We start from the raw sequence: 66914 nt of genomic DNA, 5'->3' as shown, positions 1-66914 counted from the left end.
CTCTAAGGCTGCTCCATAGAGTGCATGGTTGAGATAATCTCAATAAATAAATAGATAGATAAATAATGGTATCCTTCCAAAATAAAAAGTCATTTCACCAATAGAGTTCTTCTTTCTAGATCACATGCCTGTGGGGACAGCCAGGTGTTAAAAACCTTATAAATGTTTAATGGGATCCATCCTAAATGGGCATAATGGGGTTTCTAATTGGCAAGAAACAAATGAGCAAAACAAAGTGAGGGAAAATTAGAGAATGTTTATTTAATTTGCCATATAACTATATTTTTAAATAATGAAGCAAGATAAGTAGGAGAAAACAAGAAAGAAGGAAAGCATGAGAAAGAGACAGTTAAAAGTCTAACGATGCTGTATTAGCTCTCATATCTGCTATCTTTGCTTAATATTTCAAATACATTTCTTCAGTGAGACCAAGATTAATGCCCTATTAATACCTCAGTACCTTTTAACTTAGTTAAAACTAAATGCTTGACCCAGCTTAGCTTTCATATGAAAACTCATCCAAACTGTATCTCCCCAAAATCAAAGGCTAACCTACAATGGCTTTAAATAAAAGCTGTTAACAGACAAAAATAATTAAAAAGGTCTGGTTTCAAATTATTAACTTTTTCTCTTAATGAGATGGTCCCTATTATTTAGCTCTGGCCTAACAATGATTATGTAACATTTGGGGAAATATATGTAGACAAGCAAACCTGCACTGGAGGCCAAAATGGAGAAAACCTCCACAGCCACCATGTATTTGCCTTTCATACTCAGGTATGATGGAACAAAGGAGACCCACACACTGCAGAAGATCAACATGCTAAATGTGAGACATTTAGCCTCATTAAAACTGCTGGGGAGTTTCTGGGATAAAAAAGCAACAGTGAAACTGGCAGATGCCAAAAAGCCCATGTAGCCCAGGACACAGTAGAACATGGTAGATGAGCCTTCGCTGCAAAGCAATATAATTTCCTCAATTTCTGAATGGGTGTCAATATCAGGGAAAGGGGGAAATGTGAATAGCCACACTGTACAGATGCCTCCTTGAACCAGGGAACAGGAAAGAACAATGGACATGGCCAATCCTCTTTCCATCCAGTTCCTCAGCCTGGATCCTGGCCTGGTGGCCATGAAAGCCAGAATCACAGTAATAGTTTTTGCCAGCACAGAAGACATGGCCACTGAGAAGATGATGCCAAAACTAATTTGTCAGAGAAGACATATTATATTGCCAGGTACAAAAAGGAACTCCAGTGAGCAAAGGAAGCAGAGGAGGAGAGAGATGAATAAAATATAAGTGAGGCTTTGGTTATTAGCCTTGACAATGGGAGTATGGTGATAGTTCAAAATGTTGCTAGCACTACAGCTGTGCAGAGAGAAAAGAAAATTGTCAGAATGACTAGACTTATTCCCATTGGTTCCTCATAGGATAAGAATGAAATTCTCTTTAGAAGACATGAATCTTGGTTCTTATTTGGATATTGACCTTCTGGGCATTTATAATAGTCATCCATGTCTGCAATGGAAATATACATGTAATTAAATTTGTGTTTGGCTTTATTATTATTCTATGAATATCATTATTATCTCTTTTATTCATTAAACATGAAACTCAGTCAACTAAACATTCAAAAATGCATCACAAATAACATTGACTGGTGCTAATGCTTGATACAGATTGCTGCCAGTGTCCTAGGTATCAACCAAGTATTTTCTTAAGATGTACAATGTTCCAAGTAGCACAGTTTTTTGCAGTTCCACTGGTGTTATTGCAGGAAACTGCAATTTCTTGATGTGTTTTGTAAAATTCTTGAACATGGTACCAAGTCCCTGATGACAATGGTATAACTGTTACATGTTTCATCCATAACCATGTAGTTTTGATGACCAGGTTGCAATATTTTGTGATTTTTTTTCCAGTTCTTTTTTCTTTGACTCTGGTACAGTGATATCAATAAATTGTATGCTTTGACCTTTGACAACTGTGATATCTGGCATATTGTGTTCCAAATGGTGATCCATCTATATTTGAAAGTCCCATAAGATCTTCACCTTTTTATTTTCAACTTTTTCCACTTTATGTTCCCATGACTTTTTGGATACAGGTAGGGCATATTTTTTTATATACTGACCAGTGGATTAATTTAGCAACTCGATCATGTCTAGCTTTGTAGTCATTTTGTGCAATTTTGCTGCACTCACATGTTAAGTTTTTTATTTTTTATTTATTTTAACAACAAAGACAACGAATAAAATCATATTTCAATTTTACAGTGTGTTGGTTGGATACATATATGTTGTGAATATAGTAATATAATAATATAATATAGAAATTCAGTTATCTTATTATATAATTTCTTGTAGAATTCATGTTGTTTCTTATTTGGTCCATATATTGCTATTAAGAACATATTTGAATTGTTGTCTGTTATTTCCTCCATCAGTATTCTCCCTTCTTCATCTGTAAAAATTAGTTTGGCTTTAATTATATTTGTAATGTATAAGATTTGTGTGCATCTTTAATTTTTCTAATTTATTAAATGTCTTTTTCCTTTTAATAGCCGAGTTCAGTCCATTTATATTTATGGAGATTAATTTCTTTTTTTCTTCCATTGTTTATACTTTATATGTAGGGTTTATTGCTCTTGTTGTTCTTTGTTCTCTTGGTTCTTTCAGTTTCACTCTACCACCTACTGCTCCTCCTTCTTGTCCTTTTTCTTCTCTTTTTTCCAGTTCTTTAGCCATCTCCGCTTGTATTTTAAGTTCGTCCTCTCTTTCTCTCTCATCATCTTTCCCTCTGAAATATTCTTCATAAAATAATACTGCTTTCTTAACTGAATCCAACCTATGCCTTTGTTCTCTCCAAACGAACATCAAGAATCAGCTATCTAAAGTTCACTTTTTCTTGATTAAAATCTTTATCAATAATTGATATTCTCTTCTCAAATCTCTCACTTTCCTTGTCACTTGTTTTAAGACCTTGATCTCCTTCTCCTTATACTTCAAGGGGTCATCTCTTGCTTTCTGTAGTATCTCTGTTCTAATTGTTTTCTTGGTAAATCTCACATGGACTTCTCTAGGTAATTTATTCCTCATAGCATATCTGGTATATACTTGGAATACTTCATCCATTCCATCCATCATTTTTTCCTTTGATACTTCCAAGGCTCCTGCCAGGACTTTTGTCATAATTTCTACAAGGTTTTCTCCTTTTTCTTCCACAATATTCTGAAATCTTAAATAGAAATCAGCCTTGTCCATCTCGCAGAGTAATGTGTCTTTCCCCTTTGCATGCTCAACTGCTGTCAATCTGTTATCTATTTCTCCTACTTTCTTCTGTCTGTTCATCTTTTTCTTCCATCTTTTGCATTCTTCCTTCATTTTTCATCATCATTTGTTGTATGTTTTCCATTTTATCTTTCATCTTTCCCATCTTCTTTTCCATCTTTCCAATTCTATCATCTGTATGCTTCCCTTGATCTTGCAGTATTAATTTTAATTCTTGCATTAAAACCTCCTTTTCCTTCTCTCTCTCCTGTTGCAACATGGTTGTTATGGATTGTTAACCAGCTGGGTTCAGTGATGAAGAAGTGGGGATCGGTGATTCAATGGCAGTAGTTTTCTCAGGCAGGTTATAATCCACTCACAAAATATCAAAAATAAAACATTCAGGTTCTTTTCTACCTTAATCCAATTGTATTAAAAAAAGAAGTAAAAATAAAAAAGTTTAAGAGAAAAATGAAAAATAAAGAAGAGAATATATAAAAAGGGTATAAAATCCAAAAATTGAGGAACAAAAGAAAAAAAAAACCAAAAATACAAATCCTCCAGCTTCTAAGAAGAAAGAAAAAAAGGGAAAAAATAGAAACATCCAATTTATAATCTACTTGTTAATGAGAAAAATAAGGGAATAAGGAAAAAAGAAGAAAAGAAACAAAGTGTTCCAAATTCAATCCAAATGTTAAAAAGCCAAAAGGCCCAAAGTGTGCACCAGCAGAATAAAGAGAGAAGCTAAGCAGAGAAAAAAAGGAAAAAGTTCGAATTTGCCAGCTGTTGTTTAGAATTTAAGTCACAAACTAAGCCAATGCCTCAATATAATGTCCAACAAACCAAAAAGCCAAAGTCAAAAACATATATCTTGTCCAAGATCACAGTAATCTTTTTTCTTCTATTTAACTTTCCAGGTTTTTACAAAATCTGTGAGAGCAACGCCTGTTTTCAATGCTCACTCTCTTTCTTTTTCTCAACAGTAGTCAAAACAATTTAATCTTTGATGCCTGTTGAAATTTCCCAATTTTATGGATCTTTAGATGGCAGTGTTGTTTAGTTATATTGTAACCATATAATTTAAAAAAGTGAAAGTAAAAGAGAAAAACTATCCAGATTTTTTAGGTTTAAAACAAAGTTAAAGTTCTTCTAAAAATTATCGTTATAAAGTCCATTCCAGTTAAACAAGAAAAATTATCTTTAAAAGAAATAGAGTAAAATAAAATAATCCAAATAAAGTGACAGCTAGCCATGTGTTCTATTTCACCACTGTTCTCTGCTTTTCTGTCTTCTTTGTTTTAAACAAGCTTTCCCCTTAGGATACTCTTCTATCTTTAAGTAGAAAAAAAAAAGAAAATTCTCACCCAAGCCAACACACTTTCTTCTTCCAATTTTCTTTCCTTCTGGGGCTGTCACAACTTTCTAGTGGCTTTAATGGCTGCTTCCCTCTGCTGCCGGTCTTCAGGGGCTTTCCTGGATCAACCAAGGACTTTGTGATGTCCCTGGGATTGACAGGATATGCTCCCTTCACTTACCATTTCTTTGGGATGGTTCAGGTCCAATTGGATCATCCAACTGCGGGAGTTTGGGTGGCTTTCCCTAGAGCTCAAGGGATCGACATCTTCTCACCGTGATGCCAACCTGCACTCACATATTAAGTTGAAACAGTTTCAACTTTGTCACTGGAAAGTCAGCAGTTTGGATTGTAAGTGGATCTTTGCTTTTATGGCATTAGTTTGTAGTGCTTGTTCTTGAGCAGCAAGTATTAAACCTCTTTTTGATAGTTCCTCTCTTAAGCCATGCCCATGTCCAGTTGTTATCACATTTTCCTTCAATGTTTTTCAAGTGCTGAGCATGCAAAGCTGGATGATGATGATGATGATGATGATGATGATGATGATCATCATCATCATCATCATCATCTTATATTTCCCTTAACAGCATCATTGCACTGACATTATGTATTTATTTTATTTGCTTGTTTGTCAAACATGTACAAGATAACAAATATAGGTATGAACATAAACATGAACAAAGGAAGTAAATATAGATAAATGGGGACAGTAAGACAGGGATGGTATGCACACTGGTGTGCTTATGCATGCCCCCTTTATGGATCTCTTAGGAATGGGGTGAGGTCCAGTGTTGGTATTCAAAAACCTTTACTACCCGTTCTGAGGGCATGGCTTGGTGGGTCTGGCCATGTGACTGGGTGGGCGTGGCTTTTTTGCAGCCCCCACCCATTTTTGGGACTTCTTAGCCACAAAGGAGTCTCTGGGAGGCATTTTTGCTCCCCTAAGGCTCCTCTGGGGCTCAGGAAGAAAAGGAACAGAGCATGGGAGGGGCATGCAGCACTCCTCCAAGCTCTGTTTTGGGAGCTTCCTAGCCTCAGAGAACGCTCTGGGGGAGCGTTTTTGCTCCCCTAAGGCTCCTCTGGGGCTCTGGAAGGAAAAAATGGAGGGGGGGACTGAGCTTCTCCCTCCATTTTTGCCTTCATGGGCCTCAGCAAGGGGAATCCCAGCAGCTGATCTACAGCTGATTATCAGGAGGGGAAAAAAAGAAAGAAATACCTTAGGCGAATGTAAGGCAGGCTCATGGGGTGAGCAAGCATCGGGAGGGAGGGCGACCAGGTGGGGGGACGTGGCTAGCCAGAAGTTACTACCGATTTGGCGACACACACCAAATTCTTTTTTTTTTTAAGAACAAGTTTTATTGATTTTTGAAGACAAACAAAACATAAAACATAAAAGTATAAAACCTCCTTTCTAAGAATTACTTATAAATTTTAACAAGGCAAATAAAGCATTATTTTTTAAAACATAGTTCCACATTATCACATTTCCATTTACACATATATATCTTTTCCAAATTTCTCATTATTTCTCCCTTCACTTTTGTTCAATTATATTTCTTTCTATCAAAGTTTTAGTAATTCTCAATCAGTCATAAGCACACAGAATACTTAACATAAAACAAGACATTTAAAAAAAACCTCCTTAGTTGTCATTTATACATGTCTTTTCCAAATTTCTCTCCCTTTAGTTTCATTCCTCCAAGGTTTTATTAATTCACAATCAAACATAACTAATCAAAACATAAAACATAAAACTTCTTTTGAAAAGTGGCTTAGCCCCGGGTTACATCTTTTTTAACAGACCTAAATCAAATTCATGCTCACCTTATATACCATTCATATCTTATTAACCATTTTATATTTTCTATATAACTTCTCCCATCTTTTCACTCTCTTAGTTATGTTTTGTTTATTTCATCTTATTTCAAAATCATTATGCTTATACCTTTTGTCCGTTCTTTTCCAATCATCTATTTATCTCTTCTCTTTAGCAAAAAATTTCCCCTGTAATCACTTTTAAAGTGTGACGCCTTCCCCTAAAGTAAAACTTAAAATAATACATAATTTCCATCCTGATTCTGCCTAGTACATTCTACATATTAAATCTTAAAATAAAAGAATAATACTTATAGTATAGTTAAATATATAATTTCCATTCTAATTCTAATTCTGATTAGTACATTATTTTAGAATAAGAAAATAAAATACTAAGTTTATAATAACATTAAGACAATAACGAATTAAACTATAACTAAACATTAATCATTTTACACATTCTCCTTAATATTTTATTAAATATTAAAATCTATCATTATTAAACATTAATATTTTATTAAATATTCCAATAAACTATTTCAAATGCAAATACTACAATACTATCTTATGTACTCTTTCAGAATCTTTCTTTAATTATGCACTATCCATTATCCTTTATCTCTAAAAAAAATTTGCTTTTTGAGATCTTGTTCTAGCCCGTGGCTTTTTTTTTCCCCTCCCTTTCTTCTCCGGTCTGGTCTTTTTGCCCCCCCAGCCTCCCCTTTTTAACTTCCCCTCTCTGTTGTAATTCTCTTTTCAACTGCTTTCTAACATTGTACCTTTTTTTCACCCTATTTTTCTTTTTCTTGGTTATTTTATTAGATCTTAAATTCTCATTTTTCCTTCCTCTCTTCCCATTTTCTTTCTTAATCAAACTTTTTAGTCCATTAAAGATGGCTACTTCCTCTTCTTCTTCTTCTTCTTCTTCTTCTCCTTCTCCTTCTTCCTCAAGTATTTGCTGGTACATAGAAACCGCCATTTCTAAAAAGTGGAAGGCAGCTCCCAAAGAATCCTTGCCACTGTCTTTCTTTTAATTTTTCATATTCCATTTTTAGTTCATCCACAGATGGTGCCATTGTAAATTTTTAAAAACAACCCAGATGCTTTCAATCTTAAAGTAATTTCCAAATGTCAAAGTTATCAAACAATCCAAACAAACAAAAATTATTTCCTCTTCTTCTCTTTACAATTTTTCCTCCAGGGGCAAAACCCCAAATGTATTTTAAAAGCCGTATTACAGTTAATTGATGGTCTTAAAATCTTCAAGGTGTCTCCTCCAACAAAGTTTTAAAGATTTTTTTTTTAAGTCCTCTCCTTCCCACTTGTAACAAAGAGCTTATTTTTACCTTTAAAAAGCAGGTTTTTCTGTGCTCCTTTGCTTTCTCCATAAGGAAGGGGAGTGAACTTTCCTTCAGCACTTTTGCCGTTGTAACAAATTCTTTTGGAAACAAATGTATCAATCCAAAAGTCAGGTTTCCAGGGTGTTTTGGAAGTAACTTAATGTCCTGGTTCAGCCAAGAAAACTTCTCCTTCTGGCTCTTCCTCCTGCACAATTTTATCCGGTTGAAGATTTCTTTGTGGCTGCCATTACTGACAGCCGCTCCACCGCCTCAGGAAAAAGGAGTCTAGCCGGCTGGGGAAAGGGGGTGCGATATCCCCAGACCCCTGCCCAGATCTCCTCTGTCTTCTGCTGCCCCTTCAGGGTAGCGACAACCCCCAAATCCAGTTGGATTGGGGGTACCTCAGCGGCGAGCGCAGCAGGGACCCACAGAAGAGCGGATTCCTGCCACTGCCGAAGCTTTGCAACCGGAAGTCCCGACACACACCAAATTCTTGCTACTGGTTCGCCCAATCCATTGCGAACCGGCTGAATACCACCATTGGTGAGGTCCATGGTAGACAGTTTGAGATTGAAGCTGCAAGGGTTTGAGGCTGTAACAATGAAGTTACATTATACAATGGATAAGCTATCTGATTTTCCAATCTTGTATTTAGATTTTAATAAGTCAATTATCTCTTAAGCTTTATACTTATGCTTACTAATATCTTCTATCGTGTTCATTTATCTATACATTTGTCTTGTTTCACAGTTGCATCTTGTCTTAATGCAGTTTGCTACAATATTGAAAATAATGTAAAGTAGGAGTTTACATTGAATTTTATTCATTTTGTATATTTTTTGCAGAATAAAATAAGTGTTCATATCCATAAGTGCAAGGCACAAGGAAAAGAGTTAAGGATTTGGCTTTTCTCTAAATATTATCAACTCATTTCCCTATCACTCATGTGACACAGATTTTATGGAAGACCAAATAATGCACAATTATAGAAATAAAAAGGTAAATCCCAATGTGAGAGAAAATAGGAGTTTCATTATTATTTTAATCAACTCTGTAATTGTGTGATTCTTTCTGTTTGTCTGTTAAATGCTAAACTATTTTCCGTAAGTCTTCCTTTCATTTGATAAAGAAACTGAAAGGGCTTCTGCCCTTCTAGGACAGAATAATCTGGCAAAAATCAAAGGAATACAACTCAGCTTCCTGTGCAGCCATACTATAACTTGGTTCTTACCTTTCTGGCTCGACATTTCCTCTTTGGGACATGGATGACAATCGTAGCAGCAACCTGTTTTCTTTTGAAAGTACCAGGGGGGCAGCTCTCAGTACACATTGAAATGGGTAAGGTCTACCCAATAAGTAAAATAAGAAGGGAAATATTGGTGTTCATTCTGGTACTTGAAAAAAAAGATGAAAAATAATGATTGTTTAATTTTTATTTACTTACGTATTAAATTTATATTCCACCCATCTTCTCAATAAAATGACTCCAGTTGGTTTACAAAAGATGAAAAATAAATATAAAAGTAATTATTTTTAAAAAATTATATAAGAAATGGAATGAAGGAGACAGATTGTATGAGGATGAGATCTACTTACCTTGTTAACCATCTCCACCCTCAAGAGCCTCTTTTGGAGCCATAGGCAAACAAGGAGAACCAAGTTTTGATGCCCATCCCGGAGACAAAAACAGTAGGAACAGTTCTCATCTTTAGTGATAGAGTGCTCCACGTGGCCATGGCCCCAGAGGAAAAGGCTTTTCACCTTAACCTTCCTGCCAAAATTCCTTAGCAGATGGACTCCACAGCATTCTGCTGGTGCACGTGTGGTGAGCTAATTCCATAGTATTGAGATGGCTTCTTAGATACCTATAACCCATATTGTATAGGACTTTAAAGATAATAATCAGCATTTTGAACTGGCAACCAATGCAGCTCATACAACTGTGGTGTTATGTGTGTCCATTTAGAGGGCCCCAGAACTTTACGTGTCACTTCATTGTAACTGTAGATTCCAATTATAGTTCAAGGGAAGCCCCATGAACAGCAGATTGCTGTGATTCTATTCCATCATTTATTTGATATTAGTGTAACTGTTATCCTGCAGTGATTTGTACCATAGCAAGTTGCCTGTGGCAAGTTGGCCACACTGAGTTGACTGCATCAAGTTGTCCTAGACTCACTTGATAAATGTCTGCATTATCCTTTGATAAATACATATTCTTAAATATACTTCACAGAAAAATGAATTTGAAAATAAATACATCCTAACAGCTTACAATTCACTCTATCTGAAAATACAAAGCAAAGTATAGACAACATCATCAATGCATCTTACCTGTGAAACTTTGAAAGTGCTTAAAATATCTTCCACATCAAAAGAAACAAGAGGATCAAGAGTCCCGACAACTGATATAAGTTTGTTCAGAATGCCATACGTATAGTTGGGAATGAATCGGTTTTGACTGGAGAAAAGTTCCATTGTGGCATGATATGTGTATTCCCCACCATAAGTCTCATAGATTCTGAAGCCCAAGGTAATGTTAGGTAAGAGCTGGAGGTCTTCATTGATCTTCTTCACAGCAAATAACATGGTCAAAATATGCTGATAATACTTGATTAGGACTCTGCAATGGGAATTAGATGCTGAATAAAATGAAATTCTACATTTAAAAAGGACAGTCAAACTAAGCTCTGTTACAAAGACATAAATGATAATTTGGTTATCATTCAGTTTTCAAGTAAATAATTATTAGCCTTTTATGTGTGTGCATTAATTTTGGTTATATATCCTGAGCAAAGTATTTGCTCTACAATTAAAATAAACTTTTTTCTTTTGGTAGAGAAGATTTTATTGTAATTTAAAGGACTGCAAAGAAATAGCATGGATTTTAGTGTTGGTTTTCTTTATATTTTCTTAGAAGAGTACCTAGGTTTTCCAGAATTGGCAAAATATATTCTTCACAGCACCCCATTATTGGGTAGCAAATAGGTTGTAACTTTTTAAATTTTATCTATAATAAGTTGTTTAATAAGCATTTCAAATATCCCATAATGTGTTAAAGTCAGTTAAGCAAAACTTAGAGCTTGTCTTACTATAAAAACAATGGTAGCAAAATATATTTGGTGCAATGCCTTTATTAGTTTAAATGTAAGAACTTCATATAATTGTAAAAGCACACTTCCTAAAAAAATTACAAAAGCAGAATAAAATGTTACTAATTATATTCTCACAAAGACAGGCATTTCTCCTCCCTCACCCCAAAATGCATCATACATCATTATATGGCATATATTATTTACTGATGTTTTACTTATTGATATAAAATATACTTGCATCTATGACTTAATATTATTATTCCAATGGTTAAATACAATTTTACTTGCTTTGAGATTCAGTTTGAGAAGCTGATGCTGTAATCCCCAGAAAAATGTAGAATCTAATAATCATGAAGGGCTGAATAATTATTTTGATTTCCACCACTTTCTTTAAGGAACACAGAATTTCACTATTGCTTTCCCTTAGAAAGAAATATTACATATATAACTGTAGTACTCCTTAATTTAGATTTTAAAAGTTATATGTACAGTATTGGAATTAACTAAGAAATAGATTTATAGAATAATTTTATATAGATTGATACACTACTAGAAATAAATTAATAATAATATCTTACAGAGTTTCACCAACAGCAGATTTCTTGGGAGCCTCCTCAAAGCTTTCTACAACTTTATTTATGAAGATGAATGAAGTAATGCCACCAATAATGAAGTCACCTGCTTCAAAATATTTGTGGTCAATCAGGATAGAGTCTTGATTTCTACACATTATTGGCTGAGCCTCATAAAATGTATATGGCAATAATAGGAGTATCAAAAAAATCATGGCCCAGTTCACAAGTTTTCTATAATGCTTGATAGAATTAATAATGCTTGATATTGATATTGATAGAATTAGTAATGCTTGATAGAATTAATAAGCAGTACAAGAATAGGCAAGCTTGAAATAAATATGTCTGTTCCTCACATAACTTCCATTTGGTTCTGAACTTTTGCACAAAAAATATTCTGAGACATCATTCCAATAGTCCTGTATGCCCCAAACTCTAAAAACATATAAAGGATTTAAACTGTCCATCAACTCTTACTGCTCATTCTTCCAAATAAACCTAAATTGTTGATCAGGGCTTTTAGAAGCAATAAAATTAATAATAACCTTTTTGATAATTATAAAGGAGGGGGATAAAAGTGTCACCTTGACATTTCCATTTCTCTGTGGAACTATGGATATGCTTCTCAAGTCTAAACATATTATCACCAATTTTATCCATTAAACAAACAATGGGACTGAACTGTGACAACAGTCCTCAAATATTGAAGAATATGTTTGTGAGATGAAATGTGAGGCACAGAAAATACCTATGAACATCTGCTTGATTAAAAAACAGGCCAAACTTAAGACAGTCATCCTCCTATTAAAAATACTTTTATGTTTTGATGGTAACTGTATAGAGCAGTGGTCGCCAACCAGTGGGCCAGGGACCACTGGTGGTCTGTGAGAAAATTTTAGTGGTCCACAGAGAAATTTCACTCCCAAAACACCGCCCCCCCCAAAGCAATTAAACCAAGCTGTATGGGAACACAAGGCTGCGCTGCCCACATGGCCCTATGGGAACACAAGGCTTGCATCACTTGCATTGCAAACAACACAAAGTAGTAAGAGGAGGGGGAAAGGACGGAGGGGGAATCTCATCCACGTGCCTCGCCTGGCTACTGGGCTGCTTCTTTCTACTTCTTTCTTCTTCTGTTTTTGGCTGCACACAAGGAAAGCAGCAAAAGTCTTTCTTTCTCTCCCCCAAACTCCACTAGAAATGAGTCTTTGGGACACTGCAAGGCATCCGGTTCAAGAGGCTGCGCCGGCACAATAAGTCTAACAAAGACTCATTTCTCACGGAGTTTGGGGGAGAAAAAAAAAAGACTTCTGTTGCTTCTGCTGCTTTCCTTTCATGAAGCCAAAAGTCTCCCCCCCCCCGCCCAGGAATGGAGTTGGAGAGGATATCCTGTGATCCCCAATAAAGAATGATCAATCAGTAGGAAAACATGTGGGAAATTTTCCTGCAGAGTTTTTTGGGATTTTCCCAGGGTATCTGGTCTGCAGGATTTAAAATTATGAGTTTAGTGGTCCCTGAGATCCAAAAGGTTGGCAACCCCTGGTACATAGTAATAGCAGTAGCTGATGTTATTTCATTTCAAAACCAAACTTCTTAAAGGACTCAAGATATCTCACCCTTCCCCAATCATGGTTGCTACATGCTCTTTAAGTAGTAGTTGTGGATCCGAGAGGACCACCAATTTGTGCATCGATCTTAAAGAGTTGTAATAGAGTGGTCAAAGTCTGGAATGCCCTACCTGATTCAGTTGCCTCAGCTACAAATGTCAACAGTTTCAGTCAAAAATTGACTTCCGTGGTGGGATTCAAATGTTTTTACTACAGGTTCCGTGGGCATGGCTTGGTGGGTGTGGCAGGGAAAGGATAGTGTAAAATCTCCAGTCAGAGGTGGTATTTGCCGGTTCTCTGAACTACTCAAAATTTCTGCTACCGCTTCCCCAGAACTGGTCAGAACCTGCTGAATGCCACCTCCACCGTGGACCTTATTTCATACGTAAGTGGTCAGTAGAGGGGGTGTGCATAAGTGCACTAAGATGCCTATTGTCCCCATCATTGTATTTTTATTCTCTTATTCTTGTTCTCATTTGTGTTTGACAAATTCCAATAAATAAATCAATAAATCTTGAATTGAAAAATTCATCCAAAATTATGGATGAAATGTCATCAGATGTCAACAGCCATGAATCATTCCTCTCCAGCCATGCCCATTGAGCCTCCAAGCACTGGAGGACCACAACAGCCTGACTTGCAACAGGACCTCAGCTGTCTCACTTGTCTCATAGGGTTGAAAATTAGATGAATATAATGTTGTTGCTATGCTTTGCTCCTCCATAAGAATCATTCTACAGCCCCAAAGAATTGTCAATTTCCAACCTTCCTTTCTCTTCCAGAGGATCATGCATGAAATAGATTACCTATACCTCTTTCAGTAGGGATTCTGCCCTAAATATATGGCTAAAATGGAAATGGCCTTATTGGTAATCACTTGTGGGAGTAAAAAATGGGTCGGGCTTCTCTCCCTGATACCTATGGAATGGCTCTGGGGATTGTGAAAGGGGAGCACTGTGCTTCAGGGGTGAGATTCTACTGGTTTGGACCAGTTTGGGTGAACCGGATGTTAAAGTTACGTCTGGCTCACTGAACCAGTATTTCAACTGACCAGCTAGGCCCGCCAACCCCTCCCCTCCTCTCCCCCACCAGGAGTCTCCACACGGCCCATTTTTGATGAACACAAGTGCAGAGTCCATGTGGAGACTCTGGGAGGGGGAAAATGGGTCTTCTTGAAGTCCAGAAAAGAGCCTTATTCCAGCTTCCGGTAGGCCTCCAGAGCCCGAGGAAGGCTCTTTTCACCCTCCCAGAGGCCCAGGGGAGGCCTCTAAACTGTTGGGAGGGAAAGAATGGCCCTCCCAGAAGTACTGGAAGTTCAGAAATGGGCCTCTTTCCAGCTTCAGGTAGGCCTCTAGAGCCTGGGGGAGGCTGTTTTCTCTCTCCCAGAGGCCCATGGGAAGCCTTTGGACACTTGGGAGGGCAAAATGGCTTCCCAAGGCTCTGAAAACCAGATGCCAGAAACAGGTAGTTCTGGTAGGCCATGCCCACCATGGCCACACCCAACCAGCAACCAGGCAGTGAACTGGTTGCTGGTATTTTTGAATCCCACCCCTGTTGTGCTCTCCTGGTCATTTAGTTCCTCTGTAGCTAGTGTTGATTGAAATAAGAGCTCTGACTCCCAGACCTGCTATGCAGGTTCCCACTTTCCTCCCAAGCTCTGTTTTCACTGGCAGAGGGCTGCATGAGATCATCTCAAGCTCCATTTTCATTGGAAGAGGCACCGCGGTCCAGTGATTTGCTGTTTCCAGGGCATATCTGGGCCAGATCTAAGCAATCTGCAGGCCCATGGGCCTTGAGTTTGATACTCTTGATGAAGAGTATATTGAGATAATGTAAAATTTCCATCCCTCCAAATAAAAAGTCACTTCACCAATACATTTCACTTAACTGTCTGGTTAACATGATTGGTTAGTGTTATATGTGCAATCATGTTTGTTCCTAATCATTATTTGCCAGGTCCTTACTGCAGCACAATCCTAAAGAAATATGGATCACTTCAAAAAAAATGAAAAGTATATTAGGATACTTGCTGCAATAGTTCAACACAATTTAAGTTAATTTTGTCAGAGTGTTTGCAGCATGATTATTATTGTGAGATAACCCAGGAGTACAACCTAGGACAAAGAAGCTTTGTATATTAACAGTAGTTTATATACAAGACATCTATATACATAAATATACTTGGTAGGCAAATTTACCTGGCAAGCAATCAGTCTTTACTCTGCAAAGAGAACCACAATGTAGACAGAACACAAGAAGAGAGAGGTACGCCCTCTCATGGCCTCATTTATATATACAGCTTCTTAAAGTGTTAAGAATAGAATACAGTAGAGTAGGATAGAGTAGACAGAGCAGAATAGAATAGAATAGAATAGAATAGAATAGAATAGAATAGAATAGAATAGAATTATTTATTAGCCAAGTGTGATTGGACACACAAGAAATTTGTCTTGGTGCATATGCTCTCAGTGTATGTAAAAGAAAAGGTACATTCATTGAGAGTCGAGAATTATAATGTACAACACTTGATAATAGTCATAGAGTATAATAAGCAATCAAATCATTTATTTATTTATTTGATTTGTCAATCGCTTACAAAATAATAGGTATAAGTATAAACATGAGTAAGAATACAGAAAATAGGTACAATTAAATGGGGACAATAGGACAGGGACAGAAGGCACGATGGTGTACTTATGCACACCCCTTAAAGATTTGTTAGGAATGGGGTGAGGTCACTAGCGGATAGTTTGAGGTTAAAGGGGGTTTGAGGATGTAACTACAGAGTCAGATAGTGCATTCCAGGCATTGACCACTCTGTTGCTGAAGTTGTACTTTCTGCAATCAAGTTTGGAGTGGTTTACATTGAGTTTGTATCTGTTGTGTGCTCTTGTATTGTTGAAGCTGAAGTAATCAATGACTGATTGGACATTGTAGTAGATAATTTTGTATACTACGCTTAAGTCCAACCATAGACAGTGTAGTTCAAGATTGTCCAAGCCCAAAATTTCAAGTCTGGATATATAGAGTATTCTGTTGTGAGCAGAGGGATGACCATAGCTAAGGACCATAGGTTCGGTAAGGAGCTGGTTTTGAATGATATATCACATATAATGCTTAGGGGTTCTGCTATGGCAGAGGAGAACTTTTTTAAGAAATATGCGCATAATCCATTGGGACCAATAGATAGAGATGGTTTTAGGTTTTATAGTGCATTTTCTACATTATCTTCTGTAAAGCCAATATGTAGTAGATCATTGCAGTTAATTGTGGTATGACTAGGAAATGTGGGGCATGAGCCATTGCAGTTTACAAAAACTGAACTGAAGAATGTGTTGAAGAGGTTGGCCTTAATAGCTTCATCACTGCAGTCTTTCCCATTTGGTCCCTTTAGAGGTGGGATGGTTCTTGAGACCTTAAGTTTGGTGTTTACAAAAATGTAGAAGGCGCAGGTAGATTTTGTACGTAGGAGGTTTTCTTCCTGTTTGCAGTAATAATTTGTACATTCTGCCTTTATCTGTTGGCATAAGAGATAAAGTTTGCGACATAGCTAGTTTTGTTTTTATGCCATAGTGATTTTTTTTATTGGAGTTTTCTTATTATTATGGATAATTTGTTTTTGTTTTTTTGTTCTACTAATTGTACATATAGTTTAATGTCTCTTTCAAGTTCAAGTAAGAATGCATTATAATGGTTTTTTGTAGTATTACAGTTAGAGAACAGTATGTGCCAATCAAGAGATGATAGGTTGGCATCTATAAGATTATAGTTGGCTTTTCTGAAATTGTATTTTGGAGATCCATCATTATGATCTTCTTTGTGAAGGCATAAATTGAGACAAAAGTCAATCATACTGTGGTCACTGCTTGAAAAGGGTTCTTGTATGTGTAGGCCATAAGTTTGAGCTGTTGCAGAAGATGAGGTCAAGGAAGTTGTTGAGTCTAGTGTTGTTAGTTACTTATTGATCCAGTCCCAGTGTTGTACCAGCATTGTACAGGGTTGCATGCATGGGTTCAGATGTACATTCATTTAGGGTCCAATCTATAAGAGGTAGATTGAGGTGACCAAAGAAAATAAGAGGGTGTGGACAAGAGGCAGCCCATGTCAGCAGTGAAATTAGTTTGTTTGCATGAACTATGTCATAATCAGGGGCTCTGTAGCATAGTAAGAAGCAGTTAGTGGTATCTAAGGACAGTTCACAAATGATGGTCTTTGGAAGAGCAAGCTCTTGTGTAATTTGAATCCTCCTTAGATTTAGGGAGTTTTTATAGAAGATATCAACTCCACCTCCTCTACGGATTTTGTGATCTGACCAATAAACATGATATTCTCTGACTGTGGTAATGGAGCCTGGAAAAAATGCATTCAAACACGTCTCACAGACAAATATAATATTGAATGTGGCTGTGCTTAGTAAGATGAAGAATTCATACATTTTGTTTGTGAGACTTCTTGCATTGAGTAGTTTGCATTTTAAATATGTAGTAGTGGGTCTGGAGGAAGTTAGGGGCATGCATACTTATTGTTGGATGTTGGGGTGATGGTTATTGGGATTTAATTTGAAGGTCTTACTTTTGATACATTCTATGCGGTAGTCAATGTATGGGTTAGTATTTCCTTGTTCTTGTAGTCTTTGAGTTCAGAGTGTAGTTCACAGGACCGTACACGCTGCTGTAAGGTTAGGTCAGTGTGAGAACCGAGATTCTTATGGTTGATGTTGCTCTTGGCAAGTGAGTTTATAGTGTAAATGAATTTTCATTTGTTTAATTCATTTTTGCAAATGACCCTGCAGAAGTGTGGGGCCAAGGAGCCATGACTGTTTTTGAACCATTTTTAAAATCATACTAGGAAACAGTCAATAAAAATTGTTAGGATACAAGCAACAAGGTTACAGTCATACAGTCATAAGTGGGAGAAGATGGGTGAAAGGGAAGATAGGAGGATTAGTACTAATAGTCATGCAGACTTAGTAAATAGTTTGACAGTGTTGACAGAATTATTTGTTCAGTAGAGTGATGGCATTTTGGAAAAACTGTTCTTGTGTATAGTTGTTCTGGTGTGCAGTTCTCTAGTGTCATTTTGAGAGTAGGAGTTGAAGCAGTTTATGTTCAGGATGTGAGAGTCTGTAAATATTTTCACAGCCCTCTTTTTGATTCGTGCAATATACAGGTCCTCAATGGAAGGCAGGTTGGTAGTAATTGTTTTTTCTGCAGTCCTATTGACTCTCTGAAGTCTGTGCCTGCCTTCTTAGGTTGCAGAACCAAACCAGACACTTATAGAGGTGCAGATGACAGACTCAATAATTCCTCTGTAGAACTGTACCAGCAGCTCCTTGGGCAGTTTGAGCTTTCTGAGTTGGTGCAGAAAGAACACTCCTTGTTGTGCTTTTTTGATGACATTTTTTTATGGTAGGTGTCCAGTTTAGGTCATGTGATATGATAGAACCTAGAAATTTGAAGGTTTCTACTGTTGATATTGAGTTGTCTAGTATTGTAAGAGGTGGTAATATGGGAGGGTTTCTCCTGAAGTCTACCACCATTTCTACAGTTTTGAGTGTGTTTGATTCCAGATTGTTCCAGTCACACCATGAGGCAAGTTGTACAATCTCCAGTATGTTTGAGGATTTATCGTTGTGTCAAATGAGACCAATCACTGTTGTATCATTTGCATGTACTGCTAGCTGGTTTAGTTTAGCTGGAAGAATGTCTGGAATGATGGTATTGAATGCCTGTGGGACCCATCCTCAGTCTTAAAGTGGCAATTACCTTGCTGATTCATCCTCATTGCATAAGCCTTACAGCAGCCTTACATCAGTCTGGAGAGCTATTAAATCAACACCTTAAAATATTTCTACAATACAGTTTAATGATGCTGCATTATCTCTCATCCCTGCTATTTCTGCTAAAGTGATATGTTGTTATAAGTGATATGATATGTCTCACCATTAATTGGTTCTGGGAAGGGAAACAAGTACTAAAAATAACAAGTACTAAAAAAACCACTTGCTTTGGTTTGAAATAAGTTTTTCAGTGAGAACATTGTTGCTTTCATCTAAAACCCTGCAAAATTAGCATACTTTAAAGCAGCAGTTGCCAACCTGTAGGCCGCGACCCAGTGGTAGGCCATGAGAAATTTTTGGTGGCCCACAGAGAAATCTCACCCCCAGAGTACCCCTCCAAAGCAATTAATCCAGGCTACATAGAAACACAAGGCTGCTCAATCCACATGGCCTGCAGGAACCCTCCCCACCCACTCACTCCTTACCCAGCAAACTTGTCTGATCAGTTGCTATTTTTCCTTTCTCTGATGATGATCTGTTCTGATCTGCTGGGAGATTTAGATTAGCTAGGAAGCAGTGGTTGGATTTCTTGCTTTCTAGCTAAGCACAGCCGAACCTCCCTTAGGACTGAAGGTTTGCTTACAAGCAAATTCAGTGCATATTCATGGCAAGCAAATTTGAGAGACTGAGCTAGCTGATGGCAGATAGATAGATCACTGAATGATTTTGTGAGCAACTCAATCTGCCTGCTTTGCCTGATTTAGAATAAAAGTTGTGCTTCTTTTAAATAAAAAATTCAATATTTACATGCATGGTGTGTTTTGAGTTAATTTTGTGAGTTTGCTTGCAAGCAAATTTTATGTGACAGACTGAGCTAGCCAATGGCAGATAGGTTTCTGAATGAATCTGTGATTCTGTGAGCAACTCAATCTGCCTGCCTGCTTTGCCTGATTTTGGGTAAAAGATGCTATTTTTTATAAAAAAATCAATATTTATATAAATATTTATAATATTTACATACAAGCCATGTCCAGCCAGTCACATGACCACAAAGCCACACCCACAAATTAGGCGATGCCCACAGAACCAGTTCATGGTCCCTGGGATCTAAAATTATGAGTCTGGTGGTCCCTGAAGTCCAAAAGGTTGGCGACCCCTGCTTTGGTGGAGTTCCCACCACTCTTTTTTTTTTTTTTTTTGTATCAGAAAAGAAAGCACATTTTTATGCTTTCACTTTACAGACTAGGGGGAAAAAACTTTTTTTAAATAAATAACTTAAATCATTTTTTTTCTGAAAATCCAGGTTGCAATCTTAAATAGATTTTCTTACCCTCTCTTAATTGGTTGGTTTCTCCATTTTAATAAATGAAGGCTAATTTCACAAGGCTTTGCTTCTATAATGAAAACTCACCAAATAATTTATAATTAACATTAACATTGGAATTAGAAGGTTTGCTGCATTTGTTTAATACAATGGCAGTTCATTTCTGGTGAAATTGGTAATGTATTATCCATCATTCTTAGTATAAGGGATGAATGCTTCAATATGTCTTTAGTATCGAAGTTCTTAATATTGAACCTGGTAGGGTTAGTATTATTTATGTGAAATAAGTGTATAATTTCTTAACTTCTCTCTCTCTCTCTCTCTTTCAAATTAAATCATAATTATTTAAGCAGCATGAAACAAACTAATTGATCCTCAAATTCAAATCTGCAAAATTAAAAAGAATTATGGCCTCATAATAACTCAGATTTTCAGTAAAATCTAAATGAGGGATAATTTCATTGAGCTTTGCTCCTGTGTCAGAAACTCATCAAAACATTTTCATCTCTTCAAAATCACTGATAAATTGGAGATGGAGGAGCTGGTGTCATGGTTGTACAATGCACAATCTTGATGCTCCAAGATCACTGTTGATTCCCCGCTTTTAGACGGTCCCTCTGGACCTAAACCGTCCCTTAGAGATGGTGACTGATAAGGGAATGTCCTGCTGAACCCAGGGACACCACAAGTTTTTTGCCACTGGTGGAGAGGCAACGGAGAGGCAGCTGCTGAAGCTGGGACAGCTCCGGAATGGAAGAGTTCGGAAGAAAATGTACAGCTTGGTGAGATGAATTTTTATTTATTGTTTTTTGTAGAGAACACCCTAAAAGTCCTAAAGTGAAATTAAAAGTGAAGAGAAAAGAGTTCAAACGGTGAGATTAAGCTAGTTAAACTGAAGGGGTTTTTTCCCCTTTTTATTGGAGCTTGGAATTTGGCAAAGCTTTTCAATTTTAAACTAGACTGGTCTTTTTAAATTTTTTTATTTTTCTAACAAACTTCTTGAAAGTCTGTTTTGATTTAGACTCTTCTTTCTAATTTTAGATTTATTTATTTTTTCTTTTTTAAAAAAATTACTTTTTTTCTGTTCCTGGCTTTGGATTTATGAGGGGAAGTGAAAGTGAAGAAAAATAAATAGCACTGCCATCTAGAGGCTTGGATATATTGTTTTCTTTCTTACTTGTTTGTGTATTGGTGTTACAATCAAGGACTCTGAGCTTTGCACTGAAAAAGATAGTGGAATGAGCATGGTAGATTGTTTATACAGGTACTCATTTGTGAAACTATAGATAGCTGGAGTATGGAGTTGAAGTTGAAGTTGAAGTTGAAAGAAAGAAGATTGAAATGACCTTGAAAATACTGGAACTGTAAAGTCTGAGTTGATCTACTAAAGAGCCTTGGATATTTAGTGGCAGTGGCTTGCTTTTTGTTAGAATTGTTTGCTATTTCTTATTTTCTTTTTTTTACTTCCTCTCTAGTTGGATTTTTATGTCTGGATTTTATCCTTTTAACCCAAGAACTAGAATATAATTTTTTCTGCTTCCTTTTTTTTATACATAGACTGTCATATTTTTAAACTTTTTTTCCTCCTTCCCCTCGTCCTCTTTTTTTTTTAATATCCTTTCCCCCCCACATCTTCCCTTTTCTTTTTGCATATTACTGGAACCAATTGGATTAAGGTATACAAGTGCCTGAAGATTTTCCTCCTTCTTTTTATCTTTTGGAGTGGCAGCTGCTTGCTTTCATTCTCTTTTTTCCCCTTTCTTCTTTCCTCTCTCCTTTTTTATAGCTAAGTATCACAAGATGAGCAGAAAGACAACAGCCACAGCTTCTTCAATACCAATAGCTTCCTATTCACCATCTGGAGGACAGCAATCAATACAGACAATGTTACAAGGAGAAAGAGAAGGAAGTGACACTGCAGATGATTATACAAGGAATCCAGAAGATTGAAAAGAGAACAGAGAACACTGAGCAAAGAACTGAAAAGACAGATGAAAAAGTAGACAATATTCAACAGAAGATGATGAAATATGAGGACATTTTTAAGAAAATCTAAGAAGAAGATATACAAAGAAATAAGAAAATTGGAGATATTGATACTCGATTGAGTGAAGTTGAAAAGGGCAGGAGTGGACCATTAGGATGGGAAATCGATAGATCAGAATTCTACCTGAGATTTTAAAATGTAGAAGAAAAAGGTGAAAACCTTGCTGAAATAATGACAGAAATACTGGCAGAAGCATTAGAGATAACCAAAGTGAAGATGATGGATGGGATGGATGAAGTGTTCCGTGTCTATACAAGATATGCAATGAGAAACAAGTTACCAAGAGAAGTCCACATCAGATTTACTAAGAAACTTATTAAAACACAGATACTGCAGGTGGCAAGAGAGAAAACCTTAAAGTACAAAGACAAAGAAATTGTGGTGCTGAAACAGGTACCAAAAAGAGTAAGAGAGATGAGAAGAGAATACTTATTTTTGACTTAAAAGTTACTTAAAAGAGGAGTAAATTACAGATGGCTGATACCAGAAGGCCTCTGGTTCACCTGGCAGGAACAAAGACACAGAATTAACATAGTTGAAAAAGCTGAGTTATTCTACTTAGAATATCTTAAAGGAAAGGAGGAAGATACAAGAAAAGAAGAGTCACTAATCGAATTTCAAGAGGAGTGTATAGCAGTAATTTAAAAAGAAAAAGAAGAAGGTGCAGTAGGTGGTGTACCCAGAGAGCAATGAGAACTAAGATCCACTAGAGAAATAATCCCCCTTACAATGCTTAATATGGATGAAAGAAAATTGATTACGATTAACATAAATGGATTTAATTTAGCTACTAAAAGAAGAAAAGTATTTCATAAATTAGAGAAATTAAAGTTTGATATAATCTGCCTACAAGAAGTACATATTTAAAAACAACATGAATATATATTGAAACAAAAAAGGCGAGGGAAATTATTTACATTGTTGACACAATGTAAAAAAAAAAGAGGTGTTGTCTTATATATTAAAGATACAATTCTGGAAGAACCAATTAATACAGCTGACGATGGAAGGATTTTGATGTTGGAAATAATGGACATTAATGTAAAAACACTTTTAATTGCAATTTATGCTCCAAATGATAATCAAGAAGAATTTTACAGGAAATTACATATATGAAAATAATTGAACTCTACTATGCTAATATTTGTATGATAGGAGATTTCAATGGAATAATTAATGATCAGTTGGATTATAAAATGCAGAAATCAACAAAGAAAAATAGAAAGACACTACCAAAATCTTTCTTTCGAATGATTTATCACTGATCAATTTACTACAGTTTTAAACAAATATTTCTAAAATAGAGAAATAATTATAGAAAAGTTTAGGTCAAATATTACAAGTTTCTTCTCTTAATAAGTTGCTCCCTGTTATTTAGCTCTGGTCTACAAATAATTATGTAACATTTGGGAAAATATATGCAGACAAGCAATCCTGCACTGGAGGCCAAAATGGAGAAAACCTCCACAGCCACCATGAATTTGCCTTTGGTGCTCAGGTAGGATGGAACATAAGAGATCCACACACTGCAGAAGATCAGCATGCTGAATGTAAGGCATTTGGCCTCATTGAAACTGCTGGGGAGATTCCTGGAGAAAAAGGCTACTGTGAAACTGGCAGATGCCAGAAAGCCCATGTAGCCTAGGACACAGTAGAACATGGTAGCTGAACCTTCATTGCACTGTAGAATGATTTCCTCCATTTCAGAATAGGTATCAACATTAGGGAAAGGCGGAAATGTGAATAGCCACACTGTACAGATGCCTACTTGAATCAGGGAACCAGAAACAACAATGGAGGTTCCCAGTCCTCTTCCCATCCAGTTCCTCATCTTTGATCCTGGCTTGGTGGCCATGAAAGCCAGAACTACAGTAATAGTTTTTGCCAGCACAGAAGACACAGCCACTGAGAAGATGATGCCAAAGCTAATTTGTCTGAGGAGACATATTATATTGCCTGGTGCAAAAAGGAACTGCATTGAACAAAGGAAGCAGAGGAGGAGGGAGATGAGTAGAATGTAAGTGAGGTTTTGGTTATTGGCCTTGACAATGGGAGTATGATGATATTTCAGAAATGTTGCGAGTACCAAAGTTGTGCAAAGAACAAAGAAAATTGTCAGAATGACTAGACTTAGTCCCATTGGTTCCTCATAGGATAAGAATGATATTCTTTTTAGAAGACATGAATCCTGGTCCTTGTTTGGATATTGGTCGTCTGGACATTTGGAACAGTCATCCATGTCTGGAATTTAAATATATCTGTATTAAATACATATACATGCATGTGCGTCTATATTTAAATTTCTATTTGAATATTATTATGACAGAGGCTTTTGATTTGCCTTTCTTAAAAGCAAGACTGGCACTGACATTGACAATCTGATTTTTTCATGTTTGTTTTTTAACATGGCAATTCTCTTTTAAAGATTTCTAATTAATGTTAGTAATTTATTAATGTTCAATTATGTAGATTTAGTGAAAATTTCTCTAGTTTAAAAATTGCATTGTATTTTTAAGGAATGAGCTCATCAACATTTTTCCATCCATTGATTGAAACAAATATTGAGAGAGAGAATAATGCACAATTCTAGAAATGAGAAGCTTATGCTAAAGTAACAGAAATTGAGACTTTCAATATTATTTTTATCAATTATATTAATTGCTTGGGGAGGGTTGTTAACCCAGAACCCATTTTAAATCCTTAATTCTTTGCCTGAGGTCTTCCAATTATTTTTTGGTGAGACCACATTCTGCCAACAGATGAAAGAATATAACTATAACAAATACAACTCACCTTCCTGTAGAATCATAATGTAACTTGATTCATAATGCCTCTTACCTTTCTGGCTCGACATTTTCTCTTTGGGACATGGATGACAATCATAGCAGCAAAATGGCTTTGCTTCCTGTTTTCTTTTGAAAGTACCAGGGGGGCAGCTCTCAGTACACACTGAAATGGGTAAGGTCTATCCAATAAGTAAAATAAGAAGGGAAACATTAGTGATCATTCTGGTACTTGAAAAGAAGATGAAAAATAATGATAGTTTAATTTTTATTTACTTATTTATTAAATTTATATTTCACCCATCTCCTCAATAAAGTCACTCCAGTTGGCTTACAAAAAATGAAAGATAAATCAAAAACTAATTATTATTTTTTTAATTATATAAGAAATGGAAAAAAAAAGAGACAGAAGATATGAGGATGACATCTTCTTACCCTGTTAACCATCTGTACCCTCAAGAGCCCCTTTTGGAGCCATAGGCAAACCAGGAGAACCAAGTTTTGATGCCCATCCAGGAGACAAAAACAGTGGGAACAGTTCTCATCTTTAGTGATAAGAGTGCTCCACATGGCCATGGCCCCAGAGAAAAAGGCTTTTCTCCTTAACCCTCCTGCCAAAATTCCTTAGCAGATGGACTCCACAGCACTCTGCTGGTGCATGTGTGGTGGGCTAATTCCATAGGACTGAGATGGCTTCTTAGATACTTAATGCAGCTCATACAACAGTGGTGTTATGTGTGTCCCTTTAGAGGGCCCCCAAACTTTATGTGCCACTTCATTGTACTGTAGATTCCAATTATTCTTCAAGGGAAGCCCCAGGAACAGCAGATTGCTGTGATTCTATTCCATCATTTATTTGATATTAGTGTAACTGTTATCCTGCACGGATTTGTACCATAGCAAGTTGCCTGTGGCAAGTTGGCCACACAGAGAGTTGGCCATGGCAAGTTGGCCACATTGAGTTGACTGCATCAAGTTGTCCTAGACTCTAGAACATGGGTGTCAAACTCGATTGTGTCACATGATGTATCATTTTTTGCCTTTATGGAGCAGGGGTGGGCATGGCCTGCACATGACGCATCCGGCCTGTGGGCCGCCAGTTTGATACTCCTGCTCTGGAAAGATGACCAGGGCATGATCAACTATGGATGATAAAAATAAGAATAGAAAATTAAAATATCTATCATAACATTACTACCGGGTTGGCAGTATTTTATAAAGCATGCATGCTTAAAATTGGAATTAATTTAAGAAATATATGCACATACAAACACAAATACATTCTGAATTGGTCCAGATCCCCAAAATTCTGAATAGTAAATAGCATCATAAACAAACATTTAGGAGACATATTTTTAGTCAAAATTATTCTCCATCCATCTTTCAATGAATAGCACAATCCAAGCAAAAGTTCCTGCCTCACTCCCTTTTAAAGTTGATTGATGGTGGGGAGATAATTTGGTCTTTCTGTTCCCTTTTCGACTTGTTGATTGTCTCTTTTGCACAGTATGATCTGTCAGCTAACAATGACTTTCAAGTGGTTTACAGATGTAAATTGGGATAAGAAAGGAGTCATAGCCATAAAAGGAAAAGTTTGGGAAACACTGCATTAGAATAATGTATGAGTAAATTCTTTTTATCTAGCTCCCATGATTTTACTTCAAGTTTACCACAACATATGTATGGAAATTGAATAATATTTTTAAATATATTAGATAACACTGATTTTCAGGTTATGTAATTCTTATACTGCTCATGATTCTTCTCAGTTGTGGGAGATTTGTATCAACTGAAAAAATAAGACATTTATCTGTTTTCTATGTTAAATGATATAAAGGTGTCATTTAGACACAGGTAGTCCTCACTTACTGGCCTCTTGTTCAATGATTATTCAAAATTACAATGGTAATGAAGTAACTTTGATCTAATCTTCAAAGTTGCAGCTATCACAGTGTTCCTGCAGTCACATGGACATCACTTGTGACTTCATAGCCAGTTTTTCTCAAAGAAAGTCAATAAGGAATGTGGCAGGAAGTTTCATGTTGCAATCATATAACAAGCTTTATGACCATAGCTGATTTCCTTACCAATGCTGCAAGTTACCGCAATTATATTATGTTTCATTTTATGAATGTATATTCTTGCTGGTCCAAATTATGTGTCAGGGGTCCACCCATTGTCCGGTTTTAAACAGTAACTCCAAAAACAGAAATATCTCAAAATACTTTATTAAAAACCATGACTGGTAATGTCTGTGAAATTTCAGAACTGAAATCAATCTGTACCCTCCCACTTTTCTATACTTTATTAATCACATGAACCAATTACTCTGCAGCTGCAATTTCTTAGTACAACATACTAAATAACCTTGAACATTCAAGCTAAACTTTTTTCCCTTTAAAATTATTCAACTACATCACCCCCCCCCCAACATTCTTCAACTCTGTGGCAGCGATGAATTCCAGAGCTGACAGGCATCCCCCCTTGAAAATCCCTTCTCCTATAAGAAAAGAAAAACAAAACACACCCAGGGGTTCATACTTTGTCCTTAACCCTTCCCCCTCCACGAAGACCCTTCGGTTTGTGGGGAAAGTCTTCATTTTATTGGGTAACCAATTGATCAGCATGTACATCCCAACTCTACACCAAACTAGCATCTGATAGAGTATAACTCTTCCATAAGATCAAATATTGCAATCGTCCCCGATGTAATCTAGAATCAAGGACTTTTTTTATTTCATAATGTCTCTCACCCTGTACAGTTAATGGTTCAGGGGGAGTGACTGGTATTGGTCTTATCATTGATGTAGCAACTGGATGAATTTTCCTAATAGTCAAGGAAGACTTAATGGGGCTGTGACAGGATTGATTATTTTTGAAATCAGGAATGGACCCAGGAATTTTGGTCCCATCTTCTAACTAGGAAGTTTCAATTTTAGATACTTGGTTGACAAATATACTCTGTTTCCCACTTTAAATGGTGGTTGAAAGGATCTATGTTTGTCTGATTGCTTTTTGTAATCTTCTGCAGCTTCAGTCAAAACTTTTTTTGTATCTTCCCAACCCTTTTTAATGAGTTCATCCATTCTGTGAAACACATGGATGTGGGAGGTTCTTTCGGTAATTCTGGCATAGGGACAAAGTCCATTCCAGTGTTGATTTGGAATGGAGTCAGCCCTGTGCTGCTATGTACTGCATTATTATAAGCAACCTCTGCAAATGATAATAATTCAGCCCAATTTTCCTGTTGATAATTTACATAACATCTAATGTATTGTTCAATCATGGTGTTTGTCTGTTCTGCTGCTCCGTTGCAGGCCAGATGAAAGGTGGAGGATAACCCTTGGGAGGAACTAATAGACCTTAAGAATTCCCTCCAGAACTTAGCAGTAAATTGTACCCCTCTGTCTGATATTATTCTATGAGGTACTCCATGTAGTCTATAGATATGCTTCATGAACAAACTTTGCAAGCTTTTTTGCAAATAGAAGTCCTTCACAGGCTGTAAAGTGGGCCTGCTTAAAGAATAAATCAATGACCATCCAAACAATTGTATTCCCACCACTCTCAGGTATTTCTACAATAAAGTCCATCGTGATTTCTTCCCATGGCTGGGTTGGTTCAGCGACTTGTAGGAGGAGGCCAGGGGTTTTTCCAGTTCTGTGTTTCATCGTGGCACAAATTGAACAACTTTTTATATAGTCCTTGACATCAGGTTTCATTTTTGGTCACCAAAACTGTCTTCTTAGTAAATGTAGGGTTTTTAAGAACCCAAAGTGGCTTCCCAGCCGCAATCGTGTCTAGGCTTTAGAACCTGTAGTCTTAGGGTTGTGGGTACATAAAGTTTAGTCCCTTTCCAAGCCAGTCCCTCATTCATAGTTAATTCAGTTTTGATGGTCCAGGGATCGGTCAATAGGACAGCTTTCAATTCTGTGATCAGCTTGTCTTCTAGGTGTTTGGGGTTGTGGTTGGCTTGACCTTGAGTGGTTACTTGGCCTGCCGACTGAGCTCCTGATATTAAGGCTTGTACTATTTCCTCTCAGTGAATGTCAAACTGGGGTTTTCTGGACAGGGCATCTGCCAATAGTTTTTTTCCCTTCCGGGGATATATTTCATGGTGAAGTTGAATCACTTGAAGTATTGGGCCCAGTCCATACCTCAAATGGCTCCTGCACCACTTCTAGAAAATGCCTGCAAGTCAACAAAGCTGATCGTATGGCAAATGCTTCTTTCTCCCAGACTGCCCATCTTCTCTCTGTGTCCGTCAACTTTTTGGACACATAAGCACAAGGCATCAGTCAGTTCTGAGAGTCTTTTTGTAGCAGAATGGCTGCTACTGGTACATCATTTGCATCAGCTTGGACAGTAAAAGGTTTGATCAGGTCTGGGTGCTGGAGGATAGGCTCAGTGGCAAGGAGGTGTTTTAAGGTTTCAAAAGCTTTCTGTCAGTCCATGGTCCAAGCCAGGGGTTGACTGGCCCTTGGTTTGGTGGGTGCCAGGCCCATTTTTAATAACTCTGTTAAAAGGGCGGGCAACTTCAGCAAATGAAGGAATGAATTGTCTATAGAAATTGGCAAAACCCCAAAAACTTTGAAGTTGTTTTGGGATTTTGGGGGGTTGCCAGTCCAGCATGGCTTTCACCTTTCCAGGGTCCATCTCAATTCCCAGGTTGGATATTCGGTAGCCTAAATAATCTAGCAACTCTTTGTGGAGTTTGCATTTGCCATGAGAAGGTGGGTGTTGCCTGGTTCCCTGCCTGGTTGGAGGGGGAGTACCTGCTGTCTGGATCCCCTTCAATCCAGGGCTTTGTTGGCACTGGCACCCATTGGCACTGAATCCCCCCTGGCCTGGATAAAATCCCCACCCTGGAGGTTGTAACCTTCTTTCTGGAAAGTGGGGAGCAGGACTTGGGGTTTGCAACATACCTCTGTGTTATGTCTCACCTGGACAAACAAAGTAATAAGTCCAAATTTCCAACTGAAACACAAATAAGCAAGCAAGTCTGGTAACTACAGGGTTAACTTCCTTAATCCGAATCTTGGCAGTGTCATGTCAGCTGTCTGCCAAGTCTGATAAGGAAGCATAAATCACAAGCTGACATCAATAACAGGAAAAATGCAGAAGCTTCTCTCATAAAACAACACGTTGTTCCGAACAAAAAACCAGAGCTAACACGCCCACTTTTATTCCCTGTGGGGCGTGTCAGTCTCTCATCTCAGTCTCTGATATGTCCTTTCTTTTTATGTTGCATTTCAAGCTTTTGCCTGCATCTTTGCCTTGCATCAAACCAGCATTCCTCAGCTTGATCCTCAGTCAGAGGTTCTGATACATTCTCCTGATTATCTGCCAACACCTGAGGCACAATCAGGGGGGAAGATCCTGCTGAGGAGGACAGTCCTGGGGAGGAAGGCAATTCCAAATCCTCTAACAAAGCAGGCTCAAACCTCAAAGCCAAATCTTCCCCTTCCTCATTTACCAAGTCCTCGACCTCTGACAAAGCAGGCTCAAACCTCTGAGCCACAACACCTCTGGTAGTCAGCACCTCTTGCTGGGCCTCTCCAACTAGCATCTGTGTGATCTCCTCATCCCTCATGATACTTGGATAAGAGAAGATGGGTTCTGTCAGGCTCCAACATGTCCAGACAGTCTGTGGCTTTGAGACCAAGCTTGCCATTTATAATTTCTGGAATTGTTGTGATAATTCCATCATCAATGGGCTCCCAGAATCAAGCTTGGGGATATCATCTTGAGAGAGTTCTGGCTCAATTTGGGTCTCCTTTCCCCAGTCTCCTTCCTTTGCTGTATAAAGAGGGCTAGTGAAATATTTTTCTTCAGGCTGTCTGTGTAAAGTCATTTTGCAACTCCCCCACAAGTTGGAATATCTTGGCCTGGCTCCCAAAGCCTTTCTCTCCTCTGCCATTCTAAAGGCATCCACCATCTCTCTGAAAGGGGGCTGAAAGATTCAGCTAATGCTTCGGAGGGGGCCGCCCACAAGCCCCATCCTGCTCACCTTTAGTGTTGGTTGATTCTTGAGCTTTCTTCATTGCTGGAAAAAAGTCTCTGGGGTATCAGCTCAAGCCCCATTAGAAAAAAGTGAGTTCAGAAATAATGTCAGGGTTCCAGCCATTGTCCGGTTTAAAACAGTAACTCCGAAAAGAGACATATGTCAAAGTACTTTATTATAAACCATCACTGGTAACATATGTGAAATTTCAGAACTGAAATCATTCCCAGACCTTCCCACAAAATTCAATCTACACCCTCCCACTTTTCTACACCTCATTAATCACATGAACCAATTACTCTGCAGCTGCAATTTTTTAGTATGACCTACTAAATAACCTTAAACTTTCAAACTAAACTTTTTTCCCTTTTAAACTATTCAACTACATCACCCCCCAGTATTCTTCAACTCTGTGGCAGAGATGAATTCCAGACCTAACATTATGATTGGTTAAAAAAAAAAATTCCTGTATCATTACAGTCACCCATATGAAATCATCTACATTCAGAACCTACTTGGTTGAAAGTCCTGGGCCAAGTGATGGCTTCCTCATGAATGGTGAACATTTGGCCATCAGAAGCCAAGGGATCCAGTTTCCCAACTTTCACTCGATGGAAGGATTGGTTGGGGAAGATAATCCAGTTCTCAAGATCCAATCCTGTAACCAGTTCTCCTTTGTCATCAAAAGAAATTTCATCTCCAACGTTGTTGTTAAATGCAATCCTTTTCAAAAAGAAATGTAGCTGAATAGAGAAACAATTGAATATATTTGTAAAAAGAAAAGAGTAAAGAGAGAGTATGGTTAAAATACAGAATCACATAACAGCTCCAAACAGTTTATAAACGAGGGGGATACTTCTTAATGTGCAATGTTCTAATAGTCTTCCAGGTACATTTGCTTATATATCTCCATTGATCAAAAATGATTATACTGGGACTTCTGGCTGATGTCACAGAGATATTGGATGTGAGGAGCTGGTTTCCATGCTCCCACACCAATTTCTTCCTGTTGGAGGGCTCCCAAAGAAGCTAAAGCCACCCTGTGGGGTGGTGAAGAAAAGAAGGGCTCCCTGCAGGTCATGGAGAGCAGCAACTCTCCTGCTTGACCCAGGGCTTCTTCCCTCTCATTCACAATGAGGAGAAAAGGCAGCCATCATGGCTGCTACAAAGCTGGGAAATTCAAGGCAACAAAGAAATGTGCAGGAGCAATGTAGATGAACAGTTATTAGAACTGGGTGAGAAGATTCTTTTTTATTTAGACCCTAACTTTAAAGAAAAAAAATGAGAAAGAGACTCTCAGAACTATATTTCAAAGCAGCGAACAACTATAAAGAGAAAAATCCTAGGCCTGAAAGAAAGGAGCTAAGGGGAGAAGAGCTAAAGAGCTTTTAAAACATAGAAAACTGGATTTTTAAATTGGGCAGGCATTGTTTTGTGAAGGCATGATAAAATGCTGGAACTATCTATTTGAATCTACTTGAATAGCCGACTTTGCTTCCATAAATTGAACTAAATTTGGATTAATCAAATTATAAAACCTGAAACAACACTGAAACGTAAGCTGAGGGCGCCATCTACTGGTGAATGGAATATACCAGACCTCTACAAGTTTAAAAAAAAATGATAAGAGAAATAAACAACATCATCTGGAGGACTGTTGTAACACTTACTGTTCTATAACTATTTCCTTTATGATTACTGAAGATTCTGGTGTGAGAATAAGGAAGACTCTAAAAAAGTAAAGTGACTTTTGATTTGTGGAAGCTGTGTGGACTACATAAATTGATTAATAATCCTGAGATGTAAGGAATTATGATTATTGAACTTTCTGAGGAGTAACACTGGACTGGAATATATGGTCTTTGGACTTGAATAAGAATGGGACTTGTTGAATTAAGACAAGATGCTCCATCGGGGCAAATGAGTGAGATTTTAAGAGAAAGGGCATTAGGGGTAGAATGGAAAAGAATCACAGAGAGATAAAGAACCTAATGCAGACCATATATGGGAAAATACAACTGATAATGAATGAAGATCAAAGAGTCCAGGAAAGAGAGGAGATAGCAGAAAGAATGGAAAAAAGTGCATAGAAAGCATAGTCATTGATTGAAATTTACCATTGATGTTCCTTCCTAGGACTATCAATTCAACATAAAAATGTTAATAATGAAATAATGAAAGCAGCAAAGTTTCCAGATCATCTCACAAGTATCTGAACTGGGGTTTCTGCCTCAATGAGAAGCATTAATTATCAACAGGGTATTGTGGTTGGGTTGAATTACCACAATAAAACTTAAAAGAGGGGAGCGGCATTGACATAGCCTAATACTCTAGTGGATATTAGAGTCTCCCTTTTGCACTTCAATGCTTTAGTTATGGTTGTCCCCCAAATAAAATAAAAAATATAAAATATAATCAACCAATTATATTAATTTAACAAATTTCTCAGCTGTGCAGGTTTCTTTACTCACCTGGTTTTTAGGTTAGAAGCATGCTTTATGCTGGTTATGTGGATGTGAAGTAGTTACCCTCCAAACCAGAGCATAGAAACTAATTTTTGCAGAGGTTAGTAATTAGTTGATGAATGAGATAGTTGTAATTGTGTCTCTTAGTGGTGGAAAGGAAAGTACTGGGGTGTTATTTGATCCCAAAGAAAATCTAAAGGAAGCTTTAGTCATTTTGTACAGATGATATCTTCTACCTTTGAGCCTACAATAAAGTGGCTATCAATGTCTGTCCATATTTACTGGCAAGACTTCCTTTGCTAACTTTGCCTATCATTCTGTCATCCCTCTTGTTTGTCTTAGAAGTGTTTCCTAAACTTGGTTGGTTAACTATACCTTGTTACCTCATAGCTATACAGTCTTGTGCACAGAACAACACTGTCCAAAAACTCTATATAATTTGTTAACATTTTCCTTTGAACATGTAACACAGTCAAATATTATCAAAATGAAAAATCCTCTAAAAACTCTTTGCCCCTTCCTATTTATTATGTCAAATGGAAAGTTTAGTGAAGATGGTGAATCTGAAACATTTGAGCATGCTACCTAACAGCCATTCATCTCAGGGAATTCCTTTCTCTTTTCTTCTGCGTCTAATATTTCTCTTTTAAATCAGACCCTTGCTCAACTTCTCTCCATAACCTCTTTTTTCCGTCTTCTGTTTGTTTTTATTCTTTTTTCATCATCCTGCTTCTCCACTAATTGATCTTTTAATGCAGGCACTATCATCTTAAAACTCAGTGATAGTTCATTTAAAAGCCAGAAAATGAATACTTTTGTTTATATTCCTGTATCCTATCTTATGTCTTCTCATTCCTCAGATGTATTTTCATCTAGGAAAACTAAACAAGAACTCTTTCCCCTTCTACACTGATTAAAGCTTTCCGGTTGCTTTTCTGAAAGTTTCTCTTTGTAATGCATAACTCACTTATTCAGCTTAATTTACCTTACTTTTCTTCCAAAGAATAGCTGTATTCATGACCTTGGGCTGATAATGCTTTTGGCAGAAATGATTTTGACTGTGTTCCAGAAGGATAGGAATCTGACCTGAACAAATTCCTCAGGAAAGGATTTTGAGAGAAACAGACTTTAGAAGATTAAGGCAAGAAGAAACTACCTTGAGATTAGCAATCACCAAAGAATTTAAAAAAGGAATAAAGACAGAGAACTTCCTAACAAACCTCACAGAAAACTGTCACTTCTGATCTACAGTTTGTTAAGTTTGAGCAATGAGAGGCTGAACCAGAGCATGAGTGCAACAGTACTTTATTTTACAAATAAAGGGCTGACCGTGCTTGCCAAGCCTGGAACTGGCTCGCAGCAATCAGCAGCCAGTTGGACCCCGCAGCCTGCTTTTATAGCTGGCTGCTGGGGAGAACCGACCAATGGGAATGGGGGAATAACGCCCACACAAAGTGAGTGGACCTGAGTGAGAACTCCTTGAGTCCTCAGGACATAACACAGTTGATGTTTCATTCCCAGCATACTTGATTCCTTACAAAATTACCTGCCATGGCTGTATATTCTGAAAATTAGGTTTCCTGTCACTCAACCTTCTTGTATATGACTGTTCATCCTCTTGTATGGCATGTAAAGCATGTGCTACAGCATACACTGCATTGTATATGCTGTAACTGGGACTGGTCATCTTCATTTCAAAAAAAGCCCCAGGAAGGCTGTCCAGTTTTTCATTTCCAGTGCAGATACCTTCAAGATCTTCATTCACAGATGAGTCTGGAAATACACAGCCAAATGCATGTTCCCATACATCTTTAATGAAACCATCTTGGGGAAAGTATGAAAAATGGTTTCTTGTCTGTAGAAAATGCTGGAATCCTTTAACTTCATTAGAGTAAACTGCAAAGGACAATGCACCACGGAGGCCTTGGATATCCCAGCTCTTCTGAAAAAAGAATGATGCAAGACCCATTTGGGAAGCCACGATCCACACCTTACCCTTTGGTTTTATAGAAACGATTTCCATTTCAGGCAGATATAACAACCATCTCAATTCTAAAACATATTTATCTTTGATTATCACAACATTAGCTTTGCTGTTAATGAAACGATGAAATATCTCCACAAACCATTTCAGACCATCATCCATATTACTGATATAAATTGTCCTGAGCTGCTCTAAGAAAGCAATACAGATACCATGAAGAGAAAACCATGAAAAAATCAGTTGTTCAAATTTTGCTCCGCCATCTCCTTTCACAAGAATTCCAACCCAGGTCCACCTGAAGTGCACAAGAAGCTGAAGAATCCCCCTAAAATAAAAGTCTTGACCTGGGACCATATGGTAATAGAAGGGGATATCCGTTTTACCATTCATATTTGGAAGAGGGCCATATAGGATCTATAGAAAATAAAAAAATGAACAAAACCAATATGCATCTCCTACAAATAAAGAGTTCTAAAAAAGTTCTAAAATGCCTCCATAATGTTTACACGTAAAACTATTTATGAGTATGAAATATTTTTAAGAATAGTTTGGGATAAATTATTATTATTATTTTATTATTATTTTTTGTTTTTTCTTTCTTTTTTTATATTTTAAATTTTTATTGATTTTTAAAACAAACATAAACAAACAAAACATAAAAACATCAAGTCATCTTCCATATATGTACATACAGTATGCCGGTTGGTTTACAAATTGTTTTGTGCTTCCATTTCATAGTCTTCAGTTATAATTACATAGTATATAATCTCGTATTTTCAATCAATGTATTAAATACATTAATATCATTATTAATCTATCATTTGACTATACTTTTATTCATTCATGTTTTACAAAATGATCATATTTTACTTAATATGTTTTATGTCAATTTATATTATCATCCCAGATCTAGAATCATTTTGTAGATATAATAAGAAAAGAATACATCTTTATATATTTATTATTTTCTAAAAATCTACATATTTCATTACTATATTTTATTGTCTAACCATTGATAGAATAGATCCAAAATTTTATAAAATTGTTTATCATCTTGTTCTCTAATTTCAAATGTCAATCTACTCATTTCAGCACATTCCAATATTTTCTTAATGATTTCCTCCTGTGATGGTATTTTCTCATTTTTCCAGTTTTTAGCAAATACAATCCTAGCCGCTGTTAATACATTTACAATCAGCTATTTCAAGTCTTTACTTTATATTTCAGGTAAAATTCCCAATAAAAATATCTCTGGTTTCAAATCTACATGTTTTTTTGTCATTTTTTCCAACCACATGTGGATTCAAAATCTTCAGGTTCTTCTAAATCTTAATCCAATTGTGGAATAACCAATTGCAGTTCCAAATAAAAACAGTAGGAAAAAAGAAGCCAAATAGTAATAATAATAAAAAAGAAGAAAAAAATTCTTCAGGTTCTTGTATACCTTAATCCAATCGGTTAGTTAGATGGCAGTAAAAATTCAAAAATGAAGGAAAAGACCATAAACACACCATAAACACACACAAAAAGGAAAAAGTTGTAAAATCCTAGAAAAGGCAAAGGAGTGAAGAAAAAGGCTAAAAAAAGAAAAGAAGAATTCTTCAGGTTCTTCAACAACTTAATCCAATTAAGAGGTCTCAAATATAAAAGGATGCATAAAAATAAACCAAAAAAACAACAACCCCAATATGGAAGGTGGATGGAAAGACCAAAAATACCAGGAAGGGAGAGAGAGAAAAAAGGCTACTCTCTTAAAAAGAAAAGGAAGGGAAACATTAATACTAAAGCTTTTCTTTTAAAATAAAAAGCAAGCGTAGAAATTTAACTTCCAAAGACAAGAAAAAACAAACAAAGACAAATTCCAGAGAGCAAAAAATTCAAATAGCTTTTACAAAAAAAGTAAACTGTTGAGGAGGGTAGCACAGCTTAGAAAGAATAAAAAGAGCACACTGCACTTTGTTTAATTATCCAAGGCTCTTGTTATACCTCTCTTCTCCAAAGACTTATCACCTTTTCTTTTCCTAAACTTCAACACCAGAGTCCAGCTGTTGATAGAAACCCAGAAGAGCACCTGCAATAATACTGTCCCATGCTCTTCCCCTCTATCTTATCAAACAGGCAATGTCCTTGAAAAAGAAGTCTCAGATCTTTCTCAGCTTTGTCTGGTCAAAAGAGAAATAGAACATTTCCAAGCCTCTAGTTGGCAGTGTTAGAAAGTTTCTTTTGCTTTCACTTTCCCCCTCCTTTTCCAAGCAAAATATAATAAGAATTAATTAAAAAAAGGAAAAGATATTTTTTTAAAAAATAACTAAAAGGGAGTCTCTAGCTTAAAATATTATAAAATCAAAAAGGAGAAAAGAAGAGAAAAAAGAAAAGAAAAAAACCCAGTCCAGTTTCAAAATATAAAATCATGTGTAGAAAATCCAGCAATGAGAAAATAAAAATAAAAATATTACTTTGACATTCCTGTTTAAAATTACTGCTTAATCACTTCTGTCAAAACTTCTACAGATTCTTTCTTTCCCTTAGGGTGTCCTTTCAAGTCTTAAAATAAAGAAAAAGTTCTCACCAAACCGGCACACTCTCTCTTTCCGTTCTCTTTTGTATTGGAGCTGTCCCAACTTCAGCAGCTTTAATGGCTGCCTCTTTGCCGCTGGCCAAAAGAGCTTCTCCTGGATCTACCAGGAACTTTGCGATATCCCTGGGATCGACAGGATGCGCTCTTTACATTCACCATCTCTTCGGGACAGTTTAGATCTACTTGGACCGTCCAGGAGCAAAGATATCGGCAGTGATCTCAGACCTCCGGGATCACATGCCGTATTGTCCCAATGCCAGCTCTGCCCTCATAAATTATTACTGAATTCCCTTTTATCTGCACAAATGAATGATTCTCTGAATTTCCTTCCTCTTTGCATATTACTCTTTTTCCCCCAAGAATGGGAATATGAAGATGGTTCATACTATCCTACAGAAATGGAAATGATGTCTGATATCTTTTTTCTGGAGACAAGAGAAATTTCTAAGGACTTTTTCTATCCTAATATAAATTGCAATGCCTTTTCTTGTGTCTCCCCAAAGCAGTTGAAATATTACTTTCTAGATTCCAAATATTGATCCAGTATGGCTCTAATACAAGGATGTATGTCTGCAACCATTATTGCTTCCCAGCATATATGGCCCATATCTATTTTTTGAAATGGATCCTACCAGTGTTAATATTCAGCCAGTTCGCACTGGTTCAGGAGAAGTGGTAGGAAAAATTTGGTGTGGGTCACCAAACAGGTAGTGACTTCTGGCCATGCCCCAGAACCAGCTGCCCACTTGCCACTCACTTGCTTGTTCTGCCCAATGCTCACCCCACCCAGTCACTCCTCACTCCACACTGGGTCCTCGTGGATTGCCTTTTTAACCTGCCTTCCCACATAGTGCCAGTGCCCCAACTGAGCTGCCCTGAACTTCCTGCTCACAGGTAAGCCTGGGAGTTGCACTAGCCCTCCCATTCCCAGAGCAGGCCTCCCTCTCCCACACTGTCCCCCAAGCTTCATCATCGGGGTTGCTTGGCTGGCTTTGTTGCTGGCGTGGACCCATCCGAGGTGATGGCATTGACTGTGGGCTAGCTAGCTGTTCCTCCCATCTCCAGGCCCACCTGGGGGGACTGGGAGGGCAGGCAGATGTCCCAGGGCTGCACATGTTGTGCGCAATTTGCAGCAGCACTGGGACATGGCTCCCAGAGCAGCAGTACTGTTCATTTTCTTCCTTCTGGGGGATGTGCTGCTTTGGGCCTGGCCTGGCCAGCAGGTGGATGGCTAGCTCTTGTGGGGCATCTCCACTGTGCTGGGGCTGAGAGAAACAGTGAAGATCCCCATGTGCAGCAGCCCCTGTACTTCCACCTTCCTTGCCCTCCCAGAATACCACCACCGTGGCTGTTAACTTTCTTCCTTTTATCTCCCAGGACCACCGCCGCTCTCTTCTACCATCTCTTGGGGGTGAAAGGAAGAAAGGCATGACTGCAGCATGCTCTGGCCATGCCACTGCCACATTTATGCCCGCTTCTTCCTTCTCCTGTGGGGTGAAATGAAGAAAGCAAGTGGCCACAGTGGCTGCATGCGGTGGCAGCAGCCAGAACAGGGAGCCACCATGGCCACTCGCTTTCATCATTTTGTCATCTCCAGGGGGAAGGCAAAAATCTAGAGGTAGCTGCAGCTGGAGCATATTATCTTCTGCCTTCTCCTGGGGGACAGCAGAATGAAGAAAGTGAGCAGACAGGCGGCTGCATCTCCAGCCCCCCACCACCACAGCTGTTCACTTTCTGCCTTCTCCCAGGACATGAAATGAACAAAGCGAACGGCAACAGTGGCTCCATGCTCTGGCTGCTGCCCACTTTCTGCCTTCTCCCTTGGGATGCACCATTTCTGTCCTGGCCTGGCCAGTGAGTGGGTGGTCAGCCCTTGTGGGGCATCTCCGTTGCACTGGATTTGAGGGGAAGTGAAGGTATACATGTGCAGCAGCCCTGGTACATCTGCCCACCCAGCTTTCAGGAATACTGCTCCCACCATTGTAGACACTCACTTTCTGCCTTTTTCCCAGGGGAAAAAAATAAACAAGCAAGCAGCCATGGAAGCAGCATGCTCCAGCCGCTCCCGCTGCTCGCTTTCTGCCTTCTTGCACCAACCCAGTCAGACCAGGTGGGTGTGTGGGTGTGGGTGAGAGAGAGAGATAGGTGTGTGTGTGTGTGTGTGTGTGTGATTTACATGCATTCAATATCTGTAGTCCAGAACATTTTGCTCTACAAAGGATTGCATTTGGGAAACATTAAATCAATATTGATTTTCCAGGAGGGATTTCTGAGTAATATGTTAATATTTGCTGGCTCCTGCTTATATATTCTGTTTAGACTCTTGTACACATCCTTGGAAAGACTATTAATGCCAGTAGTACTGTAATTTCTCCCCCTTTAGATCTCTTGAGAGAGAGAGATGGAGGTTTCCAAAAATCTTATTGGTATATTAATTTCATTTTTTAAATAAGATTTTTAGAAACCTGCACTTGAAATACTGAAATGGTATAGGGTTTCCCCCCAAGGTCACTTCTAAGTGTCATTCTGTTATTCTGATACATTTCCCAGGACCTCTGCTCAGATTTTGGCATCCTCAGTTTTCCTGCCTGAACAGGGGGTTGGACTAGAGACCTTCAAAGTCTCTTTCAACTCTGGTATTCCTCTGCCAAATAGCTAAGAGTCTGAGGATGCCAAAATCTGAATAGAGGTCATGGGAAAGGTAACAGAATAACTCTTAGAAGGGACCTTGGGGGCAGGGGAGATTCTATACCATTTTAGAGAAATGGCTGTCCAGTCTTTTCTTCAAAAATTCCAGTGATTGAACTTCTGGTGGCAAGCAGTTCCACTGGTTAATTGTTCTCACTGTCAGGAAGTTTCTCCATTGTTTTAGGTTGCTTCTCTCTTTGTTCAGTTTCCATTCATTGCTTCTTGTTTGCCTTCTGGTGCTTTGGAAAATACATTGCCTCCCTTTATTTCTGGCAACCCTTTAAAAGCCTGATGCCTATCACACTCTTGGGCAAAGCATGTGAGCCATTTCCTCCTTTTACTGGTCCATGAAAGTACATCTGTAGTATGTAGATCATAAAGTCAAAAAAAAGGTGAACAACATTTTTACAGAACTGAGGCTGGGTGTGAAAAAGAATGCTGGAAGGCGAGGAGCCAGGCAAGGCACTCCTTGCTGTGGGTGACATTGAGTTGGCCAAACCTACCCAGTCACATGAACACCAAGCATGCTCACCCAGTCACATGACCACCAAGCCACAACCACCTAGTCACATGACCACCAAGCCATGCCCACCCAGTTACATGACCACACGCCCACAGAACTGCTATTAAAATTTTTTGAATCCCACCACTGGATCCTACCCTAATCCCAAAATTTCCTTATACTATACTTCAGATTCTACCAAGATGAGCCTTGCTTCAAAGAAATGGACTGACTAAGGGATAGATGAGGAATGGGAGGAACCAGGCTCAAGTCTATCCTAGCCAATAGAGCTCAGTCTGTAACTTTGGGCCCATCATACTGTGTCACAGCTTAACCTCCCACAACTGGTAGTTAGAGAGGAACATAGGAGAAGAGAGAACTATGGTTACTCCATGAACATGTGGATTGGAGGCAGCATTTAAAGCTAACAACAAAATAAAACAAATAAGTATAACCCTTGTCTCTCTGCCTCTATTTCTCTCTTCTGTATTCCCCTTTTCTCTTGCTTTCCAATATTATACTTATTTTTCGAACTATTTTTCTTTTCTTTGGTTGTTTTTTTAAGTCTTAAATTCTCCATTCTCTTTCCCCCCTTTCCTTTTTCTTCCTCACATAGAATTACTTGTTCATTAAAGATGGCTTCTTCTTTGTCCCAGTCTTCTTGTTTTGCAGGCCTTCCTTGTTGTTTCTCATAGTTCCAAATCTCCATTTCTAAGCATTGAAAAATGAAGCCAAAAGAACCTCTCCCTTCTTGTGCATCTTCTTTGTACTTTTAAAGTTCCATTTTCAGTTCTTCTAAAAGTGATGCCATTTTAAACACTTTTAAACAACCACCCAATTGGTTTTAGTCATTTAAATGCAATAAACAAAAATCCAAAGATCACCAAGTAATCCAAGTAATCCAACGAATGTTTCTTCTTGCTTCTTTTTTCCATTTTCTCTTCCTGGGATTCTATTATTTTGTTGTCAGGTTTCAGTTCAAATGTATCTTTTAGGAATCTTGTTGAGATTTCACTCTAAATTCTTTTTAAACCCAGGCAGTCTCCTCCCTTTTCTTTTCCAGATCCTGCCTTTTTATTCTTTTTCTCTCCTTTCCTGCTTTTAAAAATTTTTTAGTGTTCAGAAATCTTTATTATCCCTTTGACATTTTATTTTATTTTCAGCTTAATTGCCTGTTGATGTCAAAGTGGATTTTGTTTTCCGTTTCTTATTTAAGTCTCTTAGTTGTCAATATAGGGAAAGGGAGAGGAGAAGGAAAAAACTTTCCCTTTTCACTTTCCTTCTCTGCTTCAGAATCTTCTTTGGGAACAATGTTATTTTTTTTAGTTTAAATTCCAGGGTACCTTAGTTGTTGCTTTTGCAATTTAACCCAGTCAGCCAGAACTTTCACTTCGTATCTTCCTCCTGCACATTCTTTTCCAGTCGACTTCTTCTTTGAGGTGGCCATTTCTGACCACCGCTGCAACCACCTTCAGTAAAGGGAGTAATGGCCAGCTGAGGAGGAGAGATACAGCTCTCCTCAACCCTGCTGGCAGTCTCCCCCCTCTTCACCACCTCTATGGGGTGGCTTAGCCCTGAAACCAGCCGGCTCAGGGTGCTCCAGTGGCGAGCCCAGACCAAAACCATGCACGATCGCGGATTTCTGTCTGTTGCCGAAGATGCTCAAACTGGAAGACCCTTTTATTTTTCTTATATGTACCCATTTCATGTATTCATAACTATGTATATACTTATACCTATTATCTTGTAAGCAATTGAGTCAAAAGTCATAAAGTGGCCATAGTTCCCCACTGCTGCCCTAGATGAAGGGGAAGGAGGCAAGAATGAGTGCAAAAACATTAACATTCAGACCAGATTTTTGCTTTTCAGTAATTAATGAACAGGAAAAGAAAATTTATGCTATATTAAAAGAAGTGTTACAATAAATTGAATAGATTAAACTATTAAATGGGTAAAACAAAGATATGCAGAGGTGTGGTGAATAAGATTAATTGCTCTTTTTTCAAAATGATCTACCATATCAAATTCTGAAATTGACATCACATTGCTTTATCCTTTGATAAATACATATTCTTAAATATACTTCACAGAAAAATGAATTTGAAAATAAATATATCTTAACAACTTACAATTCACTCTAACTGAAAATACAAAGCAAAGCATAGACAAGATCATCAGTGCATCTTACCTGTGGAACTTTGAAAATGCTTAAAATATCTTCCATATCAAAAGAAACACCAGGATCAAGAGTCCCGACAACTGATATAAGTTTGTTCAGAATGCCACACGTATAGTTGGGAATGAATCGGTTTTGACTGGAGAAAAGTTCCATTGTGGCATGATATGTGTATTCCCCACCATAAGTCTCATAGATTCTGAAGCCCAAGGTAATGTTAGGTAAGAGCTGGAGGTCTTCATTGATCTTCTTCACAGCAAATAACATGGTCAAAATATGCTGATAATACTTGATTAGGACTCTGCAATGGGAATTAGATGTTGAATAAAATGAAATTCTACATTTAAAAAAGACAGTCAAACTAAGCTCTGTTACAAAGACATAAATGATAATTTGGTTATCATTCAGTTTTCAAGTAAATAATTATTAGCCTTTTATGTGTGTGCATTAATTTTGGTTATATATCCTGAGCAAAGTATTTGCTCTACAATTAAAATAAACTTTTTTCTTTTGGTAGAGAAGATTTTATTGTAATTTAAAGGACTGCAAAGAAATAGCATGGATTTTAGTGTTGGTTTTCTTTATATTTTCTTAGAAGAGTACCTAGGTTTTCCAGAATTGGCAAAATATATTCTTCACAGCACCCCATTATTGGGTAGCAAATAGGTTGTAACTTTTTAAATTTTATCTATAATAAGTTGTTTAATAAGCATTTCAAATATCCCATAATGTGTTAAAGTCAGTTAAGCAAAATCCAGAGCTTGTCTTACTATAAAAACAATGGCAGCAAAATTTATTTGGTGCAATGTCTTTATTAGTTTAAATTTAAGAACTTCATATGATTGTGAAAGCAGACTTTCTAAAAAAATTACAAAAGCAGAATAAATGTTACTAATTATATTCTCACAAAGACAGGCATTTCTCCTCTCTCACCCCAAAATGCATCGTACATCATTATATGGCATATATTATTTATTGATGTTCAATTTATTGATTTAAAAAAGCTGCATCTATGACTTAATATTATTATTCCAATGGTTAAATACAATTTTACTTGCTTTGAGATTCAGTTTGAGAAGCTGATGCTGTAATCCCCAGAAAAACATAGAATCTAATAATCATGAAGGGCTGAATAATTATTCTGATTTCTACCACTTTCTTTAAGGAACACAGAATTTCACGATTGCTTTCCCTTAGAAAGCAATATTACATATAAGACTGTAGTACTACTTCATTTAGGTTTTAAAAGTTATATGTGCAGTATTGGAATTAACTAAGAAATAGATTTATAAAATAATTTATATAGATTGATACACTATGAGAAATAAATTAATAATAATAATATCTTACAGAGTCTCACCAACAGCAGATTTCTTGGGAGCCTCCTCAAAGCTTTCTACAACTTTATTTATGAAGATGAATGAAGTAATGCCACCAATAATGAAGTCACCTGCTTCAAAGTATTTGTGATCAATCAGGATAGAATCTTGGTTTCTGCACATTATTGGCTGAGCCTCATCAAATGTATATGGCAATAATAGGAGAATCAAAAAAATCATGGTGCAGTTAACAAGTTTTCTATCAATTCCATGCAATGCTTGTTAGAATTAATAAGCAGTACAAGAATAGGCAAGCTTGAAATAAATATGTCTGTTCCTCACATAACATCCATTTGGTTCTGAACTTTTCAATAAAAATAATTCTGAGACATCATTCCAATAAACTTATATGCCCCAAACTCTAAAAACATATAAAGGATTTAAACCGTCCACCATCTCTTACTGCTCATTTTTCCAAATAAACCTAGATTGTTGATCAGGGCTTTGAGAAGCAATAAAGTTAATAATAATCTTTTTGATAATTATAAAGGAAAGGGATAAAAGTGTCACCTTTACCTTTCCATTTCTCTGTGGAACTATGGATATGCTTTTCAATTCTAAACATATTATTACCATTTTTATCCATTAAACAAACAATGGAACCAAACTGTGACAACAGTCCTCAAATATTGAAGAATATGTTTGTGAGATGAAATGTGAGGCACAGAAAATACCAATGAATATGTGCTTGATTAAAAAAAAACCAGGCCAAACTTATGACAGTCATCCTCCTTTTAAAAATACTTTTATGTTTTGATGGTAAGCATATAGAGTAATAGCAGTAGCTGATATTATTTCATTTCAAAACCAAACTTCTTAAAGGACTCAAGATACCTCACCCTTCCCCAACCACAGCTACTACATGCTCTTTAAGTAGTAGTTGTGAATCCAAGAGGACCACCAGTTTTTGCACCAACCTTATAGAGTTATAATAGAGTTGTCAAAGTCTGGAATGCCCTGATTCAGTTGTCTCAGCTACAAATGTTCACAGTTTCAGTCAAAAATTGAATTCTGTGGATCTTACTTTATACTTAGGTAGTCAGTAGAGGGGACATGCATAAGTGCACTAACGTGCCTATCATCCCTATCATTGTATTTTTATTCTCTTATTCTTGTTCTCATTCTTGTTTGACAAATTCCAATAAATAAATCAATAAATCTTGAATTGAAAATGCATCCAAGATTATGGATGAAATGTCCTCAGATGTCAACAGCCATGAATCATTCCTCTCCAGCCATGCCCATTGAGCCTCCAAGCACTGTTCTGACCTGCAACAGGACCTCAGCTGCCTCACTTGTGTCAGTAGGATTGAAAATTAGATGAATGTAATGTTGCTGCTATGCTTTGCCCCTTGGTAAGAATTATTCTCCAGCTCCAAATAATTGTCAAGCTCCAGCCTTCCTTTCTCTTCCTGAGGATCATGCATGAAATGGATTATCTACACCCCTTTCAGTAGGGATTCTGCCCTAAATATATGGCCAAAATGGAAATGGCCTAATTGGTAATCACTTGTGGGAGCAAAAAATGGGTAGGGCTTCTCTCCCTGATATCTATGGAGTGGCTCTGGGGATTGTGAAAGCGGAACACTGTGCTGCAGGGTGGGATTCTACCAGTTTGGACCATGTCGTGTCCCCGCCTAACCACAGCCCCCAGTCTGGGCTGCCATGTCCCAAGCTAAGGGGGAAGGGGTGTTGTGTCCCTGCCCAACCACAGCCCCAGCCTGGGCTGCCATGTCCCTAGCTAAGGGGGAAGGGGTGTTGTGTCCCTGCCCAACCACAGCCCCAGCCTGGGCTGCCATGTCCCTAGCTAAGGGGGAAGGGGTGTTGTGTCCCTGACAGTTTCCGTTATGTCTTTTGAACTGGTTGGGGTTTCCCAACCAGGTCCGCCGTTTGAGCGGGAACTCCAGCCGTTCCCATTGGCTGGCTCCGTTTGACAGTCGGCTATAAAAGCCGGCTGTCGGGCAGAGCCAGCCAAGCGGAGCGAAGCGGGCGGAGCGCGGACCAACGGGGCAGCGCTCGCAAGAGCTCTCGCCCCCCGGGCTGCCCGCCCGGCCGGGCAGTTCTCACCATCTGGGCTGCCCGCCCAGCCAAGGCAGCTATCGCCCTCTGGACCGCCCGCCCAGCCGGGGCGGCTACAGACCTTCCGGACTGCCTGCCGAGCCGAGGCAGCTAACGCCTCCCGGACCGCCTGCCGAGCCGAGGCAGCTAACGTCACCCAGACTGCCAGCCGAGGCAGCCATCGCTTCCGGACAGCCTGCCCAGCCAGGGCAGCTCTCGGCTGCGTGCCCAGCCAGGGCAGCCTCGTCAACCTGCTATGTTTAAATAAATTGTGTTAGCCTTCAGCTCCGTGTCTGCCTCGTGTGTCATCTCAACGACTACACAACAGATCAGTTTGCATTAACCAGATGTTAAAATTACATCTCCACATGGCCCATTTCTGATGGAGATAAGTGCAGGCAGGGGAAAAAACGGGCCTTCTGAAAGTCCGGAAATGGCCCAGGGGAGGCCAGTGCCTTGGGAAGGTGAAAAACAGCTGTCCCAGAAAAACTGGAAGTCACAAAATGAGCCTGTTTCCAACTTTCAGTGAGCCTCCAGAGCCCGCGGGAGGTTGTTTTTGCCCTCCCAGAGGCCCAGGGGAAGCCTCCAGACTTTTGCCCTTGGGAGAGCAAAAATGCCCCCAGGCTCTGGAAGTCCACGAGAAGCCAGAAACAGGTAGTTCTGGTAGGCGATGCCCACCCAGATTTTTGAATCCCATCCCTATTGTGCTGTCCTAGTCACGTACTTCTTCTGAAGCTTGTGTTGATTGAAACAAGAGCTCTGACTCACAACCCTGCAATGCAGGTTCCCAGGGGTGTCAATGCTTTCTCTCTCCTGTTACATCTTCATGAAACCCTTGGGTGAGATTGTTCATCATTGTGGACTGAGATATCATCTGTATGCTGATTATACTCTGTAGTACATCTCTACTAATCTGTATTAAGCCTTGCAACAACCATCCTCTCTTTGTGTTTGAGGGTTATAGAACTCTGGATGGGGAGCTATTTAAAGTTGTACCCTCACAAGAGGGAATTGTGTTAAGTTCAGGGATCCTCTTGGAGAATTATTGGTTCTGAGTAGGGTTGCATTGCACAGACAGACATAATGTGTAATAGGGAGATTCTCTTTGACTTGTGATTTCTGCTTGAGGAACAGGTAACTGTTATGCTCAGAACAGCCTCTGAATAAATGTGAGTTGTGCACCCATTATGTCTCTTTCTTTCTTAAAACCACCCACATCCTAAACACCTTTTGTATGGATTACTATAATGCATTCTATATGGGGCTGACCCTGAAGAATATCTGCTTTTGATGGTACAAAATGCAATGACCCTTCATATATTTTTGGAAGATCCTGGGGACATTGTTCTTCAGCTTTCCTAAAGCTTGTTCTTCATTGCTTTCCTAAAGCTTGTTCTTTATTGTTCTTCAGCTTTCCACATGAAGGTAAACAAGTGGCTAGTGTGATTGTGCCTGATGCTATTGTGAGGGTGAGGGTGGCAGAGTGGTGGATTTTTACATTGAGGAATGTATATAGTATAATATTCACATTAAAAACAATAAACACAATTTAAAATAATTAATGATCCTGGTGCCACAAAAGCAACACAACCCCACACATTAAAAATGAACTTCAGAACTTCACAGAGCTCCAGTTTCATACCTTCCCAATGCTTCTGGGAAAAGTTGGGCCATTCAGCTTTCTAAAAGGCCCAGGTTTAAGGGACTACTAAATCGCATTCCAAAGTATGAGATTGCTACTGAGAGATTTGATGCCTAGGTCCTTCTACATAATGACATTTAAGAAATGGAAAATGGAGTGGACTCACTCTGACAGTGGAATAGGCAGATGCCCTTGGAAAGAGGCAGACAAAAGGAATAAAAATAATGATAACCAACTATCTTGATCTGTCCCCAGAAAGAAGCTGTAAGTCAGTACAGCTCACCCAGCAACAGTGCAACATGAGAAAACTATGTGACAACCAAAATTGCTCATCCAGCCATATTCTGGACCAAATGAAATATATAGAGAGTCTTTAAAAAAAAACATTTTATTGATTTTACAGTTAAAATAGACCAACAACACATAAATAAATGCAAGAGAGAAAAAGAAAAAAAGAATAGAAAGAAAAAGATAGAAAACAATTAAAAACATTTTCATCTTCAACAGTTTGAGAGACCTCCTTTTTATCCTTATTTTATACCATATACACAATTAATCCTTACATATATCTGTATATGACTACTGCGATTCTATCACATCTTCTTTTGCCTTTTAGTGGGAAATTTATCTTTTGTCTATCCATTTGTACCAGCAGTTCCAGCTGTCGTAATATATTGAAGTATCTTTATCTTTTAATGCCAAGGTTAATTTGTCCATTTCTGCACAACTTGAAATTTTTGAATAATCATCTCCTCTGATGGAACATGAGGCTGTTTCCAACATTGTGCAAAAGCCAATCTGGCTGCTGTCAAAACATGTATTATTATATATTTCACTTTTTTGGTAGTTCTTTATCAAAGATCCCTAATAGAAAGGACTCTGGTTTAAATTCGATCTGTTCTCTTGTCATTTCCTCCAGCCAATTTCTAATTTTCTGCCAATATTTTGAGCTTCTGTACAAGACATATGGAAGAAATTGCCCTCTTTCTTTTTTTTTTTTTTTTTCCATTTCCAGCTGTTCGGACTTATATTGGGGTGCACCTTTGCTAATCTCAAAGGAGGAAGGTGCCACCTGTAAAACATTTTGCAGGCATTTTCTTTGTACGCTACCAATTTTGTGATTTTGTTATTTCTACCCCAGACCTTTTCCCATTCTGTTAAAATGATACTATGTCCTATGTTCCTACTCCAGGCTATCATGTTCCCTTTAACAATTTCTTCCTCTAATTCTACCTCTAATAAATAATTATAAAATTTTGTTATATTTTTTTTTGATCCTAATAGAATTTTATCTAGTTGCTGGAGTTTATTATTAATTCCAAATTCTTTCTTGTCCTGTTTGTATCTACTTTGAATTTGAAGATATGCACACCGATCAATTTTTAATCCCTGATCTTGAAGGTCTTGCCACGATTTCAGATTTCCTTGTGTATCCAATAGGTCCTTATATTTAATCATTTTAGTAATATCCAGATTATTTGGGTGGGTCAAATAATCTCTCCATTGTTGAGATTCAGATTGGTATCTTTAAGTAGTGTTTTTTTCTGTGTTTTCTTCCAATTAGTCAATAAAGAATCTCTGATTACATGTCTGTGAAAATATTTCTGGCTAGTTTTCCCAATATCCCATAAAAAAGCATGCCACCCCCTCTGTAAGTCATGGCCTTCTAAGAGTAATATTCTCTTATTGGTTAAATTCACTCATTCCTTCAACCATACTAAAGAGGCTGCATTATAATACAACTCCCAATTTGGGAGTGCCAGCCCTCCCCTGCTCTTCATATCCTGTATTGCCTTTAAGTTTATTCTAGGTTTTTTTGCTTGCCAGATGAATTTTGCAGTTATTGTGTTAAGTTCTTCAAAAAAACTTTTTGTGTACTTTAATTGGAATCGTCTGAGGAATTTTGGAAGAATATTAATTTTAATAGCAGCAATCCTGCCTAATTGTGAAAGTTGCAGTTTGCCCCATGTTTCTAAATCCGTCTTTACCTGTTACCTTAATTTGTCGTAATTGTTTTCCTTTAGTGTCTTGCAATGTGCTGTCAACCATATTCCTAAATACAGTATTTAACTTTCTTTATCACTTGTAGTCCCATAACTTCTTCTAGTTCTAATTTCTGTTTTTCTGTTAAATTTTTAGTCATTAATTTTGTTTTCTTCCTATTAATTTTTAGTCCTGCTACTGCTCCAAATTGTTTTAATTCATTCATCAATTTTTGTCCTCTTTCTATTGGTTCTTCAATGAAAAAAATCATATAATCCGCAAACGCTTGCAACTTATATTCTTCTTTCTTAACCTTTAATACTTTTATGTCTGGGTTCTGTCTAATTCACGTTAATAATGCTTCTAGTGATAATATGAAGAGCAGGGGTAAGAGTGGGTAGCTCTGTCTGACTCCTTTTTCTATTTTTATTGGGTGGGTATATTCCCCGTTTATTATAATATTCGCCAGTTGTATATCATAAATGGTTGTTATAATATTTTCAGATTTGGTGCCTAAATTCATATTATAAATTTTTTGGATTAAAAATTGCCAATTTAAGTTATCGATGGCCTTCTCTGCTTCTAAAAACGTAAGTGCTATTTATTTTTCAGGGTGGGCTTCATAAAATTCTAAAACATCTAATACTATTCTTAAATTATTCCTGATTTGACTGGTCAAGAGAAATCCATTTTGGTCTTCATGTATATGCTCATTTAAAATTCTTTTTAGTCTACTTGCTATAATAGAAATAAATATTTTGTAGTATTTAGCAAAGAAATCAGCCTATAATTTTGTATATATCAGGGGTCTGAATCCTCCTTCAGGATCAGCGAAATCAATTCCCCCCCTCCATGAGTCCAGCATCCTGGCTGCCAATAAGATGTCATTAAAAACTTCCACCATAAGAGGTCCTATTTGTTCTGCTGTTCCCCTGTACAGCTCCCCTGGGATCCCATCTGGTCCCAGGGATTTGTAGTTTTTCTGGTTCTCTATTGCTGATTTCAATTCAAACCAAGTAATGTTTTTGTTTAATAATTCTTCCATTTCTTCCCCAATTGCTTTATCCTTCATTTCATCTAAATAGCTTCTTATCCTATCTTTGTTAACTTCTTTCTTTTAATATAACTCTTCAAAATATTTATGGGCAATTTCTTTTTTCTGTTCTATCCCTTGTTGTATCTATTAGCTGATAAATCAATCATTTTTCTTTCCTTTTTTAAGTCTATATGATAGCCATCTCCCTGGCTTGTTGGCATGCTCAAAATGAGTTTGTCTAGTTGTATTCACATTTATAATCATTCTCTCTTGTTCATTTTTCCATAAAGATGCTTAAAAACTCTTTTTGATCTCCATTCAGGGCATAGATTACCACTAAGAGAATTGGGATGGCATTAATCCAGATCTGCAAAACCAGAGTTCTTCCCTCAGGATTTAACCATATTAAATCTCCTTTCATATCCTCTTTAACATACACTGCAATCCCTTTCTTGCCCCCCGCGTCTGCTGGTGCGGTGAATAGCTTCCCTAATTTTGGGCATTCTACATATTTTTCATCTGTTTTCTTTATATGAGTTTCTTGTAAACATACTATATCAGCATTTTGTTTGATTAATTTGGCTATTAACCTTTTCCTTTTATCGTTGAGTTTAAACCATTTATATTAATTGATAATAGTTTCTTTTCTTCTTCCATTTAATTAGTTCGGTTTCACTCTTTGTCTTGTGACTGCTCTGATCTCTCCTTGTGCCTGAAGATGTGTCCTACTTTCTTCCCTCTCCTGTTGTAATTGAGTAGTTTCTTGATTTCCTAAAGTTCAGTCTCTGTTCTTATGATAGCCTTGATCTTCCTGGGAGTTTGTTTCCAGTTCATCCTTACTGCTCTGGTCTTCCGGGCCTACCAACCATTCATAAAATTCCTGGGCCTTTTCCATGGAGTCTATTTTGATTTTCCTCTCATCCCATGAAACTAACATCCCCTCTGGGATTAGCCATTTTAATACAATTCTTTTCTGATTTAGGTAAGACGCTAAAAATTTATAATCTCGTCTTTGTTCTCTTACTCTTCTTGGTTTTTGTTTGAGAACCAAGACTTCTTTGCCTTTATACGTGATTGATTCATCTCTTGACATCCTATATATGATGTCCCAGACACTCCTTCTCGCAAATTGTATATGGACTTCTCTTGGGCATTTGTGGCATCTCACATAATTAGTGCTAACCCTGTAAATTTCATCAAACTCCCTCAAGATGTCATCTTTATCCTTTTCCAATAGTCCCGCCAATATTCCTGCCATTAGTTATTCCAAGTCTTCTTCTTTTGATTCCACTATATTCTGGAATCTCAAGCACATAGCAGCCTTATCCATCTCTAGATAGACCAGTGAGTCCTCCATTTCTTTACTCACATTCTTTAATTGTTCATCTACCCTTTCTAATTTCCTTTCAGTTCGTTCTGTCCTTTTCTCTACCTCTTTTATTGTTGCTTCATTTTTCTCCAAGGCCTGCTGTAATAATCCAACTTTGTCCTCTACTTTGGAGATATCCGCTTTCACTTTTTCCTTTTAGTTTCCCTATCTCCTCTTTTAATTCATTTATATCTGCTCTTGTCTCATTATGATTTTTCATCATTGTTTCTTGCAGCTTCATCATCGATTCCTGTAAAGTAAGCAGAATTGATTGGATGTTGGCATTCAAGGTGTTAGCTTGTTTCTCCACTGGTAATGTTTCTTTTCTTTGTTTAAAGTTTTATTGTTTTTTAAGACAAACATAGACAAACAAAACATAAAAACATCAAGCCATCTTCCATATATATATACATACAGTGTGTCTTCCATATATATACATACAGTATGTTGGTTGGTTTACAAATTGTTTTGTGCTTCCACTTCATAGTCTTCAATTACAATTACATTGTATATATGCTCATATTGTCAATCAAATATTCCTAAATACATTAATATCATTATTAATCAATCATTTGACAATACTATTATTCATTCATGTTTTACAAGATAACCCATATTTGATTTAATTTGTTTTGTGACAGTTCATATTATCATCTCAGATCTATCCTACAATCATTTTGTAGATATAATTTAAAAAAATACATTTTTATATATTCATTATGTTCTACAAATCTACATATTTCATCCACTGGTAATGTTTCTTCAATATTTTTTTGTGCCATGAGCGAAGCTGTTGCTGACATAGTTGTTAATGTTGGGGTGACCTTTCTTCCAGTTTTCAGAGCTGTAGTTGTTGTGGAAGTCATTTCTTTTAAGATTTGTTTCTGTTGTTGTAATATATTAATTATATTATCCCAAATTAACATTCAGTAATAGAATCTCTATATTAGGATTGACCAGTATCTAATTACTTAATCTATCTATCTGCTGGATATCTGTACTCTTTGCTAATTTACTGGAGTATAGGTTCTTGTAGATAAAAATATTATCACTGTATTATTTTAAATCCAAATTCTAAATCACATATATAATTTTGTAAGGCCTCAATGGTCAGCCTCTATACATAACTTCCATGTAATAGAAAAAAATATATAAATATTATACCCAAATCCAACTATATTTAAATATTATAAATAATTATATGTGTTATATAACCTTATTATGAATATTCTTAAACACAAACAGTATTACATTCATCCCCAAGTGGATTAATCAAATATTTAGAGTGATTGCACAATGAATTGTAATATTAATATATAAAATCCTTTATAGTTATTAATTAAATAATACTTAATGCTCTTACTATTTTTCCTATATATCTAATCAAAGTATAACTATCACTATTATTAATAAATCAATTAGATCAATTAATTCAATTATTTAACAGTCAATTACAACAATCAATTTTCCTTTCCCCAGGTATACATATTTATGAACATTATAAAGAGAGATTGAAGGAGGAGAGATAGTTCATCATAGTGCTGGAGGGTGGGGGAGTAAGGAAAAATGAACAGGTATATACAGGAAGGAGGGTGTAAAGAAGGGGAAAGGGGAGTTTTAAAGTAAGTTTTTAGCTTTCCGCCTCTAAGTTTTAAGAGCCTACACTCCAAACGCACCGGAAGTGGGGAGGTAAGAAATGCTGAGCAGTGACTGTAATTACACAATATCTCCACACATTCAGAAGCTTCCACTTTTACTTTTTGTCTTAGCATTCCTAAGTTCAATTTCCTGGTTTTCTTCAGATGGAACCACCTCCTCAGTTAAATCAATATACTCCCTGAAGGGCAGTTAAGTGGTTTACATCAGTTATATTGTTATAATAACTTCAGGATTTCTAAATCTAAGTGCCTGTGGCACTGCACTGTCTCTATTCCACTGGCTCTGATCTTCTTCCCATCTCTGATTTAATAAAGTCTTTCAGAGTAAAAATCGAATGAAATAGTCCGAATCCCCCACATCTTCCAGTCACCTTCCAGTCACCTTCCATCCACTAGATTCCCTTCTATTAATATTGGTATGGTATATCTCCTGACCTTGTAAGCTTCCCTATTTACTCATTATTGTCCTCTATCTTTCTTCTGTCTGCCAAGCCCCTTCACTTTCACTTGCCTCGCATCCGCTTTTTGGGTGCTTCCTTTTAGGACTCCGGACAGACACTTGTAGCAGCCATATAAAAGTCTATAGCATTCCAATCATCCTCTCCACTGCTAATTTTCTCTGCCACACTCTTCACCAATGATCCCACAAACTGTCACTCACTCGCTTCTTTACATCGGTGGCTGTCCGGATTTCAGAGCCACCATTGATGAGTGGTTGTTTCTTGCTTGTTGGGCTCTGGAGGGCTCCTCTTCACTGCAGGGGGTTTGCCTTCCCCACACTGCAGCTCGAGTCTCCCCCCAGACCGGCACAAATCTCTCCAGGACTCATGCACCCTCAAAAGATTGCACCAACCACAAAAAGAGGTTAACTGAAACCATGGGCAGGCTTCTGTGCCTCTGCTCGTCCTTGCCTTACCACCGGAAGTTGCAGGAGTCGAAATGTATAGATGGTCTTAAGGGCTGGTCCATGTAGAGCAGGGGTGTCAAACTTAATTTCATTTAGGGCCACATCAGAGTTGTTTAACCTTGGGGGGCTGGGGGGGCATGGCCAGGGGAGGCATGACCAGCTTGACATCACTCATGTTTGGGGTACCTATGGTGGCCAAGTGCTAAGGCAGGACTTCCCTCAGAAACTTCCCTCACTCTCATTATAATTTCCTTCCTTCCTTCCTTCCTTCCTTCCTTCCTTCCTTCCTTCCTTCCTTCCTTCCTTCCTTCCTTCCTTCCTTCCTTCCTTCCTTTTTTCTTTCCCTCTTCATTCTCCTTTCTTCTTCCTTCCCCTCCTTCCTTATTTTTCCTTCTTTGCTCTCTTCTCATCTTTTCTTCTTTTTCTTTCCACTTTTTCTTTTTCCTTTCCTGTCCCTTCTTGCATGTTCAAAAGCAAAAGCGGAAATATTTCTCCTTTTGTTTTGTTTTTACTTTGTTTTGCTAGCCCTCTGCCAGTGAAAACAGAGCTCCCCCACAGCTCTGTTTTCATTAGCAGAGGGCTTCAAAAGGTGGTCACAGCCAAAAACAGAGCCCAGGAGGGCTGCATACGACCCTCTCAAGCTCCATTTTCATTAGCAGAGGCACCATGGTCCAGTCATTTGCTATTTTCAGGGCATACCTGGACCAGATCTAAGCAACCTGCAGGCTGGATTCGGCCCATGGGCCTTGAGTTTGATATTCTTGATGTAGAGTATATTGAGATAATCTAATAATTCCATCTCTCCAAAATAAAGTTCAGTTAACTGTCTGGTTAACATGATTGGTTAGTGTTATATGGGCAATCATGTTTGTTCCTAATCATTATTTTCCAGGTTCTTACTGCAGCACAGTCCTGAAGAAATAAGGATCACTTCAAAAAAAAGAAAAAAAGAAAAGAAAATTATAGTAGGATACCTGCTGCAATAGTTCAACACAATGTAAGTTAATTTTGTCAGAGTGTTGGCAGCATGACTACTATTGTGAGACAACCCAGGAACACAACACAGGACACAGAGACTTTGTCTTTTAACAGTGGTTTATATACAAAACAGCTATATACATAAATATACTTGATAGGCAAATACCTGGCAAGCAATCAGTCTTCTTTACTCTGTACAGTGAACCACAATGGAGACAGAACAAAAGGAGAGAGTGGTATGCCCTCTCATGGCCTCATTTATATATATAGCTTCTTAAAGTGGTAAGAATAGAATAGAGTAGAGTAGAGTAGAGTAGAGTAGAGTAGAGTAGAGCAGAGCAGAGCAGAGCAGAGTAGAGTAGAGTAGAGTAGAGTAGAACAGAACAGAACAGAACAGAATTATTTATTGGCCAAGTGTGATTGGACACAAAAGAATTTTGTCTTGGTGCCTATGTTCTTGGTGTACATAAAAGAAAAGATACATTTGTGAGATTCAAGAATCATAAGGTACAACACTTAATAATAATCATATGGTACAATAAGCAATCAAATCATACTAGGAAACAGTCAATAAAAATCATTAGGATACAAGCAGCAAGGTTACAGTCATACAGTCATAAGTGGGAGAAGATGGGTGAAAGGGAGGATGGGAGGATTAGTACTAATAGTCATGCAGACTTAGTAAATTGTTTGACAGTGTTGACAGAATTATTTGTTCAGTAGATTGATAGCATTTTGGAAAAACTGTTCTTGTGTATAGTTGTTCTGGTGTGCAGTTCTCTAGTGTCATTTTGAGAGCAGGAGTTGAAACAGTTTATGTTCAGGATGTGAGAGTCTGTAAATATTTTCACAGCCCTCTTTTTGATTCGTGCAATATGCAGGTCCTCAATTATTTGTTCAGCAGAGTGATGGCATTTGGGAAAAAAACTGTTCTTGTGTATAGTTGTTCTGGTGTGCAGTGCTATAACATCATTTTGAGGGTAGGAAACAGTTTATTTTCGGGATATGAGAGGTCTGTAAATATTTTCACAGCTCTCTTTTTGGTTCATGCAGTATACAGGTCCTCAATGGAAGGCAGGTTGGTAGTAATTAGCTTTTCTGCAGTCCTAATTACTCTCTGAAGTCTGTGTCTGTCTTGTTGGGTTACAGAACCAAACCAGACACTTAGAGAGGTGCAGAAGACAGACTCAATAATTCCTCTGTAGAACTGTATCAGCAGCTCCCTGGACAGTTTGAGCTTTCTGAGTTAGCACAGAAAGAACATTCTTTGTTGTGCTTTTTTAATGATGTTTTTGATGTTAGGTGATTTTAGGTCTTGTGATATGATAGAACCTAGAAATTTGAAGGTCTCTACTGTTGATACTATGTTGTCTAGTATTGTAAGAGGTGGTAGTATGGAAGTGTTTCCCCTGAAGTCTCCCACCATTTCTACAGTTTTGAGTGTGTTCAATTGCAGATTGTTCCAGTCACAACATGAGACAGCTTGCACAACCTCCCATTTGATTGCGGATTTGTCAGTGTGTCAAATGAGACCAATCACTGTTGTATTATTATCTGCATGTACTGCTAGCTGGTTTAGTTTAGTTAGAAGAATGTCTGAAATGATGGCATTGAATGCCTGTGGAACCTATCCTCAGTCTTAAAATGGGCAATTACCATGCTGATTCATTGCATCAGCCTTACAGCAGCCTTGTAGCAGTCTGGAGAGCTATTAAATCAATACCTTAACAAATTTCTACAGTACAGTTTAATTATGCTGTATTATTTCTCATCACTGCTATTTCTGCTTGACATGTAATGCTTAGAAGTCTCCTAAAGTCTAAGAACAACTTTTTTGAAACATATGAAGGATATAAACCATTCATCAGCTCTTACTGCTCATTCTTCCAAGTAAACACAAGTTGCTGATCAGAGCTTTGAGAAGCAGCAAAGTCAATAATAATCTTTTTGATAGTTATAAAGGAAGGGGAAGAAAAGTGCAGCCTTCATGTTTCCACTTCTCTGTGGAACTAAGGATGTACACAGCATTAGCAATTCCTTTGTTTATTGCTGATGGTGAACTCATAGATTAGTAACAGTAATTCATGTTATTTTATTTCAATGCCAGACTTCTTACATATCTCAGGATAGTTCCAGGATACCTTGACACCTTAAGGGAATGAGTAGCCATCTGTTGGGTCTCTCAGTTTTGGAAAAGATGTGACTGTCATATCAGATGTAATGGGGCAAGCTGTACCCTTGACCATAGCCATCACCACCTATTTAAATAGAAGTTGTGAGTTCAAGAGGATCCCATCATTCATAAATAGGAAGAGGGTCATCCAAGAATACGGATGGAAAGTCTTCAGTTCTGGTAGGAGAAAAGGTCCAATGTTCACAACCATGATTTGTTAGAGCCTCATTAGCCTTGAGTCAGAGACAGTTCCTACCCAGAAAGGCTTTGAATCAGGACCTCAAGAGTCTCACTTGGCTGGTTAGGGGTTCCAACATTATAAGAGTACAAAATTTATAATTTATAATACCAAAATCCAAACTGGTGAATAAACCCACTCAATGGATTCATGTGATTGATAAACCAAGAAAAAAGAGCATATCAGACCCTATAGTGCTGCATATAAAGGTGTTTTGGGAATGATTTCTCTCTCCAGTTCACCACTAACTGGAATCAAGTATGAAGGAAAAACAAAAATCACAATAAATTCTGATCCCAGTTCTCAACTCCAGCAGCCAATTCAGAAGGATATGTTGGTTGATAGTATCAAAGGCCATAGAGAAAATAAGGAGCCAAATGATGGTTGCATCACTTCTATTCCAGCTCCAACACTGATTAAGAACAAGTACAACCAAGATATTTTTTAAAAGGTGCATGGGCACACAAATGCATATGCACACACATGTAGCTAGACAAATGTAGATATGATTCATAGTTCCTAAATTCACTTACAAATAAGTGTTAGGGATCTGTTGTGTCCACATTCTAGGAGTTGAGTTATGTTGATCATAACCCTTCAATGATCAAATGCATGAAATCAAGTAGTGCTGACCTTATTTTAACATTTTAGCAAAAGATGGAAACCTGATGATTTAATATCATGGTATTTTTTCAAAAACATTAATTAGCATGCTATGTAAGTTATGAAATTGCATCTAACATGATATACTGTACATATGTGTCAAAGTATATTCATGAACTGGAATAGAGCATGGTAACAAGTTCAGCCAAAGAATAGGAATAGCAACTAAGTCAGCCAATGAGGACTGTTTTGGAAACTGAAATTAGAATTAGCCTAGGCTGGAAAGTGAAACTAGAAGTAGCTTATGTGTGGTTCTATATTAAGTTCTGCAGCTCTGAAGCTATGTTGAGCTCTGAGTCTGTCTATTGAAAATGAAACTGCTTCTCTCCTCTTCTGTTTATAATGCTTTCCTGCTGAACTAAAGTGAAACTGATGTCTGTTTTTGAGCTCCTGGGTTGCTGCTGAAGCTCTGCACTTGCAACATGTCTGAGTTTGCTCCATGTTGGAGAAATCTACAACTGGTTTGTAAAATCTATAACGATGTTAAATGAAGCATCAGCCATCTGTGTTTATTTTCCTGGTGCTGAATTAATGCTGCAAAACTCTCAAAAGGTTATGGGCCCAGAAGGCCAGAAAAAGACTGAATTGTAATTAAAGCTAAGAGACTGTCTGTTTTAAAAGTAAGAAACAAGGCAAGAGGCTTTGGAGGATGGCTGAAAAAATTAAAGAAAGCTCTCTACCCCCTTTGGCTCAGAAGAACTGTATTATTTGGGCTGCAAAGATGGAATGTTTCCTGAAGGCTAAAGAGCTTTGGAATATTGTTGAAAATCCACCCAGGCTCCATTGAATGCTACAGATCAGAAGCTGCATGATAGAGCATTTGCTTATATCATTTTAAGTTTAGAAGATGATCAGTTTATCAATGTAGCTGGTTTAAAGACTGCAAAGGAAGTTTGAGATAAATTGAGGACTGTTCGTGTGAGTGTATCTCCATGCCACATTGTACAATTATCAAGAAAGTTATATAGAGCTTGTTTGCAGCCAGGAGATTCAGTGGAACAGCATTTTGTTCATATGCAAACTTTGTTTATGGAATTAGAACAACATGGGATGAGGATTCCTGAATCTCAGAAAGTGCTCTTAATTTTGAACAGCCTAGATGAAACTTGGGACATTGTGTCTGCAATGTTTGAATGCAAACCAGAGCAGGAATTGAGTCTGGAAGCTCTGAAAGCATGTCTGATAGCTTCAAAGCAGAAACACCTTCTTCTTCTTTTTCTTCAGCGTTTGTCTCGCGCTCGGGCGAGGTCCGCTAATGTCCTTAAGTACTGCTTCCACACCTCTCTGTCTACCACGTATGTCGGGTCTGCCTTCGCGATCTCTAGATCGGCCTTGATCGTGTCCATCCAGCGTTGCTTAGGTCTACCACGTGGTCTCGCTCCTCCGACAGTCACCTTCATTGCAGATTTGATGATAGATTCTTCCTTGGTGCGGCTCACGTGGCCGAACCATCGTAGCCGGGACTGCCTCATGACCGCCTCATTATGAAAAAAACCTCAAGGAGGAAAAATTCCTGAAGAGTGGGCCCAAAAGGAGCAATGGAAAGTTCTACAGCCAGGCTGTTTGCAGAGAGCAACACAGAGATAACAGTCGTGGAATTTCCAGAGACCAAAACAGCAGTAAAGGATATCAGATAACAACCCAGCAACAGAAGAGGTGCTTAGTTTCTACTCACTTAAAGAAGGACAGCTTGCAAGACAGAAGAATTTTGCAAGGACAGGTTGATGGACAAATTGCAATAGCAAAAGTCAACTCTTGCAGGAGAGATCAATGGTTATCAACAGTGGGGCTAGCCAAATGATTATTAATAATGCTAAATTGTTTAACAGTGTTGCAGAAAATGACAAGACTCAGGTCTCAGAATCAAGAATAATTGCTTTTATTTGCACAAAGGTTCAGAGCAATTTAGCCAAAGCAACATCTTAACAACTTCCTATAGATTTGACACTCTCATATATACACTTCAGAAGCTGCAAACCACAGAAATATAACTTGTCAGTCATTCATTGGTTACTTTGATTTCCAGCCCCCCACCCCACCCCGTTGCTGGGCTAGAGTAGCTAGATGTCACAAATGCCTTGCTAAACCATCTTGCTAAATTATCTCGCTTCCTGCAGTTCTGTTTGTGGTTTTGTTGCAAATGAGACCTACAGTTATCTGTAACAAGCTTCCTTCTTGACAAATATGAATGACTGGAAGATGATCTTGTAGTTTGGCATTTCACATTTCCTTGTTCTTTCTCTTGCTAATACCCATTTCACTATCTATAAGATTTATATCATTATTTCTCTAAAATCAATATATTTCTTCTTTTATGTCCTGCTTCAACAGGATGGATGCAGCTGCAGGAGACACAGTAGGCTTGGCAAATGGCAAGAAGGCTAAAGTCATTGGAACAGGCAGTGTGCAAATTACATATTTGGGAACAAAGTTTAACAATGTTTTATGATTGCCAGAAATGGAACATAATTTGCTGAGTGTCTCTAGTTTAGACATCGCATTTGTAAATGGGCAGTGTCTTATAAAGAAAAATGGAATTGTATGTGCAAAGGGCATAAAGCATGATAATCTTTATATGTTACAGGGACAAAAAGTTCAATGTGCACAGACATTTGGCAATGTTGCAAAACAGGATTCATGTGTTCATCTTTTGTACAGAAAGGTTGGTCATTCCAACTTCCAAGTTGTTCCAAAAATGGACCAGTATGCAGAAATATTGTATGTAAAGGGATGTAAGGTGTATTTGGATTGTACAGTATGCAACATATCAAAGTCCAAGACATTCCCAGTAAGCAAGAGTAGCACAAGGCACACAATAAAAGCTTTAGAGCTGGTACATGCAGATTTTCTGGGCCCAATGGAAGCTAGTTTGGGAGGAGATAAGTATGTGCTGGTCATTGTAGATGACTATAACAGGTTTGCATTATGCTATTTATTAAAGAGTAAAACAGAGGTGCTACAAAAATTTAAGCAATGGGTAAGCTTTGTAGAAAGAAGGTATAAACAATTATGTCAGCTGCAAACTGACAGGTTCAGAATTTATGTCAACAAGTTTTCAACAGTGGATGGCACAGTTAGGAATAAAACACAGTCACACAAATCCTTACACAGCAGCTGAGAATGATGTTGCTGAGAGATGGAACTGTGTCTGGCAAACCATGAAAGACTCACTGATAGAGGATTCTGGTCTAAGCAGGTCATATTGGGGTGAAGCTATACTGACTGCTAATTATTTAGTTAGTAGGTTGTGGAGTTTCTCCATTAATGATACTCTATATGCAGTGCTATATGGGAGAAAACTACCTCTAGCACATTTAAGGGTGTTTGGAAGAAATGTGTGGGTGCATATTCCAAAGGCAATTAGAAGACAGGGGCAAACAAAGGCTAGAAAGCTCAGGTTTGTGATCTCTGACCCAAGCTCAAAGAGTTATCATTTTAGCGATGGGAATAAAAGAATAGTGTTTTCAAGGTCTGCAAGTTTTGCAGAGCAAAACTGAACAAAATTGATGCAAATTTGTGGAATGATTCACTTACTGATGGTAACTCACTTAATGATAGTAACTCACTTAGTGATGGTGTCAATATTCAGGGAGGAGAAGCTGAACAAGATATGAAGCAAGAGAGGGTTGACACACAGGAACAATCAGTGCCACACAGGTCAGAGCAATGAAACAAGGGGATTCCACTTGACAGGTATTCCACTAGCAAAGTTAAAGTGTGTAATGTATGGTATAAGCCAAGGAACTACAAAGAAGTATTGGTATTATCTAAAATTAAACAAGTGGAAAGAAACCATGGACAAGGAAATGAAATCCATTTCATGGATGGGGAACATGAAGTGTTCACATCTATGACTTTGCCACAGGGTAGCAAAGCTGTAGGATGCAAATGGGTATACAAGAAAAAGGTACTACCCAATAATGAAGTACAATATAAAGCAAAGTTAGTGGCACTGGGGTTTTCACAGATGAAAAATGTGCACTATGATGAGGTATTCGTGCCAACTGTAAAGAGTGAGAGCATCAGGCTGGTACTAGCATTGGCAGCAGCACATGGCCATAAAATTTGGCATTTTGACATAATCACTGCATTTCTCTATGCAGAATTAGAGGAAGAAATTTACATGGTTCAAGCACCAGGGTATGAAAGTAAAAAGCCTAACACAATATATAAATTGAACAAGCCATTTTGGGCTGAAGCCAGGAATTTGAATATATGCCTAGATAAGGCAGGGGTGGGATTCTACCAGTTCTGTCCACCTCTGTAGAACTGGTAGTTCTGAAGAGCAGCAGACAGAGAGCATACACAGAACCAGTTCTATGTCGGCTGCTGTTTTGGCCTACCTGCCCGGGCTCTTACTTGACTTTTATTTCCTGTTTTTTTCAGGAAATAAGCAGCTGCTTTTTGTGACACAGCTGTGGTTGAAAAAGCAGGGAAAAAGGGCTTTTCCAACCGCTGCTCACTTGCACACAGTGCTGTTCAGCTATCCAGGAAGCTCAGCAGGTCATAAATTGCACTTGCACAACTTGCGCAACTCGTGCACATGTGCGTATGATGCAGAGTAACAGAACCGGTAGTTATACCGGTTGGATCCCATTCCTGAGATAAAGCATTAAAGGGTCTTGGGTTCAAGAGTTACAAGGCTGATAGTTGCATATCCACTGGGAAGTTAAAAGGTGGGGATCAATTGGATAGTTGCATTGGATAGGTATAAAAAGGGAATTCTCAGGTACTTGGAGGGAATACAGGTATCTGAACAATATTAAAGGTAATTGAATTTATGTCTATTCCAGTTATGAAGGGAGGAGTGTCAGAGTATATTCATGAACCAGAATAGAGCATGGTAACAAGGTCAGCCAATGGATAGGCATAGCAGCTAAGTCAGCCAATGAGGACTGTTTTGGAAATTGAAACTAGAATTAGCCTAGGCTGGAAAGTGAAACTTGAAGTAGCTTAGGTGTGGTTCTATATTAACCTCTGAAGCTATGTTGAGCTCTGAGTCTATCTATTGAAAATGAAACTACTTCTCTGCTGTGTATAATGCTTGCCTGCTGAACTAAATGTCTGTTTCTGAGCTCCTGAGTTGCTACTGAAACTCTGCACTTGCAACATGTTTCTGCCTGAGTTTGCTCCATGTTAGAGAAAACTATAACTGGTTTGTAAAATCTGTAATGATGTTAAATGAAGCATCAGCCATCTATGTTTATTTTTCTAGCTCTAAATTAATGCTGCAAAACTCTGAACAATACGTACATATGTAGGTGTTCTGTCTCACTTGTAGCCACAACTGAGAGTCCAAATGTCCCAAAGAAATAGACACGAATAAATAATACCAGAAACCACAGAGTTAACTTGTCTCTTTAATCATCATTGGCAGCTTTCCCAGAAACTGTCTTCAAGCTGAGATAACGCAAGATAAATCAGGAAAAGAGGCTTCTTCAAAGCTGCACAGTAATTAATGAAGTTTGATCCAGACAAGGATCATTAACTATCATGCCTCCTTATATTCCTTGAAGGGGCGTGTCAGTCTCTCTAATTAGTCTCTGACTTGACATTTCTTTTCAAATTGTGCTTGACGTCTCAACCTGCATCTAGTCCTTGCATCAACCCAACATTCGTCATCACTCAAGGACTTGGGTATATTCTGTGGATCAGCTGCTGACACCTGAGGCATGATTGAAGTGGAAGGTTCTGGAGAGGAGGGTGTTTCCAACACTCCCTCATCCTCCTGGCTCACGTCTGCATCTCTCATTAGAGCAGGCTCCAATTCCAATGCCAAACCTTCCTCATCACTTGACCCTGTGCCTTCTGATACATCAGACTCAAAGCTCACAGCAGGCTCAAACCTTCCAGTCACAACATGTAGGTATGCATTGAAATTGTATAACTACCCAAGTTATTTTATTGAACATCACCCTGGTCATTTATTATCATTTATTGTCACAAATAATAATCAGCACAGTGAACAAATGTAATCAGCACACTAAACAAATAATAATCAGCACAGTAAAAATATCAGGACAGTAAAAAATGCTCAGAATCCCCTGTTGCCACAAAACTAAAATTTCCATATACATTCAAAAATAACTTTAGAATTTCACAGGGTTTCAGCCCGAGAATATTCCAAGGCTGATAGAAAAAGCCAGATCATTTGGCTGTTTGGAAGGCCCTGGCTTTTAGGCAGGGGTGGGATTCTATCAGTTTGCATCTATTCACTAGAACCGTTTGTTAACATTCTAAGCAGTTCAGAGGACTGGTTGTTAGAAGAAATTACTGACCTAATCCTGTAAGGAAGGCAGGAAGGAAACATTCTGGTGTTGCTCACAGAAACCACCTCTCCGTTAACCCTTATTACATTCTTGGCAGGATTAGACTTCCTGTCTCTGGAAGTTCTCTGGAGTTTTTTTCCCCTCCTTTGCTAGTACTTTACTTGTGTGGAGTGACCATTCAAAGTTACAATGGCACCAAAAAACATGACTTATAACCTTTTTTCACATTTACGATTGTTGCAGCATCCCCACAGTCATGAGAGGCCAGGCATGGAGATGGTGCCTCGATGTGAGTGATATTGAGTTGGCCATGCCCAGCCAATAACATTACCACCAAGCCACATCCACCCAGTCACATTACCACCAAGCCAAGCCCACCAACTAAGCCATGCCCACAGAAGCTGTTATTAAAAAATTGAATCCCACCCCTGCTTATAAGACTAGAGAAGAGCATCCCGAAAGGTATGGCTGTTACCCAGAAGATGTGCTGCCTGTTGCATGACAATATTGAAGAGATAGAACATGGCTTGCATCCACTCCAGAGGTGGTATTCAGCAGGTTCTGACTAGTTCTGGAGAACTAGTCTAGTAGAAATTTTGAATAGTTCAGAGAATCAGCAAATACCACTTCTGACTGGAGATTTTACAGTATCCCTCCCCTCCTACACCCACTAAGCCATGCCCACCAAACCGGTAGTAAAAAAAATAGAATCCCACCATGGATGCACTCCTCCAATAGTAGCCACATGGTTGCACCCATTTCACCATGGACCCCCACCACAGCTGACCAATCAAGGCCATTTATCCTTAGCTGACCTTCTACCATCATTTGTCTCTCTCTCTCTCACACACACACATACATACATACTTACATACACACACACACACACACACACACAGTCTTAATGCCACTGGTCCCAGGGGATTCTTCAAGAGACACTTGTCCCCAGCCAATTGGTTGCACAGGACAAATAGCTTTGGATCTCAGCAGAAATCATCATGCTTAGGAGTAAGCCATTGCCTTCTGATTGAAAGTGGTGGAACTGAGTGAGGTGGGAAGAGGTCTTGGGTGCCAGGGAGGCTAGGGATACAGCAATTCCTTTGTGGAGCAATTAAGCTGCTCCTCTCTGCCAGGAGCAAACGGAGGACATTCAGCTCCACCCTGTGGGTTCTGCTGCT

General features: G+C 38.0%; 2 protein-coding genes across 2 annotated transcripts; both read right to left on the bottom strand.

Moving 5' to 3' along the window:
- Positions 1-23539: 23539 nt before the first annotated feature.
- On the bottom strand, positions 23540-30579 carry LOC113450994 (vomeronasal type-2 receptor 26-like). The gene is made up of 4 exons (XM_026722343.2): positions 30463-30579; positions 29144-29254; positions 25042-25168; positions 23540-24444 (listed from the first exon to the last, which is right to left on the bottom strand). Exons 1-4 carry the CDS (start codon positions 30577-30579, stop codon positions 23540-23542), a joined length of 1260 nt encoding a protein of 419 aa, XP_026578128.2.
- Positions 30580-31060: 481 nt separating this feature from the next.
- Positions 31061-45111, bottom strand: LOC148124233 (vomeronasal type-2 receptor 26-like). Its single transcript, XM_087918385.1, has 4 exons — positions 44734-45111; positions 43396-43684; positions 35002-35853; positions 31061-31733 (listed from the first exon to the last, which is right to left on the bottom strand). Exons 1-4 carry the CDS (start codon positions 44940-44942, stop codon positions 31485-31487), a joined length of 1599 nt encoding a protein of 532 aa, XP_087774511.1. The 5' UTR covers positions 44943-45111; the 3' UTR covers positions 31061-31484.
- Positions 45112-66914: the final 21803 nt, after the last annotated feature.

The sequence above is a fragment of the Pseudonaja textilis genome, chromosome Z (genome assembly GCF_049901715.1).
Source record: "Pseudonaja textilis isolate UNSWEBS1 chromosome Z, rPseTex1.2, whole genome shotgun sequence".
NCBI classification, from domain to species: domain Eukaryota; kingdom Metazoa; phylum Chordata; class Lepidosauria; order Squamata; family Elapidae; genus Pseudonaja; species Pseudonaja textilis.
This window is presented reverse-complemented; position numbering and strand designations above follow the sequence as displayed.

Bases quoted from the DNA above. Each gene is read 5' to 3' on its own strand.
- LOC148124233 (XM_087918385.1), bottom strand. From the start codon at position 44,942: ATGATTTTTTTGATTCTCCTATTATTGCCATATACATTTGATGAGGCT. The intron at 43,685-44,733 runs GTAAGATATTAT...TTCCCATTGCAG, and splicing joins TCTGCTGTTGGTGAGACTCT to AGTCCTAATCAAGTATTATC. The intron at 31,734-35,001 runs GTAATTTTGTAA...TTCTCTATTCAG, and splicing joins AGAATATACAGCCATGGCAG to CTACATTTCTTTTTGAAAAG.
- LOC113450994 (XM_026722343.2), bottom strand. From the start codon at position 30,579: ATGAGGGATGAGGAGATCACACAGATGCTAGTTGGAGAGGCCCAGCAA. The intron at 29,255-30,462 runs GTAAATGAGGAA...GTGTCCAAAAAG, and splicing joins TGTCAGAGGTCGAGGACTTG to TTGACGGACACAGAGAGAAG. The intron at 25,169-29,143 runs GTATGGACTGGG...CTTATTGGATAG, and splicing joins TGGTGCAGGAGCCATTTGAG to ACCTTACCCATTTCAGTGTG.